The sequence below is a fragment of the Archocentrus centrarchus genome, chromosome 19, assembly GCF_007364275.1.
Source record: "Archocentrus centrarchus isolate MPI-CPG fArcCen1 chromosome 19, fArcCen1, whole genome shotgun sequence".
NCBI classification, from domain to species: domain Eukaryota; kingdom Metazoa; phylum Chordata; class Actinopteri; order Cichliformes; family Cichlidae; genus Archocentrus; species Archocentrus centrarchus.
Genome location: NC_044364.1, coordinates 26362513 through 26423460, shown reverse-complemented (window position 1 = coordinate 26423460; position 60948 = coordinate 26362513). Strand labels below are relative to the sequence as shown.

At 41.9% G+C, this 60948-nt stretch overlaps 3 protein-coding genes across 5 annotated transcripts; 2 read left to right on the top strand and 1 right to left on the bottom strand.

Moving 5' to 3' along the window:
* Positions 1–1646: 1646 nt before the first annotated feature.
* On the bottom strand, positions 1647–21844 carry nploc4 (NPL4 homolog, ubiquitin recognition factor). The gene is made up of 17 exons (XM_030754558.1): positions 21636–21844; positions 20943–21023; positions 16552–16661; positions 16174–16401; positions 16046–16094; positions 15873–15967; positions 15673–15796; positions 14972–15151; positions 14711–14797; positions 8824–8895; positions 8606–8732; positions 6442–6602; positions 6182–6253; positions 5991–6083; positions 5073–5189; positions 4624–4726; positions 1647–4010 (listed from the first exon to the last, which is right to left on the bottom strand). The coding sequence occupies exons 1-17, from the start codon at positions 21648–21650 to the stop codon at positions 3850–3852; spliced, it is 1875 nt and encodes a 624-aa protein (XP_030610418.1). The 5' UTR covers positions 21651–21844; the 3' UTR covers positions 1647–3849.
* A 13075-nt stretch (positions 21845–34919) lies between these two features.
* On the top strand, positions 34920–43249 carry LOC115797961 (zinc finger protein OZF-like). Of its 3 annotated transcripts, XR_004021467.1 has the most exons (3): positions 34920–35276; positions 36486–36668; positions 38095–38182. XR_004021467.1 is itself a non-coding variant. In XM_030754571.1 (2 exons), the coding sequence occupies exons 1-2, from the start codon at positions 35156–35158 to the stop codon at positions 41168–41170; spliced, it is 1449 nt and encodes a 482-aa protein (XP_030610431.1). In that variant the 5' UTR covers positions 34920–35155; the 3' UTR covers positions 41171–43249. The 3 variants fall into 3 exon arrangements, 2 of the variants coding, with proteins under 2 accessions (XP_030610431.1, XP_030610432.1); XM_030754571.1 differs by lacking the exons at positions 36486–36668; positions 38095–38182 and adding an exon at positions 39843–43249; XM_030754572.1 differs by lacking the exons at positions 34920–35276; positions 36486–36668 and adding an exon at positions 39843–43249 and having other exon boundaries at positions 37898–38237.
* A 1762-nt stretch (positions 43250–45011) lies between these two features.
* Positions 45012–54714, top strand: LOC115797954 (gastrula zinc finger protein XlCGF57.1-like). The gene is made up of 2 exons (XM_030754561.1): positions 45012–45132; positions 52951–54714. The coding sequence occupies exons 1-2, from the start codon at positions 45012–45014 to the stop codon at positions 54657–54659; spliced, it is 1830 nt and encodes a 609-aa protein (XP_030610421.1). The 3' UTR covers positions 54660–54714.
* Positions 54715–60948: the final 6234 nt, after the last annotated feature.

Genomic DNA, 60948 nt, shown 5'->3' with positions numbered 1-60948 from the left:
CCAGATTGTGAGCAAATCCGGTTTAAAACAGCTCTAATGTTGCTGCTGTGGTGTAACTCGGTCTAACACAGTAACCTGAACTATCCATCAAAATGACCAATTACATTAGGCTCCATAGGCACCGCTCAAACGGTTAAAAGTCAGTTTCTTCATGGGGTAGTTCAGCTCGGCACGCCTAATGTTTCCTCACAAGAGCTTGAACCTGCAGCAACTCGGGTGCACAGCAGACACTCGTGTGCACGTCTGCTGAGTTCTGCGCATGTGAATTGTTGAATTTACTTGTGAGGAATGAATCCATAATTAGAATTTGCAGTTGTCCAGCCAACGGCGACTCTCTGGCAGGGTCACAGACAGACTGACAGGTCACATGCAGATGTGCAGGCCAGGCGGAGAAATTTTCATTTTAGACTTTCTGACGCTTTCTCCATCTCATAAGCAAACTATTCAATCTTTTTTTTTAAATTAAAAAAAAATGGTTTCAAGCACTATAAATAAAATTTTTCTTAAGATGTTGGTGAATAAAGACAAACTTTCTGCTAAGATGCTGCCTCTGGAGGTTAAAGTTCCTGAGAGTGGTCAGTCCACAAGGCCGCAGATTCACGTCATTTCTTCAGGATGCAGCAAGCTGAGCCCCATGGACCTGCAAGTTCCCCTTCCAGGTCTGAGTCCAGGAGGGGTCCCAGCTTCCCAAATTTAACCAAGGGTCCTCCAGCCCAGAGTCAGTGAGGTCTTTTAGTTGTCAGCAGTTGTACAGGAGTTATAGTGGACTTAGTTGATGAAGAAAGAGGTGAGCTGGAAGGCAAAGCTTTCCGTTTACCAGTGGATCTACGTTCTAGCCCTCACACAAGATCTTGAGCTCCGAGTAATGAACTCTCCATGTCAGCCTTTCAGACAGAGGAGTTCAAAGTCCCTGCTTCTTCCTCAAAAGGAGTCACCTGACGTGGTTCGACATCAAATCCAAATGTCTGCAGGGATGCCCTACTTGGAGAAGATCCTGGGGTCCACCCAAAACACCTGGCCTAGTAGCAAAAGAGCATCCCTGAGGTGTGACTGGAAAATGTTGCTGGGGAAAAGGATGCCTCCTACCACCGTGACTGGACTTTGAACAAGCAGAAGAAAACAGATTCATCTTCCAGGAGAACAGATTTATCTGAACCTAATTTCATGGCAATCCATTTATCACTCAAATAAACATTTTTTAACTGAAATAAGGCAGACCAACAAACCAAAGACAACATTTTCCATCATCTCCTTTTATTTTTTCAAAACCAGGTCAAAAGCATACAGCTTTCAGGGTCCTCAGTTAGCTCTGTGGAAAGTGAGGAACGGCTCTAAGTCCAAGAGCATGCTTGCGCAGCAAACGGCCCCCGGCTCAATACAAAAGGAAAAGGAGGGGCAATAATGTTACCACCAGGCAAAAAGAAAAGAACTCCATCTACAACTAAAAATATATTCTCACTCCATCAATGGAATTACCGTCTTACAAAGCAGCACACATTTCATAAATAGCTGAAATCTGTGGCCCACGACATCCTCTGACCTGAAGAGCCCCATATTCAACTCTACAGTACTGATTATTGATTTCATTAATTTGGATCATTGTTGGGTAAAAAAAAAAAAAGCCTCATGTAACAAAACGGGGGGGGGGGGGGGGGGGGGGCACACCCAAACTAAACCTGGAAAGTGACAAAATGTTTAAGATGGACAGAAGTTCTGGGTCTGAAGGCCAAACCAGCAGTGATTTAAACCTGCATTCTTTGCAATGGGCAGCACCACGAGGCTCCCTGAATCTTAAACACTTCTCTGCAATGTAAGGTTTCAGCTACTAGTTTCAGGTCTTACTGAACACGTGATGCTCATTTTAGAAATTATGTTCTTTAGAAACTCCGGCTAGAGGGAATGAGTGAGGAATTTCAAACACATTCGCCCTTGTTTGTCACATCCAGTTTCAAAATGTGAGAACAGTGGTGGAGAAGACAGTTAGCGAGGATTTAACTAACCAGAAGGCGATGTTAAGATGGCTAGGCTGAGATTCTGAAGATTCAGAAGGTGTAAATATGTCCACTGTGCAGCTTCAAGGTGTCGGTGGACATATTTACACCTTCTGAATATGTCCACTGTGCAGCTTCAAGGTGTCGGTGTTCCTTTTTTTATTTCAAGTATCAAACTGGTAAAAACTTCCAGGAAGTACATGAAACATGAAATAACATACAAACTAATGTGGGCCACAAGTGTTAACTAGTAATACTCTAACATAAGTGTATGAAAGGACATCATTTGGTTTTGTTTGTTGCTAATAAGATGTTACAAAAGATTTGAGCACAAACGTTAAATCTTAAAGACAACCAGAACAAAGGTTTTTTGTGTTATGTTTTGGTCCCAACATTTGATGCAAAAGAAAATGGAAAGCTATCATAATGCCTGCAACAAGTTAAAACAAAGCTTTTCCCACTCATGTGGCCTTAATACAGGTTTAATCTGACCAGATACTTAGAAATTTCTGAGCACCACAAATTAATTTCCCTTTACTACCATAGATCGCTGACATTTCAGCCCTTCAATGAAAGTAAAATAAGGTCGATTAATTCAATAATCATTAACACACCTGTGCTTTTCCTACTACAATACTGCACATTACAGTTCAGCTGTGAAAAAGGCCTGCCGCATTTGGGAGAAACAGTCTACGTAAGTAATCTGGTGTAAACTGGATGAACAGTTTAACAGGTATTAAAACATAAATCAGGTTTAAACTGGGTGTGTCTTTCCCCCCACCTGTGTTCACCTGCAACCGCTCGCACTAAGAGCGATGAAAAGAAAACCTGCAGGGGACCATCAGTGGAGGAACATCACTTCTGCTCTGGCTGGCAGGGAGGTGAAAGTGGCGAGCACCAGTTGTTTCTAAAGCACCTCACGGATGATACTCTGCGAGTCAGTGATAAGAACAATGAAGGCGAGTGGTGTCGTGGGGAGGGAGTTTAACAGAAAAACAACATACAGCTGATAAAATAAGAAGCTACATATTGTGCCTGCTCGAGTTCAAACCACCAAAATCGAAAGCTACAATAAACCAGCAAAAACATCTTTAGGATAATCAGTCCAAAAAGGTGATCACTAAAAAGCTGTCTACAGTCAGAGGGGGGTCTTTTCAAATTTAATACTGAAAATAGCAGTCTCTACCTAAGTGGGATTACATTGGAGTTCTTTGTTTCCAGGTCTGAGCTTTGACTGATGATTGTACTTTAAGGGGTTATCAAAGAGACCTATGAAAACCTGACTGAGCTGAGTCCACACTGAAGATTCAAAATGTTAAAGTATACGCTACAATCTGATTTAAAAAAAAAAAAAAAAAAAAAAAACGCAAACTTAATTAAATTAACAGTATCAATTATTAAATGTATTTATACACAGCAAGATTTTCCAGAAGACATCGTGACAGTGAGAGGGGCACTGATGTGAGAAAATATCCAAACACTTGAGTCTTTGCTGTTGTCCTGAGTCACAGCAGGATTTATTAGAGGGAGGGATTATGTGAGGGAAAGGGGTCTCAGCCACAAAGTGCTTTTCCTAAAGCGTATCCTGCCTCTCAGAAGAGCAGCTGTGTGAAGGGATACAAACCAAAAAAAAAAAAAAAAACTCCAGTCTGATTCAATTTTATTTTGACTCAGTGAAATTGATGTAAATGAGCAAATTCCTCTGCACATCACAGAAGCCTGTGAGATGGGAAGGACAGAAGCTTCAACGTGAGGCAAGAATAAAGATCAGCGAGGCCGTCAGTCTTGCAGCTGGTCCTGGTGCAGTGACTGAGTACGATCACGGAAGGTGTGGAAGCAGAGCTGAGGACAAAGGGTTTTAACTGCGGGGCAGGCTGCACATTTCACAGTGCTCTGTGCCAGGCTGGTTCATGAAGGTGCAGTGGAGGCAGGACCACATGGATGAGGAGGAGGCGGGAACAGAGGGGCCGCCCATGGCTCCATAACCCAGAGAACTGGTGGGCTGCCCACCCACTGTACCTGGAAGAACAGGAGAGGAAAAATAGGATATTACTTTGGTGCAGCACAAAAGGGTTTTATGTAACCGTCTCTCTGGAAAGAAATTATGACATCTTTACTCTCAACAACTGAACAAAAGTTAATCTTTTCTTGAATGACCTACACCTTTATAAGTGTTCCCACTACAGGAACAGGGAAGAAGAAGCACCTCACAGGGGTAGGTGTGACTCGAGGCTTATTGGTTAATCTGATAACAGCCATGGGGGCACCAGCAGCCCATTTAAACTAGTATAAAAAAACAGATTCTACATTCTACAGATGGTCAAATCAGACAGAGCAGGTACTGTCTGTGCCACCGGAAATTCATACATTCTCACTGAGGACTTTATTTTCCACTTTCTGCTCACTTTTTAAAAACAGTGAGCAGAAAGTGGGGAAAGACTCACTGGGGAGGCAGCTGATTATATTGCTACATATAGTTGGCGAATGAGCTCTGTGCAGAGGAGTACCTTATAAACTGTACTATTTAATTCATTTAAAAAAGAAAAAAACTATTTCAGGTGCCCCTCAAAAATATATTCTAAATCTCCAGGAACCACAAAGTAAGACAGGTTTATTTAAAAATCTGATTTACTGCACAGCTGCTCAATGGTGGCCCATTGCTCCGACTTCTTCCAGGTCTGTGCCAGATCCTCATTAGAAGTTTTCACGGCTTCAAGTAGCAGCCCGATGCTGTCCTGCAAACACAAACACAAACACAAGCTCTCATCTAGCCACTGAAAATGATTCAAGATGCTGAGGGGAGTTTAAAAAAAAAACAAAAAAAAAACCTCTACACCAAAAGCCTGTGTTTTAAGCAGGACATGCAAATCTAATTAAGCAGTTCATTCCAGAAAAACAATTTTTTTGGTCATCGTGATGGGCCAGTTTAAAAACAAGCAGAAATGAGCAGAAAGATCTGAGTGAAAACATCCTCAGAGGACTGACTACTTCCAGACTGAAGAAGAATGTGGTCTGACCCATTGTCAGCATTATAAATGGGAAACAAATGAAAACCTGAAAGCATCAAAGCTTTGAACTTACTCTCAGAGGCATGACTTCATTGGTAACGAGGAAGAGGAGCAGATGGAAGTCTGACACGATGTCCAGGAATGATGTGGAGCTGCACTGGGACAGGTATGTGGCTAAACTGTGAAAATCCTGCGAACGAAGGAGAAAAACAAGATTATTATAATATACCTGATTTAGATTTGGCCATCTCCTCTTCACAACCATCATCTCAGGTATGTCCAGAAAATAGCTCTGAAAGTTCCTTTCTAACCACTTACACTGTGAACTCTGATTTTACCTCATAATCTTAACCATTTCCTTTAACTGAACTTTAAAAAAACAAAAAACTTTTTAGGGCATTTCCTCAAACTTAAATAATTAGTTCAAATGAAAAAATAAATTGGAGGCTGGAGGTGAACGCTGGAGGAGAAAGTGCAGGTGGTGGGTGACATAGTAACTGTTTCAGCCCCCAACCCCTCTTTCTTTGAAACAGCTGGGCAAAAAATGAGAGCTTTTCAGCAACTGATCCAAAAAAGTAAAACTTTAATCTCAAGTCTCTTGTTTAGAAGGTTAACTGTCCGGCCCTACTGTGCACCGTAAATTTGTTCACCACCTGCCCCACTCATTAGACTTTTCTTGGTGTTACCTTATCCACTTCCTAAAAATTTAAATGAAGTTGAAGGATCATTACTCTGACCATCCCAGAGACATAAGTAGAAGGAGAAATGATGTGACTTCTACAGAGTGATAAAAAAAATAGATGTTCAAAGGTGTTAAGAGGTGGGAGAAGAGCGAAATTTATATCAATTAAGATGTCTGAATTGCCCATTCCTCAAACTTTTTGACAACACTCACCCACCTATTTCCCTCTTAATCCAAATAATTTGATATCCGTTTTAGCTCTGGTTGAATCAGATGCGGGAAATAAGAACTTATGCTGTGAGTACTTACTTGTGTCTCTCCAAGAATATCCCGGTTTTCAATGGGGAAGCGTTGCGTGGAAGAAAAGGTGTACTGGGGATCCTTTGGAAAAGTTGTGGTTATCTGTGGAAGAAGATATTTGGAAACAGTGCCAGAATATAGTTTACTGCATTAAAGAAAAACTTAAGTGTTTATGCTTAAAGGGAAGACATCTTACTCACATCTATGATAAGATACTCCACGGGAAGAGGCCGAGCTAGAAATGTAACATCATTTCCAAATTTGTCTTTGTCCTGTTGGATATCAGAATCAGACAAAAACCTCATAAAAACTAATGAAAAACTAATAAATCTGGTTGACCAGACACCTGAACACAAAATAAGTATCTAGAACTCATTTTGTTCTTAAAAAAGAAAAAAAAAAAAAACTACTATGTACTATGCATTGCTCCATTTTAACACAGTGTGCTGCTTTGTCTCACCTTGTAGAAGACATCTGGTACATACTGCTCAGGGCTGGACTCTTTAGCGTAGCCCAGCTCAGGAGCATCTTTGCAGGGCAGTAGGCACTCGTCTCTCACAAGAGCCATGCACTGATTGGACACCTGGTATCCTTCAAAGTGCACCTGGTTATCTGGACCACCTGCACATAAAAAAGCACAGAGAAATATAAATATATGAAGTGCCTGTTGAAGAATGAAGACGGCAACTTCAGAGAGACCAGGAGCATGAGGGTTATACTTTTTTCTAAACACAGAACACAGGGTCATCCTGAAGGCCTCATCAGGACCTTTTTATACTGGCTCCCCATAAAGTTTAGGATCAATTTAAGATTTTGGTGATCAATTTCAGAGCTCTTCATGCCCAGATGCCTTTCTGCATCAATGAGTTTCTAGATCCATCTACTTGGTCTGTGAAGTCAGCTGACCGATGCTTGTGTGGTACCTAGGTACCACACAAGTACCTACTTTATGACTTTTGTTCTTAAAAAGCGCTGAAGTAAAGTAAGGCTGCCCTTGAGGGACAAACAAAAGCAATAGTGCCAATACATGAATACCTAATAGTTTTATCCTGATATTTTGTTTTCATAATCTCTGGAAGCCAAAAGCATAAAAACAGTCTGTTAACTGTATTTAAGATCATTAGTGACCTTTATGTAAATCTATTATATAAGTAAGTTGATCAATTTTCCACTAAGCCAGGATGCATTAGTCTACAGTCAGACTTTACAAGCTATTTCAAGGCATATAAGCAAGATCAACCTGATGGAGGGTTATAAATATCAACAAGGAAGTCATGCACACTACTATAACACTATAGTGTGTATAACACTGAGTATATAAAATCTGTTAAGCATTACACATGCAAGTCATTTGAAAGGAGCAAAACAGATGGACTTCGCCCCTGCTGGCACTGAGAAATGTAGCCATGACATCAGCTTTGGCTGCTGGGGCCTCATTCATGGGAATGAAAGTAATGAGGTCACTGCTGGGCGGTTTCTTGGAAGAAAAGGTGGTGAAAACATTCCTCCCTGATCCAGCAGAAAGTCTGGCTTCTCTTCCACAGCTGCTCTGGCATTGAATGGGAGCACATTTTTTAGTCATAGTTTTGGACTTGACTTAAAGTTAGGCTGCAAACGGAGCATTTAAACCAGTTTTCTTTACCACTGTAAGACTTCCATGGATGGGAAAGGCCTGAACATAGAGAGCCTACAGCGTGCTGCACTGTGGGGTGTCAGTAGATTCATGTTTTAAGTCTGTTAAGCCTTTTGTCTGATTCTTTCACACACCCCTCTCTCTCTCTGACATAGTTTAGTTTAACAAACAAAAGCAGGTGCAGCAGATTTATATAACAAAATGTCAGATACCAACATAATTGTCCAGTATGTTTATAACTTCACCAGATAACAAGACATAGACCCCTTTCTGTTCTTCACTGTCTGCATAATTTTCCTGTAACACCTTTGATCCTCTGCTTATACTGAGGCAGCTAGCTTGTGGCTGGCTCTGAGCTCTGGATAGTTTTAGCCACTCTGCCCTTATTAACTTCTTCAAAATGTACATATTCAGAGTGCCAGTTTAGCTCACTGGTTGAGCACGCACCCATATGTCTTCTAGCTGAAATGCAGGAGCCTGCCCTGTAAGACCTGCAGCCCTTTGCTGTGAGTCTTCCCCAGCTCTCTCCTCCTCTGTGCCTACTCTGAACTGGTAAATAAAGGTAAAAAGCCCCCCAAAAATAAAAGTACATATTTAGCTGGGTGAGGGTGATGTTAGTGTCAGAATCAGAATCAGAATGCCTTTTATTGTCATTATACAGGATGTACAATGAGATAGGAGTGTCTGATTAGGTTTGGTGTTCAAGTTTTTGTAATGGTCCCCCCATGGCTAGCTTTGTTGAATTTCATTCACAGTGAGGAGCTTCCAGACTAACATGTTAGGGTGTAGCCATGTCTGGCTCACCTATCTGCAGGCATTACTTATTAGAAATGTCAGAAGAACGTTTTAAAGAAGAGATGCCCAGTTTAAGTTTTTTTTTTTTCTCTTCATGATTGCATAAGTATGCCTGCAGCGATAAAGAAAATATTCCCCCTATCGTTTCTTATTCATAATCCCCTCACTTTTGTCATTAAAACAAAAAAGTACTAACCTGTTGCCATTACAGTCACAAATTTGGATCCAAAATGTCCATCTCGAGAAAGTCTGCAGGGGTTTGAATGCTGGTTCTGGAAGTATCCCGCTGTGATGCACTCCTCCGCACTCAGGTAATATGAGTCCTAAAAGAAGTAAGGACATTATAAATACATAGAATAAACAAAAAACATAATTGAGACTAACAGATCATCTTTGAGTCCGATGTAGCCTCACCTTGTTTCTTGTGTAGCGGACAGTGCCTATCCTCGTATCCTCCGACAGCAGGTCAGTGAAGATCCATCCCACCTGCAAAACAAGTAAACATGTATGTAAATGATAACTTCTATAACTCTTATCTATTTGAATATGCAATGATTTTAGATGATGTAACAAAAAACAAGTTTAACTCAGTTTTTGATTTTTAAAAATTTAATCTATTTGTCCATTTGCAACGAAAAACTGCAGGTGTACAGTAATGAGTAATTTAATTATCAGGACTTTCAAATGGTAGAAACACACACACACACACACATACATACATACATACATACATACACACACACACATATACATACATACATACACACACACACACACACATATATACATACACACACACAACACACACACACATATACATACATACACACACACACACACACACACACACACACATACACACACACACACACACACACATATATACATACATACACACACACACACACACATACATACATACATACATACACACACACACACATACATACATACATACATACACACACACACACACATATATACATACATACATACACACACATATATACATACATACATACACACACATATATATACATACATACATACATACACACACATATATATACATACATACACACACATATATATACATACATACACACACATATATATACATACATACACACACATATATATACATACATACACACACATATATATACATACATACATACATACATACATACATACATACATACATACATCACACACACACACATATATATATATACATACATACATACATACATACATACACACACATATATATATACATACATACACACACATATATATATTAGGGGTGGGACTTTAACGCGTTAATTTCGATTAATTAATTACGGGGAAATTAACGCGTTAAAAATTTTAACGCATTTTAATCGCACTTTGCACCGTGGAACGTTTCTCAGTGCGCGAGTTCCCGGCATACAGATTATATCGACGCACAATGTCCAAATTAGGGGCCGCATCCTGCGAAGGACCCGGCCCACGTCTTTCGCAGCCCACGAACAACACAAAGGCCGGAAGTGAGCGCCTAGCCACCGTGAGTGCGAAGCACAGCTGTGTAAAAGCAGCTGGTTAAACGGAGAACGAACTTTTTCTCCTTTTTGTGGTTTAATTTGAAGTCTGTAATTCAAAATAAGCTGTTAAAACAAGCATAACACATTTCAACATCAAGGAATACAGCTGAGCTAATGATTAATTTCCAACTATAACAAGTGAGACATTAATGTTGACTAAAACTATCCAGTTATGAAGCTTAACTTTAATTTCAGGTGTTTGCTTATCACAGGAGCACTTCCACCCTTCATTGGTCTGTGTAGCAGACTGGTGGGAAAATGAACAAAATTTTGAAGTTTAAGCTTATGTATATTGATTCATTCATCAACTAAACTTAAATTAATATTTCTCATGTCAAATATTGAAATGCGATTAAAATGCGATTAATTTCGATTAATTAATTACAAAGCTTGTAATTAATTCCATCCATCCATCCATCCATCCATTTTCTTCCGCTTATCCGGAGCCGGGTCGCGGGGGCAGAAGCCTAAGCAGAGAAGCCCAAGCTTCCCTCTCCCCAGCCACCTCCTCCAGCTCATCCGGAGGGACCCCAAGGCGTTCCCAGGCCAGCCGAGATACATAATCTCTCCAGCGTGTCCTGGGTCTACCACGGGGCCTCTTCCCGGTGGGACATGCCCGGAACACCTCACCCAGGAGGCGGCCAGGAGGCATCCTAATCAGATGCCCGAGCCACCTCAACTGGCTCCTTTCGATGTGGAGGAGCAGCGGCTCTACTCTGAGCCCCTCCCGGATGGCCGCACTCCTCACCTTATCTCTAAGGGAGAGGCCAGCCACCCTTCGAAGGAAACTCATTTCTGCCGCTTGTATTCGCGATCTTATTCTTTCGGTCACTACCCAAAGCTCGTGACCATAGGTGAGGGTAGGAACGTAGATCGACCGGTAAATCGAGAGCTTCGCTTTTACGCTAAGCTCCCTCTTCACCACGACGGACCGCTGCAGCGTCCGCATCACTGCAGAAGCAGCCCCGATCCGCCTGTCGATCTCCCGTTCCCTTCTCCCATCACTCGTGAACAAGACCCCGAGATACTTAAACTCCTCCACTTGAGGCAAGAACTCGTTCCTGAGCCGGAGATGGCACTCCACCCTTTTCCGGCTGAGGACCATGGCCTCAGACTTAGAGGTGCTGATTCTCATGCCAGCCGCTTCACACTCGGCTGCGAACCGTTCCACTGCGAGCTGGAGGCCCCCCCCTGATGAAGCCAACAGAACCGCATCATCTGCAAAAAGCAGAGATGAGACTCTGAGGCCACCAAGGAAGAAGCCTTCCGCCACCTGGCTACGCCTAGAAATTCTGTCCATAAAAATTATGAACAGAATCGGTGACAAAGGGCAGCCCTGACGGAGTCCAACACCCACAGGAAACAAATCCGACTTATTACCGGCTATACGGACCAAGCTCTCACTGTGGTTGTACAAGGACTGAATGGCCCGCAACAATGAGCCAGACACCCCATACTCCCGCAGAACCTCCCAAAGAACACCCCGAGGAACACGGTCGAATGCCTTCTCCAAGTCCACAAAGCACATGTAGACTGGTTGGGCAAACTCCCACGCACACTCGAATATCCTTGAGAGGATAAAGAGCTGGTCCAGCGTTCCACGACCAGGACGAAAACCGCATTGTTCCTCCTGAATCCGAGGTTCGACTAACGGACGCACCCTCCTTTCCAGCACCCTGGCATAGACCTTACCGGGGAGGCTGAGGAGTGTGATCCCCCGAAAGTTGGAGCACACCCTCCGGTCTCCCCTCTTAAAGATGGGGACCACCACCCCGGTCTGCCAATCCAATGGCACTGCCCCAGATCTCCACGCGATGTTGCAGAGGCGTGTCAACCAAGACAGCCCTACAACATCCAGAGCCTTCAGGAACTCAGGGCGAATCTCGTCCACCCCAGGGGCTCTGCCACCAAGGAGTTGTTTAACTACCTCAGTGACCTCACCCCCAGTGATGGTCAAGTCATCCCCCTCATCCCCAGACTCTGCTTCCACTACAGAAGGCGTGTCAGTGGGATTCAGAAGGTCCTCGAAGTATTCCTTCCACCGTCCGACTATAGCCTCAGTTGAAGTCAGCAGCACCCCCCCCGCACTATAAACAGTGTGAGTGAAGCACTGCTTTCCCCTCCTGAGTCGCCTGACGGTTTGCCAGAATCGCTTCGATGCCGTCCGAAAGTCTTTTTCCATAGCCTCACCAAACTCCTCCCACACCCGAGTTTTTGCTTTGGCCACTACCCGAGCTGCATTCCGCTTGGCCTGTCGATACCTGTCAGCTGCCTCCGGAGTCCCACAGGCTAACCAAGCCCGATAGGACTCTTTCTTCAGCTTGATGGCTCCCTTCACCTCCGGTGACCACCATCTGGTTCGGGGGTTACCACCACGACAGGCACCAACCACCTTGCAGCCACAGCTCTGAGCAGCAGCCTCAACAATGGAGGTGCGGAACATGGTCCATTCGGACTCAATGTCCTCAGCCTCCCTCGGAATGCTGTCGAAGTTCTGCCGGAGGTGGGAGTTGAAGATCTCCCGGACTGGGGCTTCTGCCAGGCGTTCCCAGCGCACACTCACAATACGTTTAGGTGTGCCAGGTCTGTCCAGCATCTTCCCCCGCCACCTGATCCAACTCACCACCAGGTGGTGATCAGTTGACAGCTCAGCTCCTCTCTTCACCCGAGTGTCCAGAACATACGGCCGCAGATCTGATGATACGATTACAAAATCGATCATCGACCTGCGACCTAGGGTGTCCTGGTGCCATGTGCACTTATGGACATCCTTGTGTTCGAACACGGTGTTTGTTATGGACAAACTGTGGTTTGCACAGAAGTCCAATAACAAAACACCATTCGGGTTCAGATCGGGCAGGCCGTTCCTCCCAATCACGCCCCTCCAGGTCTCACTGTCATTGTCCACGTGAGCGTTGAAGTCTCCCAGCAAGACTATGGAGTCACCAGATGGAGCACTCTCCAGCACCCCACCCAGCAACTCCAAAAAGGGTGGGTACCCTGAACTGTCATTCGGCGCATAAGCGCAAACAACAGTCAGGACCCGTTCCCCAGCCCGAAGGCGCAGGGAAACTACCCTCTCGTCCACCGGTGAAAACTCCGACGTACAGGCAGCAAGCCGGGGGGATACAAGAATACCCACCCCAGCTCGCCGCCTCTCACCGAGGGCAACTCCAGACTGGAACAGAGTCCAGCCCTTCTCCAGGGGACTGGTTCCAGAGCCCAGGCCATGCGTTGAGGTGAGCCCAACTATGTCTAGCTGGTATCTCTCAACCTCACGCACTAGCTCAGGCTCCTTCCCCACCAGAGAGGTGACATTCCATGTCCCAACAGCCAGTTTCGATAGCCGGGGATCGGTCCGCCAGGGCCTCCGCCCTCGGCCACCGCCCGACACACATTGCACCCGACCCCTACGACACCTCCTGCGGGTGGTGGGCCTGCAGGAGGGCGGGCCCATGTAACCTCTTCGGGCTGCGCCCGGCCAAGCACCACGAGCTAATGCCTGGCCACCAGACGCTCTCCCTCGAGCTCCCTCCCCAGGCCTGGCTCCAGGGTGGGGCCCCGGTAACCCTATCCCGGGCAGGGTAAACTGTTCCCTTGTTTTTTCACTCATAAGGGTCTTCTGAACCGCTCTTTGTCTGGACCCTCACCCAGGACCAGTTTGCCATGGGAGACCCTGCCAGGGGGACAAGCCCCCAGACAACATAGCTCCTGGGATCACTGGGACACACAAACCCCTCCACCACGATAAGGTGGCGATTCACGGAGGAGTTGTAATTAATTCGATTAATTTTTTTAATCGAGTCCCACCCCTAATATATATACATACATACATACATACACACACACATATATATATACATACATACATACACACACATATATATACATATATATATGAGAAAACGTGTCTCCTCATTGGTGTTCTGGTTTTACATGCGAGTGATTGCCTCACTTCACAGTATTAAATACACGATGTGTGAGCCACTACACAGTGCTGACAGATGACTGATAGCTGCTCCTCCTCACCTACACATTCCTACACACATGAAAACACTGAGCTACACCTGATTAGCCTGCCTGTGCTAGGCTGTCTCTTAACTTACAACCATGATTAGGATACAAAAATAGTATCCTATGAGCTAAAAATAGTCCAGAGAAAAGTTTGCCATGAGAAATAATTAATTCTTGCAGAGCACAGTGAATTTCATCAATTTCCTGGCATTTTTACCTTTAGAAGCAGTGACACACTCTTCTCTGACATGCCTTATAGATATGTTATTTGATTAAAGAGATTTTCACAGATGCAACTGTAACTGAAGAAGTGATGAGTCAAGTGGGTGGGCGTAGGTAGTGATTACACTAGTCAAACTAACTGGACTTCTGGAGGACAAAAACAATAGGGAATGTTATGTATTGCCTATTTTGAGTACACCCTTAAGTTTCATGTCAGATTTTTTTCCTCTGGTAATCGATGCCCCACTTGGAGTGAAAGGCTAATTAAGCTGCTGTTGTGGCACTTCTTGATGTCATTTAGGTGTCTCGAGCCTCTCTGACAAACTTCCAACTTGAAACTCAGTATAATTGAAACAGTATTTATAAACTTACTTAAAGCACATGTGCATCTTTTTTCATGCACACACATACAGTTCTGACTGTATGCAAACATGAAAGCAAGGCAAAGTCAAAAAGAGCACCCAAGAGAAAAGAAAGCCAACCTTGCACAGGCCCAGTTTAGCAGCAATCTCATCCACAGCGGCAGCTTTGGGATCCTCCAACAATTCCAGGCTGTTCTGGGTGGCATTCTGAAACACAGCAGAGAAGAATAGCAATGCTAATACAATTGCTGCTCAGTGAGGACTTTCACTCATTACTTGAAGGATAAACACAGGGGGCTACACTTACTAGGCAAATTAACAAAATCAACTTCACTTAAAGAGCCGACTCAAGCGGCGATACATTCGGTGGGGATGTCTCACCTGTGGGGGTTCATAGATGGCAGCCACCTCTGCTCTGATGCCCAGGGGGATGTCTTTGTGCTCCGTGTACCTGCCGTACAGGTAGCCCATCCTCTGATTGCCTGTCTTCCTCCAGAAGTCCAGGAAGCGGTCAGCAATGGTGTGGTTCTCAAACATGATGTTGTCCACATGTCTGTATTTCTGGGAGAAAAACAGAAAAACTACACTCACATACAGAATGCTACTTAGGATTCAAACATAGGTCAAGTAATTGTTTTTGTCTTTAAATCATGTGGAAGCAGAAGTATAAGACTGCATGCTGGAATATACTTGGGGATTAAATTCTGTGTTGCACTTTACTGAAGCTCACAGTGACTTACCAAAAAATATTTCTGCAACAAACATTTATATGAATATAAATTATTAATAGGGACAAAATAAGTGTGCCCAATATTAAGCAATAAAAAGGAGCAGAGTTTTTACTGTTGCAGACTAATCTGATCCATCCATCCAGTTTCTCAACCACTTCAGGGTTCTGTGGGGGCTGGAGCTAATTCCAGCTATCACAGGTTGAGATGTGGTGTACACCCTGGACATGATGCCAGTCCCTCACGTAAATAAGCATAATAGGTCCCCTTTAAGTATTTTTTTTTTTTGGTGTGATATTTGTACTTGAGAGAAGGAACTCAATACTTCTCCCAGCCCTCATTATCACAACATACCTGTCTGTTCAGTGTGATGGCACTCGGCTGGCACTTGGTGCAGATGCCCTCCGGCCAGGGAGGGTGACCCTCGCAGCCTGACTTTATCTTACAGCTGATGTTCTCCAGAGCTGCAAACTTCCCCCTGCCGGAGAGCAAAACTGTGTCAGAATCTGACATTATGAGCAACCCCACTGGAAAAATTAAAGACGGCCCCTCACTTATCGGCTCCACCAGTTAGCTTGCGAAGATATGCGTGGAATGACATGTGCTTCACCGGTGGGTCAAGGTGATTCAGGTAGTCTTCGTCAAAAGGCTGGAATCAGAAGAAACATGTTTTATAATACTAGCACTCATTATTTAAAAAACAAAGCACAAGGATGAATTCTGTTACCTCTAGTGGTACACAGTGCACACATTTTCCAAGGGCACCATGGCGACATCTGGAACAATTGAAAAAAATGATTAGTCATCCAACATCTGTATTTAGTTCAGATGTGTGTAGCTGGTCCTCTTCCTTACAACTGCGGATCTCTGTTCCTGTAGATCTTGCCATCTTGCTTGGCCAGGTACCGATCAATCTCATCTTCCTGGACCTGGGGAGCCGAGAAGGACCGCGGGATCGAGGAGGATGAAGATGAGGATGAGACGGATGGTAGTGATGAAGATGTGTGAGGGGTGGCCGTGTCCATAATCTCCCCAGAGGTGGTGGAGGATTCTGAAGGGAACAAAAACAACATGTCCCCATGCCTACAAAACACAGAAAAGAAACAGAAATGAGATGATTAAGGCTGTGTAGGTAGGCAGACAACTGCACTTCTGGACACTAAAACTCCCCTGAGAAGAAATTGTGAAATTCAGACTCTAATTAATGCCCCAAATCTGTTTGTTTCTACTTACTTAATCTTAAGAAGGCTGAGGGCTTTGTTCTGGGAAAGGATCTCTCCGGTCTTGTTGCGGTTCAGGTAAACAGAAAACCCATTGGAGTTAAACCCAAATTCTTTGGCCACCTGTGGGGGAAGTGGACACAGAATGCTGATAACAGACAAAAATAACATTTTACACAACCTGATAAAAATTACTAATCTCCAAGACATCTGACACTTTAAATTCACCATGAAGCATTAAAAGTCAAAAACTTGTTCAGCTAGGAGTGAATTCAGATCACATATGCTGGTTCTCATGAAAGGCTGTCCGCTCTTGAAAAGATGCCAATTACTCACTCAAAGCAGATTAGCAAAGAGCGCCAGCCTGGAGGAATACCTCTTCATGGCTGTTTAACAAGAAGCCAAACTATGTTAAGAAAAGCACTTTAAGCAGATCGAACAGGAGGGTATCCCTCGTAGCACTTTTATGTTACGTCATGGCAATTGGTAAACACCTAGCCTGATGCTGATGATTTCCCTGTTTGGGCCTTTTTGCTGTATACACACATTTTTTGAAGCTGCCAAAAAGGTTTTAGACAGAACCATTTTAACCTGTTAATTGAGGTTTCATTTACTCTGGTCCCCCCATCAAATAGTCAAAAATTACTGGATGCTCCTTGGTGTTAGCCAAATCCTCAACCACAAATCCAACTCTTTCGCTCTAAACTGCAATGACACATAAAGACATATTGGGTTGAGTGGTATGAACCATAATTTCATTATATATATAAAATTAAAACTTTTTGTATTGTGTTATTCTAGACACCGTTTTACGTAATGATAGACTTGTCATAACTTATATTACTGCATATTTTGGCCTTATAACATACAGACAAGAGAAAAATACTGAACTCAAATTTTGTTCGTCTTTATTGGTTCTGTTCCATGAAATACATTTCACTGCTAACTGAATTTCAACAGAATTACACTAAATGCCAGTATACGATGTGCTCCAGCAGCTCTAAACCTATACTGGCAAAGTCCTTAATTTAATAACCATTAGTGCACCTTAAAGCAGTTCTCTCACATAAGAACAAAATGATTATCTTGGCATTAAACCTGAACTCATAACGGCACTTATTAAAGAATAAAAGCCCAGCACAACATTGCCTCCTGCAATAGCTAAGCCATTTAATGACAATGGGAAAGATGCAGTTGTTTTTATCTATCGTTAAAGTTCGAGCTAATAAAATTAGTAGAGAACAGAAGAAGTCCTTAATTTAATAACCATTAGTGCACCTTAAAGCAGTTTTCTCACATAAGAACAAAATGATTATCTTGGCATTAAAGCTGAACTCATAACGGCACTTATTAAAGAATAAAAGCCCAGCACAACATTGCCTCCTGCAATAGCTAAGCCATTTAATGACAATGGGAAAGATGCAGTTGTTTTTATCTATCGTTAAAGTTCGAGCTAATAAAATTAGTAGAGAACAGAAGAACAGTGAGAAGCATAGAGGTTGTTTGAGGACCACTCTTCTCAGGACACCAAAGAACAGCACAAGATATTGTCACTAAACTCTGGATAGAAAAGTACACAATCAGACATTGTTTTCAGCTTCTTTTTTCTGTCTGAGCTGCACAAATATAACCAGCAAGGCTCCAACTGTCTGGCTCACTGGCTGCACTTCAGTGGGGCCTGAAAACTTTTCATTGATCTGCAGGCTTGCCCTAACACATACATTTTTGATGAGGTTCTGCTGCAGCACTTGTCTGCTGTTACATATTTCTATATTAGGTTTTTCAAAGCCATGATTAAAATGCACTGTAATTATTTTCCATCCTTGTATGTAAATTTGAAGCATTACAGAGAAAATTCCCCCCAAAACCTGGGGAATGTGCCCCTTAAATACTTGCCCTAAGTGGGGCTTGTACGGGAATAATACTCATCAGTTTTAATAAAGGCCTTACACATTATCTTTTTACCTGAGAGTGTATTTTGTCATTTTATTGTCAATTTGCTATAACTTCTGCTCTCCCTCTCTGTCTTGTTTTCTTTTGTATTATCTCTGTTCTTTTCCTTGGTCACTTCAACACCAGACATTTTACAAATACAGCAGCTCATTTCATTTTTATAAGTTCAGTGTTAGCTAGACTGAAACTTGTCTTTGGACTGATGCTTCACCTTAATAATGTTAGTGTGACCTGTCGGAGGTTCCTGGGGATTAATGGAATTACAGTAACTTCACTGAGACTGCTGTTTGTGCTTGCAACATCCAGTGTTTTTTGGTTTTTCGGTGAGCAGGGTCTTTGTTGGTTGAATAAGAGTTACACTTTTAACTAGCAGTTCATGTCAGCATGTCTTCCAGTTCACATCTCTGAAGCCTGTCTGTGGGAGCCAAACTTCCTGAAACACCAAAGGGCATCCGCAGTCCTGCAGAGTTGGACTAACATCAGATTATGTGCTGATTTCAGTCAAACTATGCAGCACTTCCAGCCAGTGATTTGGCACTGGTGTAAATGTTGGGCTCAACATTACAAGACAGCTGTAACTGGGTGCAAAAATTTCCCAGATTATATGCGCTACATTTGGGGAGTGGATTAAATTATACACAAGCCTGCACTAAAATTCAGGTCCTATGAAAACAGACTGCTTATTACCTGCTTTCATCTGTGCCTTCTGTGGTGTGAAGCAATGCCTGGACCGTAAAACATCTAACACACTCCCTGAACACGTAATTCCTTGTGCAAACCACAAGAACACACAGAAGCGGTGCAGGACTGACCTGCTCTAGTAGTTCCTGCACAACTTCATGCATGTACAGGTACAAGAAAAACAAAACAAACCAGTAAGTGAACACTGTGACAGCCAGATACACCTGTACTGCTTTAAAGATAGAACAGGTGAAGGAGAAAAGATGTGTGTGTTCTGCAGAAAAGGACCACACAATGCAGGATTTGAGGAGGCCTCAGTAACAAGTAAGGATTGGAAACTGATAAGTAAATATATTTCTGTAGAATGCCTGCTTATAGGCTAGTTTCTTTTTAAATTACTCATCCATTTTGTTTGTGGAGAGGAAAAAAGAAGAGGCCTGCACATGTTTTCAGTGTAGTATGGAACCAAATTAGAAAAAGGCTTGCACTCAGTTTTGGTGTGGATAGTTTTAGGGAAGCAGTGTAAGGGAAATTCTGAGGCAAAACCCAAATAAAAAGACATCAGTGCATCCCTACAAAAGATGAACACAGCTACGTGTCACCTGCTGGTTTCTGAAGTCCTGTATTGAAGCCTTGAGATGAACGTTTCCACTGTCTTGGTTACAAGAAACCGGATGTGACGGGTCATACTCTTGAAACTGCTTGCTCACTGGCTAATGACCAATCTTTTTTACTGTCCATGATCCCTACCTAATTTTACAATTATAGCAATTACAAAATATGGTACTTACTGGGGTTAGGTTAATTGGCTAATCTAAATTGCCCATAGGTGTGACTGAGTGCGTGAATGTGAGTGTGAAAGGTTGTCTGTCACTCCGTGTTGGCCCTGCAACAGGCTGGCGACCTGTTCAGGGTGTACCCTGCCTCTCGCCCTATGACAGCTGGGATAGGCTCCAGCCCCCCCGCGACCCTTAACAGGATGTGCGGAAGCGAATGGATGGATGGATGGATGGCACTGCTGTATCTTGCAGGTAAAAAACATGGGCATCTTCATGAACTGAAGATGAGCTGAGGGAGAATGTGCAGATAAGGGTGGCACCTTGAGTTTTTGACTGCATGAGGACATGGTGTTACTACTTCCAGAAAATGTAAATAAGGACAACAAGGTGACAAAGACTGAGCCAGAGGAGCTGGCGAGGGAGTGCTGATGCCTGGCACCTTGTGGCAGTCAGACACTCCAGAAAACACTTTTTCCCCCTCCTCTACATCTGCAAAAGTTGAGGACAGTTACTTTCGAGGTCATCTTCCAGTCGCATCTGCCTCACAAACTCCCAGGTGGTCACGAGCATAACAAAATATGATTATCCAGGCTTAGATGTTAATGTTGAACAACTTTTCACTGATTATTGCCTTCATCATGTAATCTTCAGTTAAAGTAAAAGACAGCTAAATACAGGATAGTTTACTGTTTTCATTGGCATTCATTGGGCTGGTCAGTAGGGATATTTATAAAATAAATTTTTTTAAAAAAGCAGCAGGGGGAGCTTTGGCAAGAAGACAGCTGGCAGCAGGATGACCACCTGATTAAAATCCTGCACTGTCCAGAAGTCAGCCACCACTTTAATTTGAAGGCTGAACTGAGCTCCTGTACTGAAGTGCCAGGGTAAACTGATAAATCTTGAGGCTTGAAAACAGTTGTTGATTCCCTGAGCAGTTAAGGAGCTGAGAAGAAAACAACAGTCATGAGCGCTGATATATTTAACACATTACCTTCTTTAAAAAAGCAGCAGCTGTCTCCCTCTTTGTTGAAGTAATTTTCTTCATCCCTTCTGGGGACTGTACCCTGACGATCTAAAGAAAATACAGAAATAAACGCACAATTCAGTCGTTACAGTACAAACGTGAATCCAGTGCTGCATTTCAAACACCTGTCAGTCAAAACCAGGGCGCAGCTCCCCCCTTTCTGCCCCCTCTGGTGTCACTGTCGGGGTATTAATGACAACCGTGACAGTGCAGAAAGGAAAGTCGTGTTAACGTTAGCTCATCAGCCTCTGGTTTTGCTGCAACATGTCGATGTTGACATTGAACTACTCTGAAAAGCTGTCATTGTGTGTTGGCTCATTCACAGAGTAAAATCACTTTTATTGAATGTGCAACATCGCAGCTCCCATTTTTACCGAGTTTTTCGTGCTCCTGTCATGCTAAAGGGCTGAAAACATATTTCAGTCATTTTATCCCAACCGTTATTGTCGCTCTCCAGTTAGCCAATAATGACTCTTTTCATTTGGATGTCGTCAGCTAGCCTACGAGCTAACACTAGCCGGCTAGGTAAACAGGCCCCGGTCACTCTTCGCTAATGCTAATTCGCTAACGCTAGCCGAGCTAATTCTGCTGCCTCATCACTCAGGACTCCGGCTAACAGGCTAGCTGACGTTGGCCGAGCCGACCCGCCGCAGTACTTACAATATTATCGGCCATGCCGCTCGGGTAGGTGCGCCTGGTATGTGTGGCTGCGTTAATAGACAGACAGGTAAAAACAAAGATCCCGTAGAGCTGCCGTGTGTGTGTATGTGTCAGCGAAACTCCATCCCACAACTCAAACACAGGGTGTTGCACACATTAGCGCCCCGACCGTTGTTTCTCATCGAGTCCACAGCGGAGCGATCACGGCCGAAACAAAGACGCTGAAAACAAAGGTTCCACTTTTATCTTAATTTTGTTTCTCCCTTCACTGACTGCCTCCCACCACCTGACATCCTCCACGTGATGCCACGCAAAATTTTACTTTGACAATGAATATTTTCAGACAGTCATTTTTGGCTTGTTGTAGTGAATTGTTAACAATGACCACATTAAAAAAAATACAAAAACAAAACAAAACAAAACAAAAAACGGAGCTTTTAACGTGGGACGGTTAAAACCACTGTGAGGTCTGTGATGATGATGTGACCCAGACTCTAAACACTGTAACACTATCGTATGAAAATATGGATTTTCTGGATTTTTAAAAATGTTTTGTAAAGTCTTTTCAAGCAGATAATTATCACAATAATTAAACATTTTAACTGGAGTTAGAGTTACATGTTTGCACTGATGAAGATGAAGACCTGTGATGGTTAGTTTGTTCAACCACCAGCACAAATATAAACAGAATAATTACAGAAATATTTAGGAATAAAAAAACAGAAAATCTTCATATTTGAAAAGCTGAAACTTTTTTTTTTTTTTAAAGCATCATGTGTTCTGTTTTTAATGTGCATTTCACCCTTTCATATAAGTGGACTTTAATTGCTCAGGTGTGTTTCAGCAACATTTTTGGTCCTTTGAAACATGTCACTCATGTGGATCATTCTGACTCAAATCAGCACATTTTTCACGCATTGTCTGCATTTTTAGAGAAAATTTTGCCATGTCCGATCTGCATAACAGTTTATGGTTCAAAGTTTTGACATATGTTAAAATTTTTTTTTTTAACATTTCACATATAATGATTGAAATTTTAGCTTCACATTTCAAGATATATTTTTCTGAATGTCCAACTTTCAGGTCATTTTTTCGCACATTGAAATCTGAGGCAATGTTTGAACAGGAATATCTCAAACACTATTAAGGATAAAAGCCTGAAATTTTCACTGGTCTTTCTTTCCATCAAAATGAATCGGAATCTATAATTTGGGACAGATACATTAGGAAATATTTGATTGGCAAGTTAAAATATGAAAAAAAAAAGATCCAGCACTTCTTTTACCAGTTCAACATCTGCTCTATGTTATCAAGTTAACACAGAGGTCTACAGAAATAAATATATATGTAATTGTGCTATTTTGCTATTTTCTAATCAAATGCAGTTGTAATCAAGTATAAGTCTAATCAATATAATGAATGAGAAAGAATAAGTTAAGAATATAAGTTGTACTGATCTGTGGTCTCTAAGATGGGAAGATTCAATGTTCTTCTCCAGCTCCCTGGGGAAGAAGAAGGAGTCCACAGCTATAAATTACAGCGGGGAGCTAAAGAATTTTTATCATTTTTTCCAGCCACCTTGGACTCATAAATTATAATTTTAATTTTTTCTTCTTCACATTCATCTTTGGATTTAATTTAAAGAGGAACTGAAGAATCTCCTTTTGGATTATCACTTCCCTTTTTTGGATTATTTATAGCACAGCCCAGAGGAGATACAATGGCTGTTCACCTGACCTCCTCGCTTTCAATTCATCTCACAATCAGTTTAAGAAATCAGCATTAGACCAGTATAGATTAATTAAGTTAAAATAAATATCAATTGATTTTATTATGTGATTTTAATTATTTAGTTTTGCCCCTGCTAAATTGCTTTATTAAAATATCCTGCATCTAAAAGTCTAAATTGTGGGCATTCCCTTTCTGACTCTTTGTGAAACAGTAAAGGAAAAGTATTATAGCCATCCATCCATCCATCCATTTTCTTCTGCTTATTCGGGGCCCAGACTCCCCTCTCCCCAGCCACCTCCACCAACTCGTCTGGAGGGACCCCAAGGCATTCCCAGGCCAGCCGAGAGATATAATCTCTCCAGCGTGTCCTGGGTCTACCCTGGGGCCTCCTCCCGGTAGGACATGTCCGGAACACCTCAACCAAGAGGTGTCCAGGAGGCATCCTAGTCAGATGCCCGTTTGTATTCATGATATCATTCTTTCAGTCACTACCCAAACCTCATGACCATAGGTGAGGGTAGGGGCATAATAGATTGACTAGTAAACTGACAGCTTTGCTTTTACGCTCAGCTCCCTTTTCACCATGACAGACCGGTGTAGCGTCCACATCACTGCAGACGCAGCCCCGATCTGTTTATCATCCACAAAAAGCAGAGATGAGATTTTGAGGCCACCAAGGCGGAAGCCTTCCGCCACATGGCTATGCCTAGAAATTCTGTCCATAAAAATTATGAACAGAATCAGTGACAAAGGGCAGCCCTGGCGAAGTCCAACACCCACAGGAAACGAGTCTGACTTATTGCCGGCTATACAGACCAAGCTCTTGCTGCGGTTGTACAGGGACTGAATGGCCTGAATGGGCCAGAAACCCCATACTCCCGCAGGACCTCCCACAGGATACAGGACAGGGATGCGGGTGAATGCCTTCTCCAAGGACACAAAGCACATGTAGACTGGATGGGCAAACTCCCACGCAGACTCGAAAATCCTTAAGAGGATAGGGCAAGCAAGGCAGACTCTTGGAGGGGTAGGGGCAGTTAGAGGTAGGCAAATCTCCTCACCACTGGCTTGAAAAGTTTCTGCATTATCTGTTGGGAAATACCTCAAGACTAATCAATCCCTTAAAGCCATTCCAGACTTCTTGTACTGGCATGATCCACAGTTGCAAAAGACAATGAGTAGCTGAATAGTGTACAGTTATATTTCACAATAATGGAAAATAAAGCATGTAGAATACTTTTATCAGCATTAAATAACATTAAATTCTTGGTCACAAAAATGAAGAAAATGCTATTTTCATTCAACTTTTATGCTGGTTTGAGCAAATATCACAAGTTGTACCACAAAACAAAAATATCAGTAGATAATCAAATCAGAATAGAACAAAATTCTGGAGTATCAGTAGAACACTGATTTATTTCTAAAAGGGAAGTCACAATTGATTCTTTTTTTTTTTTCTTTTTTGTTGAGGGCTTCAGAAAAATACTGACAGGTACCCTGGTCATGTAGCAGGAACAGGTAGGAAACAGAAATACCATATGTGCAATCAGCTACAGGTTGAGATACCTGTCACCTGGTATTTTTTTGATACATCATTAGACCCTCTCCCTTTTGTGTGTGTGTGTGTGTGTGTGTGTGTGTGTGTGTGTGTGTGTGTGTGTGTGTGTGTGTGTGTGTGTGTGTGTGTGTGTGTGTGTGTGTGTGTGCGTGTGTATATATGCGTGTCTGTATCTGTGCAGATGTGAGGACATGCATGTAATCTTTCCCAAATCAAAAGTGGTGAACTTGACTCATGAGAGAGAAAAACTTTTAGAAAAAAAATCACCAGCAAAATGCACCTCAGTGAAAGCCAGCATTCAGACACCTAAGCAAGGATAAAGAGACGTAACAGAAACCAAACCAGGCAGTGTGGTGATTTTGATTGCACCACCACTCTCAACAAAGTCACCAGAGTCCAAACATCACAACACAGGATGGTGATAAGAACCCAAGTGGCCAGAGCTCAGAGACCACAAGTGGCTGCAACCTACATCAAAGGCCAAGAAATAGTGGACACCTGTGTGCCAAGGCAGAAACATGCAGGAAGGTCTCCACCAGTGCCTGGGGCCCTCGCTAAGAACCAACAGAGACCAGAGAACAGAACCCAGTAACACCCAGGCAGCACGGGCACCCAGAAAGGGGAGCCCACAGCACCGCACAAGCCAAGGGACAGACAACAGACTCAAAGCCCAGGAAGGACATCAACCAGCACAACCAGAGCAGCCAGGCACAGCCCCAGTGGCACAGGATGACCAGACCCACAGGAGGATTCAAGAGACAGAAGGCTTAACTTAAATTTCAGCTTTATTAGCTGGAAAAACTCAGGACAGAGCCGGACAAAATACAAAACTCAATTTGAAGGACCAGACAGGAGAGCACACAGCAGGCAGGAGCCAATGACAACAACAAGGACATGACAAAAGACAAGGGAAAATGCAGAAAATAAATACACACTAGGTAATCAGGGAGACTGGACACACCGGTGGGCGACACAGGGAAACACAAGGGACTAGAAATAAACAGGAATACAAAAGAGAACTAATAAACATAATCAGAGAAATAACTGAAATAGAATCAAAAGAATACAAAACACTGGGCCACCGGCCCAGGACCATGACACATCCTTGAAGAGGAGCACCAACCTATTCCAGGATATCAGAAATTTAATATCCCACCTGTGCTAGAGTCCATACCTCTGTGCCTTCATTGTGGCCCACCCTATCTTCCCACCAACAAACGCTGCAGGAAACGAGGGAAATGCGGTGGTGTGACAGCAAGATTAAAGATCTGCTTGGGGGCCTTCTCAATGGTTGATCCCTGTGATCTTCTGAGGGAAATATTCCGCTCTCTATCGTCGCTGCCCCTTGGCGCCTCTCGCCCCATCTCCCTGAGTGGACCATCGGAATCTTCGTTCCCTGGGTCATGCATCCCAGTCGGCTAGTGATTCTGCCTTGGCCAGGCTGGCTCTGGTTAATACTAGATCGTTAGCCAACAAGACTTTCATCTGAATGACTTCTTCACCTCTCGTCACCTGGATTTTCTAATGGTGACGGAAAGTTGGCTATGCACGGGTGAGTTGAGCCCACTCTCTGAACTTTTCTTAGCTTCAATGAGCAAAAGACAGATATTGTGTTTGGTACCCCTGACCTCCATGATCTTGGCCCTCTAAAGCCTTATAATAAACCCTTTGCAAGAAATCTAGGAGTGATTGTCGACAGCAATTTGATCTTTGAGAAGCACATTAACGCTGTTGTCAAATCAAGCTTCTTTCACCTCCAACTTCTAGCAAAGGTGAAGCCTTTTGTCACTTTTGGGGACTTTGAAAGAGCAATCCACGCTTTCATCTCATCCCGCCTTGACTATTCCAATAGCCTCTATTCAGGTGTTAGTCAGTCACTGCTTCGTCAATTACTATTGGTCCAAAATGCAGCGGCAGGTGTATTGACTGGCACTCGCAAACGGGACAATATATCTCCCATTTTTGGCTTCCCTACACTGGCTCCCAGTTAGCTTTAGAATTGATTTAAAAATCTTACTACTTGTTTTTAAAGCATTGTATGGGTTAGCACCCTCTTACCTCTGCAACCTCTTATGTTTACACATTCCTACTAGATCATTGAGGTCTGCTGAGCATATGCTCCTTTCAATTCTGAGGTCAAGATTAAAACACAGATATTGGGCTTTCACAGTTGTTGCACCAAAACCATGGAATACATTGCCCCTCAACAACTGACACTTTTAAAAGCCGGTTGAAAACCCACTTTTACACCCTGGCTTTTAAATTAAACTGAGTCCTGATATGTTATTTTAATTATCCTATCCATTTTTAACTATCCTCTGGATGTTGTAGGGCTGTCTTAACTGTCATTTTATCTCCACTTTGATGTTTGTGTCATGTTATTTTATATATTGTTGTACAGCACGTTGGTCAATTGCTGTTGTTTTTAAAAGTGCTTTAGAAATAAAATTTGGCTTGACACACCGTGGAAAACAGCTGAATGGAATCTGACTAACAAGACAAAGGAAGCAGAACTGAATACAGCGCCCCTGATACAATGGACTGTCAAAGTAAAACAGGAAATGACTAAATACAGAGACCAGGACTAAGAACCGTGAACTTAATACAAAGGCAAAAAGATAACCAAACACAGAGATGAGACTAGGACTGTATATGGAAACACAGGGAAACAGGCTTCAAATACAAATAACCAACCAGAACTCAGATATCTAAGTAAGAATAAAAAAACAGAATACGAATGTCCAAAAAACAGAAAACACTGGGTCCTAGAACCAGGACCCTGGCAAATATTTACAAAGTAGCATACTATCTTTTAAAATTTGTGTTCCTGTTCTTTCCTTTATGAATTACCTTATCGTGGTGGAGGGGTTTATGTGTGCCAGTGTCCATAACAAACATGATGGTTGAACATAAGGATGTCCTAAGTGCATGTGGCACCAGGACACCCTAGGTCAGAGGTCAGTGATCGATTTTGTAATCGTATCATCAGATCTGCGGCCTTATGTTCTGGATACTTGGGTGAAGAGAGGAGCTGAGCTGTCAACTGATCACCACCTGGTGGTGAGTTGGATCAGGTGGTGGGGGAGTATGCTGGACAGACCTGACGCACCTAAACGTATTGTGAGGTGGCACTGGGAATGCGTGGCTGAGGCCCCAGTCCACGAGATCTTCAGCTCCCACCTCTAGGAGAACTTCAACAGCATTCAATAGGAGGTTGAGGACATTGAGTCCGAATGGACCATGTTCCACACCTCCATTATTCATCCATTAGGTTGCTGCTCAGAGCTATGACTGCAAGGTGGTTGGTGCCTGTCGTGGTGGTAATCCCCAAACAAGATTGTGGTCACCAGAGGTGAAGGGAGCCATCAAACTGAAGAAGGAGTCCTAGCAGCAGTCCGAGCGGAACGTGGCTCAGGTGGTGGCCAAAGCAAAAACTCGGGTGTGGGAGGAGTTCAGTGAGGCTATGGAAAAAGACTTTTGGATGGCCTCAAAGCAATTCTGGCAACTCAGGAGGGGAAACTGGTGCTCTACTCACACAGTATATAGTGCGGGTGGGGCGCTGCTGACTTCAATTGAGGCTAGAGTCAAGTGGTGGAAGAAATACTTCAAGGACCTCCTTAATCCCACTGACATACCTTCTTTATTGGAAGCAGAATCTGGGGATGAGGGGGACAACTCGCCCATCACTGGGGGTGAAGTCACTGAGAGGGCTTTAACACCGAATGTGTCCCATGTGACACGACATACTTCAAAAGTTCCGCCGTTCGCGGACTTCCGGCAACAAATACCATAATACCCCTATATGGCTGTGACGCGCAATTTCTGGGCTTTCAGGAACCGTTTGCATTTTTTTGATAGGACAAACGGTTGCGGAGTTACGGTAATACGCCAGCTGATCAACGTTCCTTTGATCAGCCGACTCTGAGCTGATAGGCCACGTCTCAATCAGCTGTTCGCCGCTATTGAGGGCAAGAAACGGGCACTTCAGCAGCGATCGCCCGGTGTTAAAGGGTTAAACAGCTCCTTGCTGGTAGGGCCCCTGGGCTGGATGAGATTCGTTCTGAGTTCCTGAAGGCTCTGGATGTTGTAGGGCTGTCTTGGTTGACACGCCTCTGCAATGTTGTGTGGAAATTTTGGGTGGTGCCACTGGATTGGCAGACTGAGGTGGTGGTCCCCATCTTAAAGAAGGGGGACTGGAGGGTGTGCTCCACCTATTGGGGCATCACACTCATCAGCCTCCCCGGTAAGGTCTATGCCAGTGTGCTGGAAAGGAGGGTCCATCCATTAGTCGAAACCTTGGATTCAAGAGGAGCAATGCAATTTTAATCCTGGTCGCAGAATCCTCGACCAGCTCTTCATCCTCTCGAGGATTTTTGAGTGTGTGTGGGAGTTTGCCCATCCAGTCTACATGTGCTTTGTGGACTTGGAGAAGGCATTCGACCACGTCCCTTGGGTTTCCTGTAGGAGGTGCTGTGGGAGTATGGGGCGTCTGGCCTGTTTTTGTGGGGCATTCAGTCCCTGTACACTCACAGCAAAAGCTTGGTCTGTATTGCTGGCAGTAACTCAGATTCATTTCCTGTGGGTGTTGGATTTCGCCAGGACTGCCGTTTGTCACCGGTTCTGTTCATAATTTTTATGGACAGAATTCCTAGGCATAGCCAAGTGACAGAAGGCTTCTGCCTTGGTGGCCTCAGAATCTCATCTCTGGTCTTTGTGGATGATGCAGTCCTGTTGGCTTCATCAGGTGATGGCCTCAAGTTCGCAGTGGAATGGTTTGCAGCTGAGTGTGAAGCAGCTGGCATGAGAATTAACACTTCCAAGTCTGAGGCCATGGCCCTCAGCCAGAAAACGGTGGAGTGCCCACTCTGGCTAAGGGTTGTGTTGTGGTGAAGAGGGAGTTGAGTGTGAAAGCGAAGCTGTCAATCTACGTCCCTACCCTCACCTATGGTCATGAGCTTTGGGTAGTGACCAAAAGAATGAGCTCACGAATACAAGTGGCAGAAATGAACTTCCTATGAAGGGTGGCTGGCCTCTCCCTTAGAGATAGGGTGAGGAGTGAAGCCATTTGGGAGGGGCTCAAAGTAGAACCGCTGCTCCTCCACATCGAAAGGAGCCCATTGAGGTGGTTCCGGCATCTGACTAGGATGCCTCCTGGGTGTCACTTGGGTGAAGTGTTCTGGGCATGTCTTACCGGAAGGAGGCTCCAGGGCAGACCCAGGACACGCTGGAGAGATTATATCTCTTGAGTCATCTTTGATCTCACTAATCAGTTTATAATCAAACTAAAGACAACAAAGGGGCAGCAATTAGCATGAAAACAGAAACTGTTGACTGCTGACGATGAGTTGGAAGTATAGAATGAAACAATGTACATATTTACCATCAGTGCCGTGTATTACCAATTGATCTGCGTGTTCAGGAAATTACTGTTACTGTGCTACATGCGTAAATGCACATTGCTCTTGTGCAGAATGGTGTATATCTATTTAATGCTGGATTGTGCTACTGTGATTAACCTCTGTCAGGAAAGACTTAATCCAGGGACTTTCAAGAGGGAGTTTCAGGAAATGCAGTTTATTTTGTCATGCAGCCATGCAGCCATGTGTGTGGTTGCACTGCTGACACCGAAAAACAGGTTCAACACAGGCCCTGCAAGCTAGCTGGTCTTGATCCAAGAACGTGTGACAAAAGCGGCAGAAGGCCGTGACTCTACCACGATTTCACTGCATGGTGCGTATTACATGAGAAAAGTGATGCGATTTTGATGGCTGTGAATTAGGTTGGGCCCTAAGGCTGAACTTGCCTTGCTGCTTTGTATCAGTTCATATCACAGATAAAAGGACGCAAAGTGCATATTGTTGTCTTGCTCGTAATCGCTGTCTGTGTTTACCTTTTGCTGCACACAGATGCTTCAGTAGTTTTGTTTGGACCGTAAAATATGTTCGCAGCATGAGAAAGGGCAGCGTATTCTCCCACGTTTGTGCCCTTTGGCTTCCATGTCCAGACGAGGACCTGCCCACACTCAAGCCCCTTTTCCACTGTCGGGGTTCCGGTGCCGCTGTCGGTGCCCGTGCCCGTGCTGTTCCCAAAAGAACTGGTGAAAAGCTTAGCAACGGGCCCACGTTTCCACTGCACTTGCGAACCACTCCTTTACGTATGAGTGTGGGCGGGTCCTCATCTGGACACGGAAGCCAAAGAGTGCAAACGTGAGAGACCACGCTCCCCTGTCTTGTGCTGCGAAAACATTTTACGGTCCAAACAAAACTACTGCAGCATCTGTGTGCAGCACAGAGATAAACACAGACAGTGATTACAAGCAAGATGACAAGTATGCACTTTGCATCCTTTTGTCTGTGATATGAACTGATACAAAGCAACAAGTTCAGCCATAAGACCCAACCTATTTCACAGCCATGAAAATCGCTTTGCTTTTCTCATGTAATACACATGTAATATGGTAGAAAAGTTTATGTTGAAATGGGAAAGTCACGCCCTTCTGCCGCTTTCATCATGTGTTCTTGGTTCCAAACCAGCTAGCTTGTGGGGCCGGAGTTGAACCCGTTTTTCGGCCAAGAACCAAGTGCATTCATGGTGGAAAGACCGCTGAAAGGTTCAAATACTGGCACCGGAACCCTGTCGGTGGAAAAGTGGCTTTATATGTAAAGGATCCGTTCACAAAGCGCGGTGGAAACGCAGGCTTGTTCTTAAGCATTTCACCGGTTCATTGAAACTGACACCAGCACTTTCACAAGCACCGGCACCTCAGCAGTGGAAACATAGTAACAGAGGCGTTTGTGCTGTCAGCAGACCCAAAACCTGAAACACTGCAAATCACTCTGCTTGCTGTAAAAAGAAACTTTGCTGCTTGTAATACAGCATGTATGCATTTGGTATTATTCAACTGTTTACTGACACTCAACATTAACCTCTGCTCAGTTACATTAAAATATCAGTATTTATACAATGGAGGGCCAAAATATATACTTGACTCTAAACCAGACCTTCTCCAGAGTTTTGATGATAGTCTATGGTTGAAAACTGAAAAGGAAAATACAGCTATCAAATAATCTAATTCCTAAACCAACCTGCCAGTTATCCACAGCATTCCTGACTTCGCGCCATTACCTATAATTCATAGCGGAGGCTGGTATTTTACTTCCGTTTGCGCTGTTGTTTATGGTTGCAGGCTTACGCACTTGCCGTTCATTTAAACATTTTGACACTGCAATTTCTTTTACCTGGCCTAAATGGTACCACATCAGAGGTGGATACATTGCAAGGATGTTTTAAAAAGCAGTGAGGTAACAGTGCCTCACCCGTCACTTGTGTAAATGACATGAAATTATGGCCCGAAGTCAGCTACATCGACATTATCAAGTACCTTGTTTTTTCCAAAGGTGTTGATGGCGAGGAATCACGTAATTATAAGAGCACCAGATTACCTTCGCAGCAATAAAATCAATAAAGTAATGCTTAACAAACAAGGCAACGTTGTTTTCCTGAAAGCAGCTGTAGAGCTGAGCCAGAGCATCGGTCATGCTAAGGGAAAGTGGAGTGGTGGAGACAGTCAGCTGTTCCTGTATCGCTGATTAGGGAAATCATGTAGTGATGCGGCAGCTATTCTGTGGAAGGTATATCACTGATCTGGATATCAGAATGTTCAGATCACTGAAACAGAAACACTGGACTGGCTGAAGGCTGTGATCGGGGAGACACGTAGCTGTCATCTTGCTAACTGCTACGTGTTTACATGAAGGCACGCATTGTTTAAGCTTTGTGTAGGCTGTATACTGTAGTGTCACACTATAAATAAAATAACATAAAAAAATAAGAGGCTGTACATTAAAGAAAAACTTAAAACATAAGGAAAAATACGGTAATAGGATGTGCAACTGGGTAGTATAATTTTGGGGAAAAAGAACAAATTTACAGAATAAAATAATTTGAAAAAATGTACAGACTGATGTAGTGACAACCGACAACAGCACAATTTGAATCCGAGCTCATGTTCCAACTAATAAAGCTGCCCGTTACAGCACAATGTAACCGAATTTTGTCATTAACTCTGGCTCTGACTTTGGGTAACCGGAAGTATAAAACCGTACAGCGGAAGTAGCAGTCTGTCATGGCAACCTATGTATGCTCTTCCAGTAACCTGTGGATTGCCTGCAGATTTCAGAAAGGGGGTGTAGTTTGACACAAAAGTCAAACTACAAGTCAGTTCAATTCTTTCAATTCAATTCAGTTTTATTTATATGGTGCTAAATCACAACAAACAGTCACCTCAAGGTGCTTTATACTGCAAGGTAAGGTAAAGACCGTACAATAAGAGAGAAAACCCAACAGTCAAAACGACCCCCTATGATCAAGCACTTGGTGACAGTGGGAAGGAAAAACTCCCTTTTAACAGGAAGAAGCCTCCGACAGATCCGGGCTCAGGGAGGGGCAGTCATCTGTTGCAACCAGCTGGGCCTGAGGGGAGAGAGACAGTACAAAAGACATCCTGTGGAAGAGAGCCAGAAATTAATATTAAACTAATGATTAAATGCAGAGTGGGGCATCAACAGTAAAAAGAGGTGAATAAAGAACACTAAGTGCATCATGGGAAGCCCCCAGGAACCTAGATCTATAGCAGCAATATTACGGGAGGGTTCAGGGTCACCTGATCCAGCTCTAACTATAAGTTTTATCAAAAAGGAAAATTTTAAGTTTAATCTTAAAAATAGAGAGGGTGTCTGTCTCTTGAATCCAAACTGGGAGCTGGTTCCACAGAAGAGGGGCCTGAAAGCTGAAGGCTCTGCCTCCCATTCTACTCTTAAGTATCCTAGGAACCACAAGTTAGCCAGCAGTCTGAGAGCAAAGTGCTTAATGTTATGATGATATAGTACTATGAGGTCTTTAAGATAAGATGAGCCTGATTAGTCAAGACCTTGTATGTGAGAAGAAGAATTTTAAATTCTGGATCCTGAAAACAAAAGGAAAACCAGATGCCAGCGATACTTCTTGCTGCAGCATTACAGCTGATGGTGGAGTTTGGTTGAACATCTTGTTTTTTGCTTTTTCTTGTCCACTTTTTAAGATAGTTTGATTTATCAGTCATTTGGAGAATTATATTATATTAAATTAAATTTGAATATGATTGTGAAGGAATTTTTAAAAATATGTGCTGCTGTTTGAGCCTTTTAGGCTTCTGCATGTTTGTTTATTGAACAGGAATGACACAAACAAAGTCCAATTATTAAATTTAATTAAGCCACTTCAAACAGTTTTACAGATTAATCTGGGTCAGAACCGCATCTCCATCCCCGTGTGGGATGGCCTGAAGTTCCAACCCCTTCTAGTTCAAGTTACAGTTTCATATAATGACAGCTTATCTTGGTTACATCATGTACAAAACAATATGTGGAAAACGGAGAATTTCAACAACAGGGTGACCTCAAAGTCTCCATTTCTATCATTGTGTAGTCTCCATCGGTGTGGCTCATTGTACAGTGAGAACACAAAGTTCCTGATAACACGAAATAGTATAAGCTTCTGTATTTTTATTCAGTTACGTTTATCTTCCAGTCTAAATTTCTCAGGCAAGTAAATGTACATAAGGTATATGGCATATATCATAAGTATATTCCTTCAGTTGGTTGTAAGTTTTTCTCCAGTTCTTTAATTGTGGTGCTGTATTTCAGAAGTTCTTGAATGAAGTGGTCAATATTTGGTTTGGAGTCTGTCCATCTGGTTTTATGAATATGAAATTTTCCCAGGAGCAGAAGTTGAATGAAGTAGGCGAAGTCTTTGTCCATGTCTTTGTCCGCAAAACATACTATAATGTCCTTCTCTTTAAGTTGAATTATTTGTCCAGTTTTCTGCCTAATGTAATGTTGTAAATCAGTCCAGAACATTCTGACATGTATACACTGATAAAATAGAGGAAGAAGAAACGCGTTATGAGACACCGATGACATCACGCATGATTGGCCACGTGACAGCAGGCTTCGAGGCTTCGCTATCATTCGTCTCTGCTAAAGGTGTCCCTGCTGATGCCTTTTCAAAACCTGTCAGTCATCAACAAACAATTTACTGAATGACTGAGGAGCGTGTATCAGCTCTTATAATTCAACCATGGAGAGAGAACAGTAATCGGCATTTGTCTGTGTGGTGATCGGTTCTGCAGAGATCCCGTGCCTCTTAAACGAGCCTGCAGTTTATTTTGGAGAAGAGAAGAAGCGAGGACAGGATGAAGGAAGTGGAATATTGTAAGCAGCAGAGCGGGGAAAGCCTGGATGTAGAAGAAAAGCCGGAGATTAAAGCTCTTGGAGTCCATCAGGAGCAAGATGCTGCTATAAATCAAAACGCTGGTAAGAATCGTCACAGATTTAGTGACGCTAACTGCTGCGTCGCTGTGATGAAGCAAACGATTGCGCTCATCTGCGAAGTCGAATTTTGTTGCTCCTCTATTGTCGACATTACAGTGCGGGTTGTGCACAACGACAGGAGTCTTTATCCCGCAATTTAGCGAAAATAAATGTCCAGGACAGGTTTAACATTATAATAAATAATAATAAATTATTCTAATAAAATATAAAACCCATTTTAATACTGTCACAAGAATTCCTTAAACTGTCACACAAAATTGTCCCCAACTATGCCTGCTATTACTGTCATATAATTTTGCTCTATATTTCAGGAAAACAAATAAAAATAAAGGCAAAGCCTGTGAATACTATAGATTATCTTATTACTATTTTTGAACCATCATTACAGAAAGAATTTAATGGCTACCTGTAATTTTTTTCTGGATCAATGTTCAGGTTTACCATGTGTCTGTCCAAAGTAACTGTCTTTCCACAGTCCCGTATTTTTGAAAAATGTATGTATAAATTCGGGATAAGAATTACATTTATTGCCAAGTTTGGATACAGGAATTTGACTTGGTGTCATGAAAAAGGTGGCACAGGAATGGAATATATGGTATTTACAGTGTGTTTTTATATATATATATATATATATATATATATATATATATATATAGATAGATAGATAGATAGATAGATAGATAGATAGATAGAAATGTAAATGCATAAAATAAAAATATACAATAACTATGTACAAGTATTAAAATAGAAATTATGAAATATATGAATGTTATGACATGGGGTGGGGGTGGAGTGCAAAATTTGGTGGTATCTCATATAACTGTACAGTTTTAGGAAACTTAAGATCCCCTGAAATTGCATTGTCATATGTACAGTATGTACAGTACTATGAAAAAGTAATTGCCCCGTTTGTTAAACTACCCAATACCTAAACCTGATTACTGCCAGACCCGAGGAATCAAGAAATCACATAAATAGAACTTGAATTATTTTTTTTAAGCCTGTATTGTCTGGCAGGTTTTGCAAGCAGAATTATGATGTGAATGCACTGTTGTGTCAAACATATTTGCTCTTCCAAGATTAGCTCTATAGATTCTCTATAGGCTCCTCTTGTTAGTATTTTTCCTTTCCTTTCCTTTTATTTATTTATTTATTTGTTTTATTTTTCACATAAATTTATATATATTGTAGCAATGCTGGAGTTGATAAGTGAGGAACAAAGGAAGAAAAAGAGACCCAGGCTGCCCACAGCCCTCAAGAGCATTGAAGACCACACATTCCAATGACAACTGTATGGCCACCCCAGCAGAAAGGAGAGGGAGGCCCCAGACAGAGCTCCCCCAGCCAAGGAACAAGAGCACCAGAGAACCCGAGGTACGTGAGAACCACCCGACACCCAGCAGAGGTGTCGGATGAACCTGAACCACAACCCTCAAGGGAGGGGGCCAACAGCCATGCCAGAACATCAAGCCACACCCCAGAACCCTCAAGCACCCACACCCTGGGCATCAGTAGGGAGTGGTAACCCTGGCCCTCCTCAACTCTGTGCACGGGGGCCAAGGCACATTAAGCCCCAGACCCAGGGCCAACCATACACACCCACATACATACCTACAGACACACACATTCACCCACCCATATACACCCACACACAGAGACAGGGTCAGATGCACAAAGACACACACTCATCCAACCAACCTCTAAAGAGGGGGCAAATGGACAAATCCCCAGGGCCAGCAGCGACCACAGGATACTGCCAGCCTGGCCCCTGAAGCACCATCAGACTCCCACCCTGGGTGAGGTGTAGGAAATTGCAGTGTAGGATGACCCGCCTGCCCCTCCCCTACACGTGGCTGCAGGCCTCACTTGCCTCAGCTAAGGACAGAGTTCATGATTCAACAAGAAGAGACTGGGCAAAAAATGGCATCCATGGGAGAGCTCCAAGGAGAAAACCACTGCTGACCAACAAGAACTCAAAGGCTTGTCTCACATCTGCCAACAAACATCTGGATGATCTCCAAGACCTTTGGGAAAATATTCTGTGGACTGATGAGACAGAAGCTGAACTTTCTGGAAGGTTTGAGTCCCATTACATCTGCATAAACTAACACAGCATTTCATAAAAAGAGCATCATACCAACAGTCAAAACATGATGATAATGTGATGGTCTGGGGCTGCTTTGCTGTTTCAGGACGACTTGCTGTAATTGATGGAACCATGAATTCTGTTCTCTACCAGAAAATCCTGAAGGAGAACGTCCAGCCATAAGTTTGTGTCCTGAAGCTCAAGAGCACTCAGGTTATGTAGCAGGACAAAGATCTGAAACACACCACATTGTTGTAGCCAGCAGTTAATCGCCCGGCTGAGAATTTCACTGGTTCGTTTTCGCTGCAGTTCCACAGTTAGCATTAGCAAGCACCCCCCCCCCCCCCCCCCCCCCCCCGCCTCCAACTAACATTACAGCACAGTGAATGTCAGAAAAAGTCCTTAAACATCTGTTCAAGGTGGATGTTTTAATTCTTACATACATGGATACAGAATATATGGGCTTCATTTTTACTGAATGGTTCAATTAATAATAATGTATCATATTTTATTTTTTTATATTTACAGCATTTTGGACAGATCATACAAATTCATGTGTGATCTGATATAATTTGAATTCTGTTCTTAATTTGATTGTTTTTCAGAATGTACCGATTGACAAACAGTACAGCTTGCGCCTGTATTATTTCACTGCAATTTGCAATCTACCACAGAGCACAGAAAGTTCACAATGTGCACGTTTGATCTCCCTAGGGTCATGTGCGCGATCCAAAAAGATGACTGGCATGAACGCGAGGAAGAGTAAAACTGGAAAACTGAAGATCGAATAAAAATTTCAGGCATGATTTAACGAGTGGATCGTCGCTGACAAGTTTTTTCCATGCCTCCATTGTGCTGTGAGTGTGCGTGTGTGGCTGCACGTGCACGTTTTGCTTGCTGTGCAGAGAATGTCAGCTGTTATTTGTTCTTTATGTCAGCTGTAGCCACCAGAACGATCACTATAACCACAGTTTGCTAGCAGGGGTTGTCAGAGCTCTAGCGATCTTTGGTGACGGACGCCCCCCTTCCTCAGTATCGAGGGGAATATTTTTTATGCTTTAATCCCTGATTAGCGACTAAAAATACACCTGCAGTAGAAACGTAATTTGGAGGATGCTGGTGAATAAAAAGCATTACAGCGTCAAGCTCATGCAACAAAACAAAAACACAACAGCAGCTGTTTTACGTGCAGTCTGTCTGAACACGCGCAGCAAGCGCAAAGAGGCGGAGCCGTTACTGAGACGATGGAGCTAAAGACGTCCAAAGCAACAGCGCTTGCTTCTGTAACCACATAAAACCTCTACTGGGAAACAGTACCACCTGATCAGCAACATGAAGAACAGAGAACTTTGTAGCTGCTCCATCCACCACTGTTTGTTTCACAGCAGTGAAACTGCAGTATGGAAGTTAAAATGTGCAGATGAATTGTTAATACAAAAAATTATTTCTTATCCGATTACTTGATGGAGTAATCGATAGAATATTCGATTACTAAAATAATCGATAGTTGCAGCCCTACTTGTATTCAGAAAGCCATAGTCAAACATTACTTTTCAGCACCAGTGGCGCTATGAAAGGCCTTCAAGAAAAAACTACAGTTCCCAGCAAGATGATGTCACTCACAACATGGTGGCTGATATTCCAATGTAGGAAATGCTTTTAGCAGCTGATTGATAAAACATCTGGATTATGTTTTTGTTGTGTATGCTTTTTACATGATTTCTGCAAATCCATTAGTGGAAGTAAAAGGCACTCTTAGGCACATTAAATGCATGATAAATAAGTGTAATTCTTCTGGATTATATGCAAAAATTATCATTCTATTAATCTAATAGGGCCTGGGTTAGTGTTCTGCGTTGGTCCTACTTACATAACCAAAAATCCTCTCTGAACCTAACCTGACATGCACCTTGAGAAATGTAACTACAGGTTCACAATGACTGTGATTAGGCTTCAGAGGTGCTTTCTGGCTACATGTGCAGGCACCGTCACTTTTAGTGAGCAGCTTTTAGTGGTTAGCATTAGCTACCCCCCCCCCCCCCACACACACACACACACACACACACACACACACACACACACACACACAAACAAAAAAGGGGGGAGGGGCACCGGGCTGAAAAAAATTTCTGACTAGAAGCCTGAGTACCATTAAAATCTTAACAATACCCATTCCTTTTGTGTGTGTGTGCCCAGACACGTGTCAGTCTCAATTCTTGGAGGTGACGTGAATCTAAAATGAGGCAGATTAAATTTAATATGAATGTAATAAGAAGAAGAATTTGATTTCATTAATTGTATTAATGACTAAGTGCTCCAAAAATCACCTTGACTGGATCTGAGTTTGGTGAGCTATAGCCAGTCACTCTGGCCATTGACGGTTCACCTGCTAATGTAGAATTTATATATGCAGTGTACATGCATGTACATAATGTACCCGCATGTTTCATTGTTTCCTGCAGATGTCCCACAGCTGCTGGTGATTAAAGAAGAAGTTCCTCCTGAATGGAACCAAACTCAGGAACAGCAGGGCCCAAACGTTCTCCACATAAAGGTAGAACAGGAGGAAACCTGGAACAATGAGGAAGAAAACCAACCTAATAGCCTTGAGGGGGCAGATACCGCAGGGCTCCCAGTCACTGGTGTTCCTGTAAAGGCTGAAGATGATGATGATGAGAAGCCTCAGCTGTCAGAGCTGCTTCAAAGCCAAATTGAAGTCAAAAAAGAGGAAGCACCTCCAATCATCAGCTCAGCTAATCACATAAAAACAGAAGCCGTTGGAGAGGACTATGGCAGACCAGAAACAGCCACAAACTCAGATCCACACAGTGATTCAAACCCTAATAATGATAAACAAACTTCAGACACTTTTGAAGCTGAAGTTAGTATTGACAGTGACAACAGTGATGATGATGATGATACTGATGATGATGATGAATGGCAGGAACCTTTGTCAGATTCAGGACCTGAAACTAAAAACAATGACAGTGATTGGAATGTTTCAGGTGTGAATCCAGCCAAAAAATCCTTTGGTTGCTCTGAGTGCGGTAAATCATTTCTTTACAAGCAGTCTCTCCAGAGACACATGACAAGTCACTTAAGAAAAAAATCTTCAAGCCAGCCGCTTAAGAAAAAATGTGTCAGAGTGAAGCAGAAAGTAAATTCACAGATGAGTGTTGACAAAGGAGAGAAACGATTTGTCTGCGATGACTGTGGGCACAGATTTAGACATCGCTACAATCTCAGAAGACACATGAGAGTCCACACAGGAGAGAATCCATTTAGTTGTGATATTTGTGGTAGAAGATTTAAACAGCAGTGTAGTCTGAAAAGACACATGAGACGCCACAAAGGAGAGAAATCATTTAATTGTGATGTTTGTGGTAAAAGATTTAATGTAAAGGATGATCTTAGGCAGCACATGAAATGTCACACAGGAGAGAAACCATTTGGCTGTCAGCTTTGTAGCAAAACATACAGAGCTCAGTGTGGACTTAAGAGGCACATGATAGTCCACTCAGGAGAGCGACCATTTCATTGTGATATTTGTGGTAAAACATTTAATGAGAAGAAATCACTTAGTAAACATGGAATAATCCACACCGGAGAGAAACCATTTAGTTGTGATGTTTGTGGTAAAAGATTTAGACATCAGTGTAACGTTAAAACGCACATGAGAATCCACACAGGAGAGAAACCGTTTGGTTGTGATATTTGTGAACGAAAATTTAACCAAAAGATACTTCTTCAGAAACACATGAAAGCTCACACCGAAGAGTGTCCAGTATGAGGAGCAGGTTAGCTGCAGCAATACTGGGGTTGATATTTTGAGACTGCTCAAAGTTTAAAGCAAAGGGGTGTACTGCTAAACAGATGCAACATAGCCAGGCTTTCTTTGCATTACCTGGCTCGAGAAAACTAAAAGTCTGTTCAGAGATGCTGAACTATGACTAGTATGATGAAAATAGTTGTTGACCAGCTTTGTTAACCCAGGCTTGTTACTTCAGGCTCTGTGAGCGATCACTTAATAAGGGGTGCTTGATATGTTATTTAATTTTTCTTTTGTTAAACTGACCAATTGAGCGCTGCCTATTTCACTCCGCGACATCAGAAGAACAGGCAATCTAGTAGGAATAGGCCATAAAAATGATATTCAGGCTACAGGCAACAGTGGTGCTGCAAATAGGGAAAAGAACAATTTTGCCAAGAACCTTGTGAAAAGTTAAGTTACACTGTTTAAAAAATAAGGGAAGACTTGCATCACACATCAGGTCTTGATAAATAAAATATTCAAGTTGAAAATCTGTAGTGATATAAATTGTGGAATTTGTTGAACAAAATTTAACAATGGCCAGTGGAAGCAAATATCACCAACCCTTTGAGGGCTTAATTCAAAATCATAAAAGCAAAAATTTAAATCACAGACTGATCCACTTTGTGTTTATAATGTGTGGCATGGTGATGTTCTGTAAGCACAGATCCCTCTGAAGAATGTCGGGCCTATTTCTAAATGTATTTCTGACAGTTTGGTCAGAAATATGCATATGTGTAACCCACTGGTGGTCATTTTGTAGGGCGCTGGCAGTCCTCCTCCTGCTCCTTCTCACTCAAAGAAGCAGATACTAGTCCTGCTGCTGCTGGGTTGTAGCCCTTCTATGGTCCAGCTCTACTCGGCTTGTCTCTTCACATGACTTCCACACCCTTGAGACTGTGCTGCAAACTTTCTTGTATTGGTTTGCCATCCTGGAGGAACTGTGCAACCTGGATGGGCTGCAGGTACCATCTCATGCTACCAGCAGTGACAAGGACACCAGAGGAACACAAAACTAGAGAAAAATCAGTCAGGAGAGATAAGGAGAGAGCAATGGTCTGTGGCCACCACCTGCTAAACCATCCCCTTTGTGGGATCATTTTTTTCCTCTCCTGTGCACCCATTGTCATCTGTCCAGGGTGTACCCTGATAATTGGAAGAAAATGGATGGATTCACAGTGGTTTTTGCTTCCTAACTGGACAGACTGATATCTCTGAAGATAACTGACTTTGTTTTTAGTATTTATATAATCACCAATTTTGAGTGAGTAGTTTTGAATATAACACTGTTCAACAAAAAACCCTTTTTGTCTGCTACCTGAGGAAATTTGGGTATGCTGATTCCAAATATGCAAAGAGTTTTTCTCTAGCACGCCAGGATCTTGAGTTACATAACTATGCCAATAAATGCCAATTGTCAAACTCGACCATGAACATACAACTAGTGAAAAAAAGACACAGCTGGGGCGTCAGGATAGATCAGGGCATGAGCCAGCGACCATGTATGCTGCTTGGTTGTGCGGCCGGCGCAGGTTTGAGTCCCAGCCTGTCGCCATTTGTTGCGTGTCTTCCCCTGTTTCTCCTTTTCTCCAGTCTATTTCCACTGGAAAACTATCAAATAAAGCCAAAAAGGCCAAAAAAATTCTGTTCAATTTCAAAATTAGAAAATCTTAGTACACGCTACATTTGCGTGATAAGCACCAGTATAGCAATACATTAGCTAAATATTGACATGCGCATAACTCAAGAACCTGACCTGATTTGGAATCAGCATACCTGAAATGCCTTATATCAGGTATTTTTCTCCAGGTAGCAAAATCAATGTTGACCAGTGTAAGCTGCTTATAATGAATTTCTAAAGGAACAGATTGTAACTGGTTTTCTTAAATAATTAGAATGGTTTTTCTGTTATGTGTTTCGGGCTGGAAATAACAGATGTGGCATTTAATACAGAAAAGGTTTGTAGAAGTGCTTTAAAATGTTTTATGAATGTAAGTTCATTTCAGAGTTTATTAGTAGTCACTGGATGAAAATATTTGTGCTGTGTTTTTACTTACATGTGTGCATGTTTGTGTTTTTACATGATTTCAGTGCTCATAAAAGTTTTGAAAGAAATGCAAGAAAACCTTCTCAGACTGTCTTTTGTTTGTAATGATAAGTTACAAAGGCTTTCATTCACTCTCTAAAATGTCACTCGATTACAGTTTAAACTTGCTGTAAAACCTACAGGACAAGATGATTACTACCAAACAGCCAGCAACTGTTTTATATAAACTGGTGACTTCAGAAACTTTGCATTCACAGGCTGCATTAATGATTAATTCTAGGGAAATGAGATGTTCTTGGCCACATAACAAATAACATTCACTTCAAGGAAGTCCTAAATTTAAAAACAGGTGAAGCACATTTGAAATGTACCCATGAAGGGCATAATGTCAGGGCCATAAAGGTAAGAGATTTTACAACAGCACTAGACTGTACACTAGTATAAGGACAGAATAAAATCATTACAGAGGGTCTGAAGTAAAAGTTTCATGTTTTCAACCTTATTTTGTGGAACTAAACAACTGTCAGTTTGCACTTTCCTTAACAGTGAGAAGCCTCGGGGCGCCTGGGTGGCTTAGTGATGAAGCCAGCGACCACATACTTGTGGCGCGGGCTCGAGCCCCAGCCCGTCGCCAACTTGCCTGCGTGTCCTCCCCTGTATCCCTTCCCCACCTCCTGTCCCTCTCCACTGCCCACAAAAGCCGCTGTGGCCAAAAATGCAAAAAAACAAAACAAAACAAAAAAAACAGTGAGAAGCCAGAGTAACCCTTCTCTTTTTCTTATTTTTCATTACACCAACCAACCTCTGCTTGTTGTTTTCAATTGAATGTACTGTTTGGTGGAAACTACTATCCTCAGCAGTGAAGGGGAGCAATAGGCAGGGAGTAAGGTGTATTATTGTATTGTGTTCTACTGTGATGACCCTCATGTCATGTTGTCATGTGACCCTGGGTTGGAGCTGGCTGGTGACATTGGTGCCTGCAGCATATAAGGAGCAGATTTGACTCTCCTTCCCATGGCAGACAGGCTAGATGGGCACAGACTCACTGCTCATTCATCCAAGTGCACACCAGCACAACTAATTCACCAATTTACTTTTCTTTTGTAGATAAACCAGTTAACTCTTAAAACACCTGTGTAGGCACCCTCTTTTTGTAAACTTGAGCCACTTGTAGCACTCCCAAATACATAATTTTTATTTTTCATGTTTTTTCATGGTTCACCTGTGATCACGAGCTGTGGGTAGTGACTGATAGAATGAGATCACAAATACAAATGTACAAAATCAATGTTGCATCTACACATAAGAAACAACTTAGCAAAGAACCAATTTTAAATGCTATATTTAGGCACTTTGTTACCAGCAGAATCTAAAAAAATGCAGTTCAACAAGGTGATTCCCAAAGAGCCTTTACTGAAAACCTGGCATATCTGGATTAGTATTGTTTAGTTTGTATTTTACATGAAGCTCAGTCTTTGTGTTACAGAAACTGTCCCTGTATTTGTGAAGTTTTTGTTCAATAAAGCTTGAGGGTTATTTATTTATTTTTTGTTAACGAGACTAAAGGTGTCCCTGCAGATGCCTGTTCAAAACACATCATAAATCAACAAATGAATGAATGACTGAGGAGCGTGTGCGCCCAGTTTCTATCAGCTCATATAATTCAGCCATGGAGAGAGAATTATAATCGGCATTTATTTGTGTGGTGATCGGTTCTGCAGAGCCCTGCTCCTCTCAAACGAGCCCGCAGTTTATTTTGGAGAAGAGGACAGGATGAAGGAAGTGGATTATTATCAGCAGCAGAGCAAAGAAAGCCTGGATTTTGAAGAAAAACCGGAGATTAAAGCCCTCGGAGTCCATCAGGAGCAGGATGCTGCTATAAATCAAATCGCTGGTAAGAATCATCACAGATTTATGGACGCTAACTGCTGCGTCGCTGTGATAAATTAAACGATTTCGCTCATCTGCAAAGTCGCGGTCCAGCCAGTCGCCGCTTTGAATTTTCTTGCTCCTCACTTGTCGACATTACGGTGCGGGTGATAGAGAAACACGATGAAAGAAGTCCTTCTCCTGCAACCGGTGTCGTCCCTAAATAGTTACCCCCCGACATAAATTGTATCCCCACCCTCGAGAGCGCGCAGAGGAGGAGGACGAGGAGGCGGAGCCAGTTGCTATGCATTACGCTTCCTCTCAAAGCAAGCTCTTACTTGGTTCTGCAAGCTACTTTTTAATAGTATGTTTTCGCTGCAATAAACACTGAAAAACAAAAGTATTGTATCGTTTTGTAAGTAAATTGAATCAATTTTAATACTAATTTCAGGACATTGCAGCGTACTGCGTGGAAGGAGTAGCTTAAACTGCACTACACACGCTGTTTCTCCCTCTGACAAAATATGTGCCGCCCTGCTATAATGCACACTTATTGTCCTACCATGACTGCTTTTCTTTTGACGAATAAAGCAGAGAATGCCTAATAATCTGGGTGATTTTCAAAATGATTCCTTTTTTCTATCACAAATTAGAGGGGACACACATTTTATCAGGCAGGACAATAAGTGTGCATCATAGCAGGGGGCACAGATTTTGGCAGACGGAGAAACAGCCTGATAAAATGTGTATCCCCTCTAGTTTTTGGTAGGAAAAAGGAATAATTGCCAAAATCCCCCAGATTTTGGAAGAAAGTGTAAGGCATGGCAACTGGCTCCGATCCTCGTCCTCCTTCTCTGCGTGCTCTCGAGGGTGGGGATGCAATTTATGTTGGGGATAACTAATTTGGCACAACACCTGAACCTGTTTTCATTTTATATGCAAAAATAAGAGTTGACTTTGATTCAGAATGTCCCCACTATGTCCACGACAACTTTCATTACATATTACTGTATGGTTTTGAGGAAAGTATAAACTGTACAGAAATATGAGATGACAGTTACTGTGGACAGAGTCTGGGTCAACTTGAATAGTTATCCACTGAAATTATTGTGTCACCTATTACTAGTGTAATCACAGCTCATAAGTGGCAATAATACAGATATTATTAAATGATTCTAGTGGACGTTGCATTTAATCTTTTCTCAAACCATACAGTTTTAAGAGACGACACTGACCACAGGTAGACTTATTGTCAACAGGCTGACCAGGAATCCAGTGAAACTGTTGGTCATGTGTAATGGTATTATTGTAATTACAGTTTAAATACGGGAATACACTACCAAAAACCCATCCTATGGACGTTTTTGTGATGCTTCTCTGAGGTATTAAATAACAGACATGTTAATTTATCATGTTATTCTTTTTATCTTCATTATAACACTGTATATAGTCAGATGGCAAACTTGGCTGTTCATAAAGACCACATTAGTAATAAATACATTTATTTATTGTTCTTCTTTGAAAGCTATATATTCATTGTATAAGACACAGTAACCAATTACAGGCAGCATTAGTGCCACTGTTTGATGAACACTTATTTACAGCTATGATGACAACACATTCAAGTTACCCCAAAGTGCCATTGTGCTAAAAATTGTTCAGCAAAATTTATTTACAAACAACGGCATACATGTAACATACACATAATGTCACCGTTCATTTTGAGATCAGGTACTACACATAATATATATGTCATTCTGTGGCTGTGTGGCAGGCAGGGTTGGACCCAAATGCAGGATGCGGGAGTCAAACTAAAGGCAGTTTTAATGCTGAAACACTTTAACAAAGTCCAAAATACAAAATCCAAGGTCGACATTAGCCCATAATGTGACACACTTGGCAGATCAAAAAGGGGACGCACACACAGCAGGCAGGATACACAGATGATGACGCAACAACAAACTAAACAACACTGAGACTTAAATACACACACCAGGTAAGCAGGGAAAGAGAGACAGCTGGGGAGGACGAGGCACAGGTGAACAAAATGACACTGGCATGAAGGGAGCAAAACTGAACACAAAGCACACAGGACAAGGAACTGTCAAAATAAAACAGGAAGTGACCAAACAAGACACAAAAGCAGACTTGACACAGCACAAGGAATAGTATAGCATACACACTGGGGAAAACAGACGCAAGAGACTCCACACCACAAGGGAGGGACACTAAGGGAGAACACTAAACTAAACTCTAAAGCTATGGGAATGGAAACCTAAACACCACGCACAAGGAAACAACAGGAAGGGAAACTAAACACAGAAAAAGGCCAAGACACGGGGACAAAACAGACACAGGAACACAGACATGGGGAAGACAAGAACAAAGGGAAACCAGAATAAGTACTATAACTAAAAGGAGAATACAACAACTATAACAAACTGAGAATCTCAACAGTAAGGAAAACTAAGAAACACAACTAGAAATATAACAAAACCAGAACCTCACAAAAGGAACACAAAAAACTGGGCCAGTGGCCCAGGCCCATGACAATATATAATTTGAGTGTATTAAAAATAATTCTCAAAAGCTAAATACAGGGGTTGGACAATGAAACTGAAACACCTGTCATTTTAGTGTGGGAGGTTTCATGGCTAAATTGGACCAGCCTGGTGGCCAGTCTTTATTAATTGCACATTGCACCAGTAAGAGCAGAGTGTGAAGGTTTAATTAGCAGGGTAAGAGCACAGTTTTGCTCAAAATGCACACAACATTATGGGTGACATACCAGAGTTCAAAAGAGGACAAATTGTTGGTGCACGTCTTGCTGGCGCATCTGTGACCAAGACAGCAAGTCTTTGTGATGTATCAAGAGCCACAGTATCCAGGGTAATGTCAGCATACCACCAAGAAGGACGAACCACATCCAACAGGATTAACTGTGGACGCAAGAGGAAGCTGTCTGAAAGGGATGTTCGGGTGCTAACCTGGATTGTATCCAAAAAACATAAAACCACGGCTGCCCAAATCACGGCAGAATTAAATGTGCACCTCAACTCTCCTGTTTCCACCAAAACTGTCCGTCGGGAGCTCCACAGGGTCAGTATACACGGCCGGGCTGCTATAGCCAAACCTTTGGTCACTCGTGCCAATGCGGTTTCAATGGTGCAAGGAGCGCAAATCTTGGGCTGTGGACAATGTGAAACATGTATTGTTCTCTGATGAGTCCACCTTTACTGTTTTCCCCACATCCGGGAGAGTTACGGTGTGGAGAAGCCCCAAAGAAGCATACCACCCAGACTGTTGCATGCCCAGAGTGAAGCATGGGGGTGGATCAGTGATGGTTTGGGCTGTCATATCATGGCATTTCCTTGGCCCAGTACTTGTGCTAGATGGGCGCATCACTGCCAAGGACTACCGAACCATTCTGGAGGACCATGTGCATCCAATGGTTCAAACATTGTATCCTGAAGGCGGTGCCGTGTATCAGGATGACAATGCACCAATATACACAGCAAGACTGGTGAAAGATTGGTTTGATGAACATGAAAGTGAAGTTGAACATCTCCCATGGCCTGCACAGTCACCAGATCTAAATATTACTGAGCCACTTTGGGGTGTTTTGGAGGAGTGAGTCAGGAAACGTTTTCCTCCACCAGCATCACGTCGTGACCTGGCCACTATCCTGCTAGAAGAATGGCTTAAAATCCCTCTGACTACTGTGCAGGACTTGTATATGTCATTCCCAAGACGAATTGACGCTGTATTGGCCGCAAAAGGGGGCCCTACACCATACTAATAAATTATTGTGGTCTAAAACCAGGTGTTTCAGTTTCATTGTCCAACCCCTGTAGATGTTGATAATCCTGGTAGCCTAAGCAGTTTGTATAAGTTTCATCCAGATTGATTAATGCGTCTAGGAGGAGTTTGGGAATAGACATATACACTACGATTATTATAGTGAGATTCAGCCACATTGGAGGGTTTTTCAGCACGAATGGCCTGTTTAAAATCATACCAAAGCATCTCAATTGGATTTAAGTCCAGACTTTGGCTTGGCTGCTCCAAAACCCTTTTTTTTTACTTTTGAGCCATTCAGAGGTGGACTTGCTGGTGTATTTCATTGTCCTGCTGCATAACTCAAGTGAGTTTAAGGACATGAACTGATGGCCAGATAATCTCCTTCAGGATTTTCTGGTAGAGAGCAGAATTCTTGGTTCCATCAATTAAGTTGTCCAGGTGCTTCCAGCAAAGCAGCCCCAGACCATCACACTACCACCACTATGCTTGACTGTTGGTCTGATGTTCTTTTTATGAAATGCTATGTTAGTTTATGCAGATGTAATGGGACTCGAACCTTCCAGAAAGTTCAGCTTCTGTCTAATCAGTCCACAGAATTTTCCCAGAAGTCTTGGGGATCATCCAGATGTTTGTTGGCAGATAAGAGATGAGCCTTTGTGTTCTTGTTGGTCAGCAGTGGTTTTCTCCTTGGAGCTCTTCCATGGATGCCATTTTTGCCCAGTCTCTTTCTGACTGTTGAATCATGAACTCTGACCTTAGCTGAGCCAAGTGAGGCCTGCAGTTCTTTAGATGTTGTTCTGGGTTCGTCTGTGACCTCCTCGATGAATCATCAATGTTCTCTTGGAGTAATTTTGGTAGGCCGGCTGCTCCTGGGAAGATTCTCCACTGTTCCAAGTTTTCTCCATGTGTGGAAAACAGCTCTCACCATGGTTCTCTGGAGTCCCAAAGCCTCAGAAATGACTTTGTAACCCTTTCCAGACTGATAGATGTCAGTGACTTGAGTTTCTTTAGAGCATGGCATGATATGTTTCTGAGATCTTTTAGCCTGCTTCACTTCGTCAGACAGGTTTCATTTAAGGGATTTCTTGATTCAGCAGGTCTGCAGTAATCAGGCTTGAGTGTGGCTTGTGAAATTGAACTCAGCTTTCCAAAAAACTCAGCTTTACATATCACAGTAATCAACTTTTCTTTATAGGAAATATAACACACACAACTAAACAATTAAAATAAGTTAGGGCTGCACCAATCCAGCCTTTTCTGACACAATACAGACACCTTTTTTTGGGAATCTGCTAATTCTGAGTGCCAATCTGATACCAGATGTATTCTTCACTATTAGGAAGAGAAGGTGACTCATTCCACATGTGTAAGACATCAGCAGGAACATCAGCAACAGGTTATGTTATTACTTAATACTATTTTAGCTGTTGAGCTCATTTCTGTCCACTTAAAATCACTAACTTCTGCTGACTGTGTCATTAGTTGTATGTAACAAGGTTCTCTTGCTGTTATTAGTGCATGTTCTTTCTCATCATGCTGGAAGTAGGAAAAAAAATTCCCAGAGTATATGTGTCCCTCTCAGCACCACCAGGAATAGTGCTGGTTTTCTTTCAATGTTTAAGGTACACAGAATGCAGTACAGAGAGATATGATAGATGGTGCTAAATTAATGAGAGCACATTAACCTTATTTCTTTGCTTCACTCCAATAGTAATTGCATCAGTTCTCGGAGATCTAATGCCTCTTTTTCACTTACCTACTCAGCTCGACTTGACTTGACACAACTCGGCAGGGTATTGCTTTGTTTCCATTACAACTGAGTACCACCTCAATGTGGGTGGAGTTGATATAGCAACATGGGCCATAGTCTCTTGATGTAATTTGTATACGACTCAAAACACAACACAACAATGGATGAGACAGAGGCAAGCTAATGTTAGCTAATGCCAGTTTACTATCATCATCATGCATCATCATCACGGCATCATTGTTAAGTATTAAAATGTGTATGCTGTGCGTGCGTTTCAAATGGCTCTCTTGTTGCAAAATTACTACTGCAAACCTTCAGTCTGGGCATTCAACCGAGCCTCCCAGTGGTTTGCGTGCCTCCATTTTTTTGCTGTCAGGTTTTAAAAATGGCACAGTTGATTCTAGTGACGGAGTCACTCTCATGACTCAGCTAGTGATGACACTCCCTGGCCAATCAGTGGCATGCTGTTCTTTGATGTCATATTTTTGGATCGCCTTGGATCACTTGGAACCCTGGCTGAGTGGGTATTAAAAAAGTACCTGGTACCAGGACCTAATGGAAAAGCCTACAAACTGCGCCGAGTTGAGTTGAGCCACACTGAGTAGTCTACTAGTAGAACTAGACTAGTAGAAACATGACATAACAGAGGGGTGCTGGGACAATTGGACTATGGAGCAGATTAGCCAGCACTCTCACACAGTGCATAAACTCTGTCTGGATTAGGGATGCCCCAGGCTAACTTCTTTGCATTTGTGATATATTAATTCTGATTATGTTCCAATCCAAAGTATCCATCCAATACACCATGCTTTCCTAACTTTGAAAATAAAATGAAATAAATTAGGGATTATCACTAGTCGGTACCAGATGTACTAGTTGGTTAGCCTAATTGTTAAGCTTTTAATTGATGCCCAGTGCTGTAAATGGTTGTCCTAAATGTGCCACCGAACAAACCTGCAGCCCTGACATTGTTAAAGAGAAATGCCATAACTCTGTTAATTTTGGCCTGATATTTTTATTAGGTCTAATATTGTTAGTTATTTTTGAAGTTTTACAATGTAATCCGAAGCACACCTCCCGAGAAACATCATCATTTTCTTAATTTCTGGCTACTTCCCTGAAGTTTGTACAAAGAAACAAAGAAACTAGAGGGACACGTGTTTGCACCTTTAAAATAACAAAAGCTGACCACAGCAAAGAGTAGGACCCAGGAGGGAAAAAAGTCCCAGCATTTTATGTTTCTGTTGGCCAGCACCACATATAAAACACTGGGACACGACTGAAAGATAATTAACACATGCAACGCAACTGCACAAGCATGAACACTGGCAAGAACATCGGCCACCTATGTAAGTTACATTGTAGCTTTACAAAGACCCAGTGCTGAAGTCTGAATCAGAGATAAGCAGGAGAGGGAGGTTGTGGCTTCTCTGCTCAGGCTGCGTCCCTGCGATCTGGCCCTAAATAAGTGGAAGAAAATGGATGGATGGATGTTTGTGTTGTATTGTTTAATTATAGATTTTAACTTTTATTGAGATGCGTGTCATGAATTGTAGAACCAGCGTTGTTCATAATGAACTCTTGACAAGGCACAGCTGTTAATTGGAAAGCCATTACAGATGACTACCTCATAAAGCTGACTGAGAAAATGCAAAAAATGTGCAAAAAAACCCCAAAAAACTGGCAGTTTTGCCCATCTTCTCTATTTAAAACTAATGATTATTATTTTTTGAAGGGCAATTTAGTTTACATACTTGCCCTTCAAAAAATAAGGGCAAGTATGTAAAACCAAACTCAAAATAAAAAGTATATTCAACCAAAACAATATGGATTATTAATTTAGTTTACATACTTAATAATCCATATTGTTTTGGTTGAATATACTTTTTATTTTGAGTGTGTTTTTTTGTGTTTAGTTTTTATTTAAGTGCATTTATTTGTTAACGGAGATTGAGAGTCCATTTTATTTTTTAAAATAAAAGTAAGGCATTAATGACATTATATAATGTCATTAATGCATGTGAACATTTGCTGCAAACATTCACTGAACGTTTATGGCAGCATTCATAGGATGTTTTCTAAATGTTCAATGCTAGCTGTGAAGCCACTGCACAGAAGAGGATGATGGTGTCACAGACTTTTTGTTACAGTGAATTAGACTGAAAATTGAGTATGCTTTTCAATGAAAACAATGCTTGTGGTGTAAATGTGACAGTTCTTTGCAGATGTAGAATTTATATATGCAGTGTACATGTATGCATATAATGTAACATGTTTCATTGTTTCCTTCAGATGTCCCACAGCTGTGGGTGATTAAAAAAGAAGTTCCTCCTGAATGGAGCCAAACTCTGGAACAGCAGGACCCAAACTTCTTCCACATAAAGGTAGAACAGGAGGAAACCTGGAGTAATGAGGAGGAAAACCAACCTAATAGTCTTGAGAGGGCGGACACCACAAGGTTCCCAGTCACTGGTGTTGCTGTAAAGACTGAAGATGATGATGATGAGAAACCTCAGCTGTCAGAGCTGCATCAGAGCCAAATTGAAATAAAAAAACTGGAAGAGCCTCCAATCATCAGCTCAGTTAATCACACAACAATAGAAGCCGTTGGAGAGGACTGTGGAGGACCAGAAACAGCCACAAACTCAGATCCACACAGTGATTCAGAGCCAAACACTGAGGAAAAAGCTTCAGGCACTTTTGAAGCTGAAGTTAGTATTGACAGTGACAACCATGATGATGATGCTGATGATGATGATGAATGGCAGGAATCTTTGTCAGATTCTGGACCTGAAACTAAAAACAGTGACAGTGATTGGAATGTTTCAAGTATAAATCCAGCCAAAAAATCATTTGGTTGCTCTGAGTGTGGTAAAAAATTTCTCTACAAGCAGTCTCTCCAGAAACATATGACAAATCATTCAGGAAAAACATCTTCCAGCCATCTTAAGAAGAAATTTGTCAGAGTGAAACAGAAACTAGATTCACAGATGAGTGCTGAGAAAGGAGAGAAACAATTCGTCTGTAATGACTGTGGACACAGATTTAGACATCGCTTTAATCTCAGAAGACACATGAGAGTCCACACAGGAGAGAATCCATTTAGTTGTGATATTTGTGCTAGAAGATTTAAACAGCAGTGTAGTCTGAAAAGACACTTAAGACGCCACAAAGGAGAGAAATCATTTAATTGCGATGTTTGTGGTAAAAGATTTAATGTAAGGGATGATCTCAGGCAGCACATGAAATGTCACACAGGAGAGAAACCATTTGGCTGTCAACTTTGTAGCAAAACATATAGAGATCAGTGTGGACTTAAGAGGCACATGATAGTCCATTCAGGAGAACGACCATTTCATTGTGATATTTGTGGCAAAACATTTAATGAGAAAAAATCACTTAGTAAGCATGCAATAATCCACACAGAAGAGAAGCCATTTAGTTGTAACGTCTGTGGTAAAAGATTTAGACATCAGTGTAATGTTAAAACACACATTAGAGTCCACACAGGAGAGAGACCATTTGGTTGTGATGTGTGTGGTAAAAATTTTAACCAACAGACAATTCTTAATAAACACCAAACAGTCCACACTGAAGAGAAACAATCCAGTCCAAAAAGATGCGAACATGAGCTTAAAGCCCAAACAGAAGAGAAACCATTTAGTTGTGATGTTTGTGGTAAAAGATTTGGACAGAAGTGTAATCTTAAATCGCACATGAGGGTGCATACAGGAGAGAAACCATTTTCATGTGGTGACTGTAGTAAAAGCTTTAGTCATAAGTGTCAACTTAAAGCACACATGAGAATTCACACAGGAGAGAAACCATTTTGTTGCGTGAGCTGTGGTAGAAACTTTAGACATCAATCTAGTCTTAATACACACATGCGAGTCCACACAGGAGAGAAACCATTTGGTTGTGATATGTGTGAATGGAAATTTAGCCAAAAGGTACTTCTTCAGAGACATATGAAAGCTCACACTGAAACAAATCCCATATGAGGAGCAGGTTAACTGCAGCTAGACTGGGCTCAATATTTTGAGACTTCGCTTTAAAGCAGAGGGATGTACTTGTTGCTTGTTGCTTCATACTCTGTGAATGCTCACATAAAAGGGGGTGTTGGATATGTCGTTTCATTATTTAAATTTTTTTTTTGTATAAAATCGACCAATTGAGCACCACCTATTCCAGTCACAGACATCATAAGAACAGGTAATATGGATCTTGGAAGAACTGGCCATAAAGACCATAGGCCAGGAAATATCAATTCACAGCCCACGGGCCACATCTGGCCTGCCAGAGCTTTTCATACAGGCCCGCTGAATTGTACTGCCACAGGTACTATACACTGATCAATCGTGTCGTGTCATAACCCATTAAATACCCATCTCTGACTAGTTTGAATTATCAAAAAAACCTCCAAACACCACTTCCCATTACCCGTAAATATCTCCATGTCCCTAGAACCAATCAGAATACAAGATCGGACCATGTGATTTCAAGCATTTTAAGCACTGCACTGCACTGAGGAGCTGGCTTTTGTTGGTGGTGATCAGATTGTAAACGCAGTTGAAGGTGAATCTAACCTTGTTTCATGTCAAAAAAATGTTTGTCGATCAAACTTGGCTAACTAAAGGAAGCAAAAGTCGTAAGGAGATTTCTGCCAACGAACCATTACTGGCTGCCGAGCATACTACCCGGTCTGCGCGGGGCTCCCATCTCCTTTGCTCGCACAGTCTGCTTGCAAGGTGACCAGACAGGTAGTTGGCTCAGCGTATACCTGTGTATGGTCACAGCCCCCTGTAAGCGTCCCTCGGATGTCACGAACCCTGCGGCCTAGTATCTACTATTCTGTTATTGTTAAAATAAATGTGCTGCCATTTTGTGCCATTGCTGTTGTACTGTGTGAATCTATGTCAAAATCTTTTTTTCTTAGTCTGATATTTGTGCCTTTTGCTTTAATTTACACTGGGCAGAGGACAGACTGATGATTTAGCTGGTTTTGTGTCAAAACAAAATATTATTTATTAAAAAGTAGGTAAATTACTCTGTTTACATTTTTGAAAAAAAAAAGGCACCTCACCATTGCCTGTAAAATGAAATTACTAAAATTCACCACAGGATCCAGATAAAAAAAAAAAGTCCTTTTAAAAGAAAAGTGTCCAGGCAGATTTAGAAGGTTTTACATCTGAACTTTTCATGTTTCTATATTCATTTAAAAAAAAATCTACAACAATGGCTTCTGAAAAGTAGATTGTGCACAGATAATGTTGTTGCACTCATGTAACATTTTATTGTTTCCCGTGCTCATTATATCTATAATAAGCGCAACTGCACAAAATTGCAGTGTTTCCATAACAATTGTCAACATAACAGAAAAGAACATGGAAGTGCAAGACTTGTACATCACGTCATTAAAAATAGTATAAATTTGTAAGGAAAATTGATACATCAAATGATAATATATTACTTAGGATACAATATTAATTTTATTTTACTTTACAAGAGCATCTGGCCCCCACGCTGTCTGCCGAGAAACATTTCATCTCTTGGACAAATGTAGTTGATGACCCCTGCCATAGGCCATTGTCTCTGAATACAGACAAACTATACAAAAAGGGAAAGAACATCTCTTTTTGCTAAGAAAACTAAGCTGGCTTGACATCTACAGTAAAATGCTGAAGATGTTCTTTCAATCTGTGGTGGCAAGTGTGCTGTTCTATGCTGCAGTCTGCTGGAGTGGCAGCATCAGAAACAAGGATGCAAGGAGACTGATCAAACTAGTGATGAAAGCTGGCTCTGCAATTGGAGCCAGAATGGACATACCTGTACTGGGAGAGGTGGTGCAAAAATGCATATTAAAGATGTTAGAAACCATACTGAAGAACTCTGATCACCCACTTTATAACATCTTTATGGGACAAAAGAACATCAGTACTGGAAGACTCCTCTCGCTCTGCTGTAAAATACAGAGATATAGAAAATCATTCGTACCCACTGCCATCAGGCTTTTCAGTTCTCATACAAATAGCAGATGAGCTATGTCAAACATATGAATTTCCCTCCGGGATCAATAAAGTTATTCTTATTTTTAAATTAATACACAGGCTAAAGGCAACAATGGTGCTGCAAATAGGGAAGAGAGCAATTTTGCAGAGAATCTTGTGACTAGATAAGTTACACTGCTTAAAAAAATAAGGGGACACTTTGACACATTAGATACTGACGCACACCGTGGAAATTGTTGAGAACAAAATGTAGCAATGGTTAACCCATCATTGAGGGCTTGATTCAAAATCATACCACAAGCTAAATATTAAATCACAGGTTGATCCAGCTTGTGTTATAATGTGGTTCAGTAGTATGTGTAGCCCCCATAAACCTGTATGCACTGCTGACCACATCTGAACATGCTCCTGTGGATCTCCTGTGGATCTCCGGGGATCTCCTCCTAGACCTGGATCAGCTCCTGGACAGTATGTGGTGCTGTTTAACAGATGTTGCAATCAGGAGTTAGAGTGGGATTTGGCAGGTAGGGGAGCCCTAAGATGGGATGTAATATTGCAGTGTGTGAGAAAGAATTACATAGAAATGTCATATGATAATTTGTATTATGAGCTTTAATAGATTTTACTTTGTGTACAGGTTGTGACCAGCTGACCTGTGCTGGTACTCAGATATTCATAGGTCTTTCTTGATTTAGCCAACTGAATTCAATGAGAGATAAGCAGATTTTTCATATACTATCATGGCTGAATTCCAACTAGACAGTAAAAGCTAGTATAAAAGATACAATTTAGTGAGGAAATGTAATCAGCTTCATCACCTTAAATATATACATGTCTGCTACCCTTGATGTAACCCAGCACTGACCACACACATCACAGTCTGCTCTTTTGTGAAATGTCTTGCAAAACAAAGTATAAGATTTATTAGGATTTTACAAGCAAGCAAAATTACCAGTTTATCAAATGTCACTTGCTGAGCTGTTTTATGAATGTAAGTTCATTTCAGAGTTTATTAGTAGTCACTGGATGAAATATTTGTGCTGTATTTTTACTCCCGTGTGTGCATGTTTGTATTTTTACACGATTTCAATATTTATTAAAGGTTTTGAAAGAAATACAAGAAAACCTTCTCAGACTGTATTTTGTTTGTAATGATAGGTTACAAAGGCTTTCATTCACTCTCTAAAATGTCACTTGATTCCAGTTTAAACTTGCTGTAAAACCTACACGACAAGATAATCAGCTGTCAAACAGCCAGCAGCTGTATCATGCAAGCTGATGACTTCAGAAACTTTGCATTCACAGGCTGCATTAGTGATTAATTCTAGGGAAATGAGATGTTATTGAGCACATAACAAATAAAATTCACATCAAGGAAGTCCTAAATTTAATAACAGGTGAAGCACATTTGAAATGTATTCATGAAGGGCATAATGTTAGGGCCATAAAGGTAAAAGAGATTTTACAACCAGCACTAGACTGTACACTCATATATGGACAGAATAAAATCATTACAGAGGGTCTAAAGTAAACGTTTCATGTTAACTGAAATGTTTACATCCTTATTTTGTGGAACAGAACAACTGTCAGTTTGCAGTTTCCCTTTTTCTTTCCTTTTCATTATATCAATCGATTTTCTGGCAGTCAGGATAAGCAGTCACATAAAGCTAAGTTAACCCATGATTTCCTGATCAAGTCCATTTAGTCTGAAAGGATGTGGCATTGGCTGAACAATTACATTGATTAGTGTAACGGCTGACTTTACAAAGGAAGAGTAAACTATTTTATTAAAAAATATGAAGAGGTTACAGACAGACTATAAGAAACACAGGTGTTACACATAAATTAGCGGTGTGAGAGGAAAAGCACTCTACAATAGTTTTTAAAGACCTGTATGAATGTGTGTGTGTGCTGTATCCATTTTTTTCAGTAACACTGGAAAAGAGCTTCTATGTTAATAACGTGTAGCCTATTTGACAGCAGGAAGAAAATCTGGCAAAACTGCCAATTGTCTGAATTAGCAGACTTGTCAACATCACAACTTTATCAAGACAATGACAGTCTGATGGGTTATAGCTCAATGCTCCATTAAATTGATGTTCAGTTTTGCATAAGTCAGTTGGTTTTTATTCTTTCAGCTGCAGCCCTGATGGTGTTTAATGGTCTGAGAACAAGAATAAATACAAATGCAGGCTTAGTCTAAATGCGACTGACATAAAGTCCACAAGTACAAATAGGTGTCCCAATTTACAGTACCAGTCAAAAGTCTGGACAATGTGTCCAAATGTTTGACTGGTACTGTATATATTAATTCTTGTAGAATGTCAAAATTCTTGTAAATTTATTTATTTATTTATTTTTAAAGGTAAATTTAAAAAAAAAAATCAAGGAATAAAGTTGCATTAAGAATCTGTATTTATTGCTGATGCTCATCAGGGAAACACAAAGACTTCAGACACTATTAAAAACTTACTCACCCTCCCACTATCTGCATGCAGAGGTCCAAGAGATGTTCCAGGAATGGTGCAGCTGTTTTCCAGAGACTTGATTGGGCAGTAGGTGGTGATAACACACCTGTTGATCTCTAATCTGGAACCTAACCTGCTTTGGAGCAGGTTAGGTTCGCAGCATAAGTTACCATGGTGATATACCCCTTAAAGAAGTGAACCTGCCCAACAGGTACCCCAAAGTGGTTTTAAGTAGAGCAGTTATTCCTTCACACTGAAAGGAGCCAGTTGAGGTGGTTGTACAAATGATTAGGATGGATCCTAGGTGAGATGTCCAGCCCCCAGACAAAGTGGAGACGTCTCTTGGCCAGCTTGGGAAAGCCTTGGTGTCCCCTTAGAAGAGGTGGAGAAGGTAGTTTGGGGATCTCAGCTTAGACTGTTGTGCCCCTGTGACCCAGACACAGATAAGTGCAGAAAATAGACTGATGAATGTTTTTATAGTGCAAAGACCAAAAATGTAAGAAAATAAAATTCAGCTTTTTTTTTGTTTTTGTTTTTCTTGGGGGGGGGGGGGGGGGGGGGGGGGGGGGGGGCAACTGTATATGGGCCCCTGGGCCAGTACCCATAATGCCCACTGGAGAATCCAAGGCCAGTGTAATACTATGTAGGGTCATACTCGGAGCTTGATATTTGCCTGGTTCACTGCAAAACATCACAATGTAGTGATTAGAAATAAAAAAAATAATCTAAAATAAAATCAAAGCCTATAATGCAAAGAAACATATATGTGCAAACATCTTGAGCTACACCTCATTTCTTCATATTTTGCTTCCAAAGAGCCAGACTTTCATGTAATTTTCAACATTTTATTTGGACATTTTTTTTCACTCATTGTCAGTCCAGTCCTTGTATCTGACCATTTTCAGAGGGATGACTTTTTGCCAGTTAACACTGACCTATGAATCATTTAAACATGAAACAGACACCTAACTCAAGGGATGAACCTGTTTTGTGTCTACACATGACAGACAATTTAGACAAAAAACAAATTAGGCACTTTGTTATTAGCAGCCTGGAGCAAAAAAAATCATTTGTTTTCTTTATTTGAATCTATGAAAAATGCTGAAGAAAACTTAGTTTGTCAAGCATAAAATAGTGTTTTTTTGCACCAACAAGGTGATTCCCAAAGAGCTATTAGCCAAAAACTTGGCATATCTCAGCAAGGTGTGCAGTGTGTCCTTAAAAAATTTGGTCCTTCACTTGAGCCATCTACTGTTCACTGAAGCCTAATTAAAAACTGTCTCAGTAGAAGGGCGGCTGTCAAGAGGCCATTCTTAAGAACAGGAATTGGAGAGAAAAGGCTGCGATGGAGTGATGAATCCAGGATGAAACAGGAAAATAAGGCAGCCAACATCCAAAGAAGAGCTTTGAATGTCCTTCAGAATGTAGACTGACAAAACAGACTGACAGAGAAAACTACCACACATACGAATTTACATCTAGGGTCACTTCCTTGAACTTTATGTAATTAAAATGAATCCACCCAGCCTGACATCAGGGATTCATTTAGTGACAGTAAATGTATTTGTAAATGTCTTTTTAACATCTTTGTTTGTTTATTGTTATATTATATATTGTTATATATATTTTTGTGTTTGGTTTTCAGTAGTTATTTTATATTTTACATGAGGCTCAGTGAAGCTGCCCCTGTGTCTGTGAAATTATTTTTAATAAAGCTTAAAAAAAAGAAAAGAAAAAAGGACAGTAAAGGTGTCCATGCAGATGCCTGCTCGAAACACATCAAAGGTTAAACAAATAGTTTACTGAATGATTCA

Coding starts and splice junctions, on each gene's coding strand:
- LOC115797961 (XM_030754571.1), top strand. CDS start 35,156: ATGAAGGAAGTGGAATATTGTAAGCAGCAGAGCGGGGAAAGCCTGGAT. Junction 35,277..39,842: donor TGCTATAAATCAAAACGCTG/GTAAGAATCGTC, acceptor TGTTTCCTGCAG/ATGTCCCACAGCTGCTGGTG.
- nploc4 (XM_030754558.1), bottom strand. Junction 5,190..5,990: donor ATATTCTTGGAGAGACACAA/GTAAGTACTCAC, acceptor CTTCGTTCGCAG/GATTTTCACAGTTTAGCCAC. Junction 4,727..5,072: donor ATGAAGTCATGCCTCTGAGA/GTAAGTTCAAAG, acceptor TTGTGTTTGCAG/GACAGCATCGGGCTGCTACT.
- LOC115797954 (XM_030754561.1), top strand. CDS start 45,012: ATGAAGGAAGTGGATTATTATCAGCAGCAGAGCAAAGAAAGCCTGGAT. Junction 45,133..52,950: donor TGCTATAAATCAAATCGCTG/GTAAGAATCATC, acceptor TGTTTCCTTCAG/ATGTCCCACAGCTGTGGGTG.